The sequence below is a fragment of the Thalia democratica genome, chromosome 6 (assembly GCF_965202585.1).
Source record: "Thalia democratica chromosome 6, ktThaDemo2.hap1.1, whole genome shotgun sequence".
Lineage (NCBI taxonomy): Eukaryota > Metazoa > Chordata > Thaliacea > Salpida > Salpidae > Thalia > Thalia democratica.
The window spans coordinates 45164326-45236414 of record NC_139170.1 but is presented as its reverse complement, the minus strand read 5'-3'; the positions used below and the strand labels follow the sequence as shown (position 1 = coordinate 45236414).

Genomic DNA, 72089 nt, shown 5'->3' with positions numbered 1-72089 from the left:
GACTTTTATGTGTGTAAGTACTTTGACAGGGCTAGAAAGAAGCTTGATCATTAACAAGTATTAGAATATTGCTTTAAAAGTTTGTTGAGTTTTTTTGTTTTAAAGTTTATGAAGAATTTTATTTTTATTTGTTAGTAAAATAATGAACATTTTTCCAAAAAATAAAAGCAAACAATATTTTTATCATTAAAATTGAAATGACGTTGTTGCTTTTTAGTACCAAAAATTTACATTTTCTACAATCTTGTTGCTTAGTTTCTTTATGAAATTTGCTAAATATTTTTAGTAAAACTTATTAACTTTTAAAAAAGACGTCTTTAAACACAAAGTTGTTTTAAAAATGACTCTAAATCTGAATAAAGTAATTGTTGAACATATATTTTTAACTTATATAATAGTTTTAGTATTATTATCCGCAGTAAAGGTTGAAATATAAATTTTAATATCTAAAACAATACTTAATTTTAAACCTCTACTAAGATTGGTATATAGTTTGATGTAATTAAAAAGTAAATATAAATTCAAAAAAGTGTAAAAATACTACTCTCTTTAGGGAGGTTTAATGGACGTTTTGTATTATAAATATCACAATTTTTTTATAAACTATGCTTATAATTACAATTAGTAAAATATATTCCGTTCAATATTAATATTATACTATGTATCAGGGGTCGGCAAGCAGTTGGTGCTCGACGTCCAAAATTCAAGATTTAAAATTCTTCGCAGGCCGCAGTTTTAGTTTTAGTGACTTTAAAATAATATTTCTCTTTTAGATTTAGTCACACTGAAAAAAAAAATTCCAGTTTATTATTTTTAATTACTCTTAGCTACTTAAAAAATGCCTACTTAATTATAAATACTTTTTTAACAAAATTTACATTGACTAATATAATTTAGTCTTAAAAAACTTTGTTCTACCTTAATCACTTAATCGAGTTAACATAAAGTTTTTGTTATCTTACTTACAACCTAACTCTTTATAAAAACCGGGCTTGAAAAATATTTACAGGTAACTTTATACATTTTTTATATTATGAACCACTTTTTCATACTTAAAACAAAAATAAACTTTCGAAAACAGTTTATGCGTTTTAAATAGTTAGCACATTTTAAAATAATTCAGTAATTATTTAGCTATATATAAATAATACCTATTTGTATCGTAAAAAAAAGTAAAAAATATTTTTAAACGTAACTTATTAAAAACACTTTGATAAAATAGCTTATTAGTATTTTACACTGTTGACACTTTGAAAGCGAAAAGTTTCTGAGTTATATCAAACCAGCCTAAGTTTATTAAAAATTGAAAATACTAAAATATTGCTGTTAATCAAGCTAAAATATTCAATTAAAACATCATCATAAAAAAAAAGTAAATTAAATTTAAATGAACTAGAAAAATTATAATTAACAAACTACACTACAGTCATAAAAACCTTTCTGAGAATTTGAAGATTTATTAAAAGTGTTTGAAATAAAGATTTCACATACCTAAGTTTTTGGAAATTTCTTAAAGAGGTCTAACCTTTTTTGATTTTTTTAATTTTTTTAAACTAGCCTGTTTGTTGGAAAATCTTTTTAACGTAAAGTTAACAAAATAAAGAAATAGCGAAGTTTATTAACAGTAAATTAATTATCATAATTCAGCTTGATTAGACAATTAAGATCCTTAAATACTTTTAACGGAATTATAAGCATTTATTTAGCCATTAATAAAGTATAACAACTTTTTTTATCAAGTATTATAGCAATTTTTTGCTAAAAAAATATTGCATTTAAAAAGAAGAAATAAATGTAAACTTAAACGTAAGTCAGAGAAAACAAAAAGAAAAATTGCTTAAGCCAGTTGCAACAAAGCACATGATTATGTTCAGTAACTACAGACTATTCAGAAAAAATCTTAAGGAAATTAATGAAGTAGCGAAAATAACTTCTGTGCATTACAATGATTCTTATGATAATTTCTGTATTAGGTTTTACATACAATAAAAGAAGATTATTCTTCGAAACCATACAAATCTGATTACATACAAGGAATGTTAAAGATAAGAAAAGTAAAATAGTTAGTAATTATAGTTAAAACATTTATTATTACCTACTAAAAAAATGTTTTCTTGTGTTATATAAATATAAAGAATGTCAAACAAAAATATATGTGCTATTTTTAACCTTTATAAAGAAAGTAAACATTTCCAGGGTTGCCAAAGGTTTTTAAGATAATTTTTCCAGGTTATTTGAAAGTACAAGTTTTTGGGTATATTTCTAATATAAAATAAAGTTTAAGATAAAAAACTGTCTTGCATAGTATAGCAACAAAAAAAAAGCAATAAAAAAAGGTGATAACAAAAAAAATACTATGATAGATTTTTTATGTCATATCAAAGTTTCATTACTTTACATGTCAAAATTGTTTAAGACTCCAGAAATTTTCAAAAATTCTCAAATTCTAGGTTTTTCCATATTTTTTTAGCATAGATTGTCAAACTCCAAGCTTTTTAAGAGTTCAAGATTTTAAGACACTGATTCTTTAAACTTGTCTGTATAAAATTAATATAAATAACATTTTAAATGATAGCAGCTGCAAGACTTAAAATTTAACATTAAAAACAGTTCTAACCTACACTGTGAATTAAACAAAACATACATCATAAATTTACTTTGCCACTCTTCAAAGCAAAAAGCCAGCGTCAGTGATTAAAAACTAAGGACATTTTAGAATAAAATAGCAATTCAAGCCAAAAACTGAAAAAAAATCCTAAATTGGCATTATATTTGAAACGTCTTTAAACTAGCCTGATTTAGTCTGAATGTGTGGCAACGTTTACTTGTTTATTTTATTAAATTTAAACTATTTCGTTGAATTATATATATTGTTTAATGAGCAAAAAAAAGCGCTCAAAAAGTTTGATCTAAGGACCTGGTGTACAAAGAAAACTTTTGGTTATCGAGTCGTACACTACGACTATAGAAACTTAATAAATTTACCATCCCTAAATCTATTAGCAAAAAAATATCTTTAAATATTAGTATGCCAAGTATAGAAATATGTTGAATTTCCAAAATATGTTGTTTAAAAAATAAAATGTATACTTAAAAAACATTTTTTTAATTTATGTCATAATTATTGTTTTAAACGTGTTTGTACACTATAAGATATTAAATATATAAACAATAGTAATAGAAAAAAGTTCTTATCTAATTAAGTATTTAATAAAATAATAGTTCAAAAAATGAGCGTTTGTGTACATTCATGTGCCTAGGAAATAATTTAAAGTGCACAGAAAACTTCCAAAAAATCAAAATGTGTAATAACTAAAATAAAATAAATGTTGTTATTATACTCCTTGTTATTATGTTATTTTAAATGATTTTGTGCACACTAAAACTTGACTTATAGTAATAAAATATTTAAAATAAACTTATGTTTAAACTACATGCTAAACAAAATACCTAAATTTAAAAGAAATAACATTTTAATCAAAAATTTTGCAGCACTTTTTAACAAAACTAAAAATGTTAGTATTTAGTTTATTTACAAAGTCGGTATTATATAAAAATCTTTCTAAAACCAAGCACTTTTTACATTTTTCAGATAATAACTTGCTGTTGTAAGAAGAAACTTATTATGAAATTGAGAATGAAAATATTTGTCGAATTTTAATCTGTCATTTTAACATTTTTAAGCTAAAACAGAAAAGTTTTTTGATTATTTTAAAATATTATACAGGAACTAAAACGAAATTAATCAAGTTAAACCAAACTACCGTGAAAAAATTGACTTAAAATGTATTTTTGCTCAGCGGGCCTAAATTACCGGCTCGCGGGCCGCATAATTTTCTTTCGCGGGCCGCATTCAATTCAAATAAAAAACGTGCTCTTGGGCCGCAGATTTATCCTTCGTGGGCCGCAATTTGCCCGCGAGCCGTAATTTGCCAACTCATGCTATGTAATTAAGTTATTGTTATTTGAGTTAGATGTTGATATATATTTAGACTAATATTTATTTCACTAAAACGAACTCTTAAAAAAATAATTATTATTCTTATGTCTAAAATTCGTTTAAAAATAGTAAACCTATATTTTGTTTTGATCAATTATTAACGTTAATTTCAAAGTATGAGTTAAAAAAAAGAAATAAAATTTTTGACAATGTTTATCAATTAGGGTTAACATACACTTTTATTCTGTTAAAAAAAGAATTAAAACTTTTATTTAAACCTATTTAAAATTATTTTAAAGTAAATTTACTTATAAAAGCTTTTTTTTTTTAAAGTATATTTGTATATATGCTAGTATGACTTAACAATTTTAAATATCTAATCTATAAACTTTTGTTTCGTTTCGAAAAATACATAACAAACAAACGCTACTTTGTACTTATAATATGTGGATTAAAACATTTATTGATTTACAGTCATCTCTCGCAATTCTACGCTTTAGTTAAGAATTCGTTTTAGCACTTCTACATTAAATAAAGTATCGATTTTATTTAGTTAATTAATTACTAATTTATTTAAGAAAGCAAACTATTTGAGATACAAAAACTATTTATAAAAGTCAACATTTTTAAAGATATTAAAAAGCGGTTCATAATTTAAAAAATGTATAAAAGTCACTTGTAATGGTTTTTCAAGTTTGTTTGTTTTAAGAGATTAAGGTTGTAAGTAAAATAATAAAAATCTTAAGTTTAACTTCTTAAGTGTTTAAGTAAGTACATAGTTTATTAAGACTTAAGTACATTGTCAGTTTTATTCTTAAGTACAGTGTAAACTTATTCCGATAAACATTTGTACTTTAAATAGGCAACGTATGTGTAGCTAATAGTCATTTAAAATAATAAGGTGAAAAAAAGTGAAACTTTCTCTAGCGTGACGAAAGCTAAAACTAGAAAAATATTTAGCTTTCACTAAATCTAAATTTGTGGCGCGTGAAGATTTTGGAAATTTGAAATTCCGCCCGCGAGCTTGAAGCAATTTATTTTAATCTTTTTTTTTTAATTAAAGTAGTTACTTTTGTTTCAGCATAATAACTTCAATCTAAATTTTACTATTATTTTAAATTTTTCGACTGATTCAGTACTAAATACTCACTTCCAATGCTCATCCCATATGCATAGAAAATTTAATTTTTTCAAAATTTACTTTTTTATTAAAATTAAGTCAAGGCATTCAACTAGTAAAAATAAAAGTATAAGTTTAAATTTCAACAAAACTTTGTACCGTACCATTCACTCGTGTGTGGCCCAATGGCGAAGGGGTTTAATGAAAACCTTAAAAACTCTCTGAACGTTGCAAGATCCGAACCCATAAAAATACAAATAAAAAGCTCTTTTGTTTCAAAATAGAAAATTACAAAATAAACTATAAAAGAAGAAATTCAATTCTGCAGTACTAAACATTTTAATATATTAGAATTTTATCTATGAGTACCGTTTATAAAACTTTTCTTAACATGTTTGAAATCTATTTTATAATCACAGATGTAACTACTTTTAGAAAACTTAACTATCTTTAGTTTAAAAAAAATTACATCTCAAGAGTTACTCATAACTCATTTAACTACAACTTATTTAACAGCATGCCTATTGCCTTTTGCTATAATATAGTTTAAATTTTATGATTAAAGTTTACTACTTAATTCAGTTAATAAAAAAATGAAAGCACTTAATAATATTTAGTAATTTTATAATTTCTAGAGTCTTACAATTTTACACCAACTCTGCCATTTTCAAACAGAAAATTTGAAAAACCATATTTTCTTTGTAGTTAGTGATAAAAAATAAAAACACATATTATTGACCAAGCTTGAATACTAAAAAAATGATTATTAAAACAAGCATGATGTAGGTGAAAATCGAAACGCGGCGCGCAGAAAAGATTTTTTCCTATAAAGTGCTGTCTGCAAACAACTTCTTTTAGTAGAATTAGCCCGCGACTTGACCCTTGATTCAATGGGTAATTAATTAATTATTATTCTGTGTTTAATTAGAAAAAAAGATGTGTGTATATTAAAAACGGTAATATTTTTAAGTTAAAACATACGCGATGTAGATAAAAAAAAGTATTTATTCAATGCGATACTTAAAAACTATTTACGAATTTTAGAAGCAACGTCTATTGAAATAGGACACTTTCGTCGTATTCATACCGACTCGAAAACGATCAAGTATGCCGGGATCAAAGCATTTGTCTCCAGCCTCAAGTCTTTATCAGTAAATGCACCTTTTATAATTAAACTTTCTCTACTGTCTTTCGTTGCCTCCATCCCACTTACTTCATGCGGGCAGAGTATTCCGTAGGTCGGTTCAGTCGTCACAACAAATACAAACGACAACCTTTTCACGGCTTTGTCAACTTCGCAGTAACTAACATTGTCTTGCACTTCGATATCCAAATAGTTAGTAGCATAGGATTCAATATAACGAAACTGTTCGTCGCCCTGCTGAGGAAAGCCATTGGTAAGAACATCGTCGACACGAAACGATTCGACGCCGTAGAGCAACAGGTGTTTGTTTTTGAAAACTGCTGCATCGGCTTTTTTAGCGGGGTGAATTTTGAACAAATGCAAAATTTTCGGCATGTTTTCAGCTTCGTTGTCCGCGACTGAACTTGAAATTAATTTATAATCGTCGTTTTCCTTTTGCAAAAGTTCTGTTCTATACTTTGCGTGCAAATTTTCTTTTCCTTCTATGAGACTATTAAGTTTAAATTTAAGTTGTTTTATAATTGAATTAATCTTTTTATCAAAAATTTTCTTTAAAAATTTCGATTTTGCCTTATTATTTGTATCTATTTCTGTTTTAAATGCTTTCATTAATAACTCTAAAGTAAAATCTTTAACTCTATTGGGATGATTGTTTTTTGTAAATATCATCCTAGGTTTTAAAGAAGGAGTACTTTCCGTCCGATACATATTAACACGTAAATTATTGTAAAGAATACGTTCTGCAATTTGTTTTACATTGAATAGCTCTTCTTTTTGAAGAAGATAAACAGGAGTCACTAAATCATGATGTGCCAACACTATCATCTCAGTTGAAAAGTCTTTTATTTGAAACGTACCTTGTAAAAGTCTGTTGTTTTTGCTATCAAATTTATCTATTGATGTATATTCAAAATTTTTTGTTAAGTAGCAAGTGCTGTCGAAAACCTTTATCGTTGGTTCTTCATCAACATATCCATGGTAGTAAGTATGAGGTCCAACACCACCCGATGATACTTTTACATCAGCCTGTTTTATTTTGCTTACAAAAAAGTAACTGAAACACTTGATACTTTTATTTTCCAATGCGAAACTGTATCCGAAAAACTGCGCGTAATCAATGCTGTCGGTGAGGTACACTCCGGCTCCGTGTCTTCCGTCACGCGAGGGCTCGAACCCCGTCTTCAAAATTCCTTCCACGTTTCGCGCTTGCGTTCCGTGCAGCAAAAGAAGTTGCGAGCAATCAGAAGCGTTCAAATCTTCTGAGAAGCGATCAGTCGAAACGACCCGGTAAATCTTCAAAGAGTTTGATTTGGGGTTTGCATCCGGTCTGTTGGTGTTAGAAGCAGTCTGAAGATCCTTTTCAAGTTTGTCGCTTGATCTGATTGAACTTTCGAGAAACTTATAATCAGCGTCATCGTTTTTCAAAGGTTCAAGCTTGTATTTGAAACCGGAAGGAAAATCTTTTTCAAAATTTAAATTGTTATGCTTCAAAAGTTTTTTAGCTTTCTCAACCAACTCTTCTTTTTCGTCTGAAATTTCTTTTTTTCTGTCGTTTTTTTCCTTTTGAATATAATCATGAAGGCAAGTTTTGAAGGTAGGTTTTAACATTTTAATTTTTATTTTTAATTTTAAACTTCTTAAAAACTCTTCCATGCTTTGTTTATTAAATTACGTTAAATCTGTGAAATAAATTATTTTTTAAATATTTAAGCTTTATTAAACACGTTGATAACAATAAAACAAAATATCATGTTGTAAAACAAGCTTATTTAAACTTTAAAATTACTTATGACACAAAGGTGAGTAAATAAAAAGCAAGTACTACGAACTAAATTCTTCGGCAAACAATTTACTAATTTACTAAAAACGGCATGTGTAAATAACAAAACGTCACAAATAGACCCCAGCTTTGATTTTATTATTATTACATTTTGTTTTTTGTGTAACATTCGATTATGGCACCAAAACTCGAGCCATTTAAGTTTTACAGGTTACATGAGTCACCAAAATTTGAATTCAGATAATTCAAATTCTTAAAATTCAAATTTACTTAAATATACTTCATAGTCCATATCCCAAAAAGTGTTAAGTAAAAAAAAAATAAAAAGCGGTTTTATATCTATGGTTTAAAAAAAGCCAACCAGCGACTTAACTTTAGCAGAAAAATAAAAAAACAAGCACCTTCTGTAATTTAAACAACAAATACTTTAAAATAAAAGTATAAAAATACCGTTAAAAAAACTGAATATACTTTCAATAGGAACTTCATATGTTGCTACTCTTTGAGTTAAAAAAACTATCCTGAGCCATTTTAAAGTAAAAACATAATTAAATAAACTTAAAAAAATATTAAAATAACTTTTGAAAGTTGGTTAGTGTTTGAACAAAATTGGTTAAAAAACTAAATAATCTTAAAGCTGGAAAAACAAAACCTCATATAAAATCTATAAAAAAACTGGGATGACATTTAAAAAAATATTTTTAAACTACTTTGAGCTTTATTAAAACCAAACTGGCCTGAGTCCTCTTAAGTTTATAATAATAAAAATTCGCCGAAGGTAAAAACTATTCAAATTGCTATAATATACCCTGAGCTGGGTTGCAAAATGTTTTTGGCAAATTTTCTCCAGGTTTTCAAAATTTCCTCCAAGTTTTAAAAACTAGACATTTTTGATTCTATTTTTAGTTTAAAGTTAAGTTTAAGGTTAAAAACTGTGTTAGTTAGTGTAAAAACATTGAAAAGATACTGTAAACCTACTTCAAATGTGTTTTTTAATAAAAAAAATTATTATTAAATATTAAATAACACAAAAAAAATTAATCTATCTGATAGATTTTTTGTGTCAAATCAAAATTTTTTAGCTTAACATGAAAAAAATGTTGAAAATTCAGGTTTTTCCGGGTTATTTGGCCTAAATACTCGAGGTTTTTCCAGGTTTCCAAGTTTTTGGCTACCCTGTCCTGAGTGTTTTAAATTCAAACTCTGTGATGTCTTAAGAAAACAATTATTTATTTACTTAGTAAAATCAAACATAAGAAATTTTATTCTTCAATTCTTTTTAAAGACTTAGTGGCCTACTATTTAAAATATTTTAAAACTTTGTTTTTACTGTTTGCAAGTTTTACAGGTTGTAATAATAGAAATAGAAGCTTTTTATTATTTTGATAATATTTAATTCAGAATGTCTTTTTTAAATCAAAATAAAGGTTAAACACATTTTCAACTAAATACTACATATAAATTATAAAAAGTATTTTATCTTCCAAATTTAAAAATCTAGGAAAGAAATACTTAAATACATTAGAAAATGTAACTAATGGGGTTATCCTTTAGTTTAAGAGTGCGTATTCTACTTATTAAGCTTATCATTTTCAGAGGAGCTTTTTTACATTATATTCAGTTTTTTACACTAGCAGGGCTAATTATATTTATAAATAACAGCATCAAAAATTATTACAAAAAAAAAAACAAGAAAAATTATCAAATGAAAACTAATAATTAAAAATGAAAGAAAAAAAAGCTACCGACCGAAGGTAAGGATTAGGGGTAACATTGATAGTTAAAAATAAAAGTAAAAAGTTAACTAATAAAAATTTTTGTTAAAATAAAACAATAAAAGTGAATACATAAAAATTAATAATCAAAAAAAGCTACAGACCGAGGGCAAGGATTAGGGGTAATAGTGATAGTAAATAAAAAAAAGTAATAATAACTAGAAAAAAATAATTAAAAAAGTGATATTGATAATTTAGCGACCGGGGGTAAGGGTTAGGGGTAACAGTAATAAAAAAAAAATTAAAGTTATAAAAAAATAAAGTAAAATATTAAAACTAATTTTGATAACAATTGTAAATATTAGCGCTGCCAATATAAAAAAAAAAAGTTAATGTGAAAAAGTTTCTCTGAAAATAATCATATTTTATGTAAAATACAAGCTTCTAAACTACAGGATAAGCACTAATGGTTTTTTATAAGTTTTATCACTTATCCGATTCTAGTTGTTTCCTTTTTTTATTTAGCAAGGAAGAAATTGTAAAACTAAAAACATCAAACCAGTAAGGTAGCATTAATATACTAATGAAATATAGCATTTTACACTAGTATTTATGATTCAAAGCTGATCTTAAACACCTGTAATACTTATGTTGAAGTTTTTCAGAAGAAATTATGATATTCAAGTACAAAAGGTCCGTAAGAACTTTTTTTTTTATCGTTTCGATATCCGGTATTTTTTCTTTTGATATTCACTATTTTAGTTTAGCGAAATATAAGTTAAATTTGCTTACAAAAGTTTTTATATAGACAAGTTTCACGAAAGTTTTAGTAATTTTATTTTATTAAGTTTTTATAATAACTTTTAATTTTAAACATGCAGTATTTGAATTAAAGATACAACAAACTTCTACATGCAGTTAAAAAGGCAAACACTGTTTTATTGTATTACAAGAGATTAAATTTTTTTTTTCTCTATAAATCATGTTGTCTTCGTCCTACATAACACCTTTAAACAGTAATGTTTAGTGTTGTAGAATTTGTTAAAATATTTTTTAATATAATAGAAAAACGTGCTTGAATTTTTTGGATTTAGATGTTATATAAATTTAATGCGTACCTTAATCAAATGCGTAATTCTTAAAGTGCGTAGCGCACCTTATCGATATCTTTACTCCTTTTAAAAGCACTTTCTGAATATTTGGACCTGGTAAAAAACAAAAAAAAACATCAATTAAAACCAGTAAAAGTTCCGGCGAACATTAATGAACTATGTGCGGACCTTTCGTACTTAACTAAATATTATTTTCTAAATAAAATATTAATATAGCAATCGTATTTATTAAAGTGGTAAACTATTCAAAACTACGACTTAAGTATTTTTTAGATTTTCAAAAGATTTAGAAAAAAAAAATTGCAAACACTTTTTTATGCTTTTAGTTAGAATGTTTTTTTATTTAAATTTCACGTATATTTTGTAATTATAAAAATTAACAATAAATACTATCGAGTTAATTTAGACTAAACTTTCAACTTTTCAATGTTATTAACTTTTGTTTGTAAAAAAATTTAGCTTTTTTATATCTAAATCTATATGCTTTTTAATGCTTTTATTAAGTCATTTACCTGTTGAGAATATTTCCTTTCTTCTATTGTTAGTTTAATAAGGAGTGTGAAGCTAGCTTAAATAATTTTTTATGTCCAAATTTTGGATCTTGGATCTAATTATTTTCCTTATATTAATAGCTAATTAAAATTTTTTTTTATTCTAGAAAACGGTCCTTTGTCTAAAAACCAAAAGAATTCCATTGGATTGGGGTTTTGTTTTTTGAGTAGGGCCCCTTAGAAATTTTTTTTTTTTTATAAATTTGAGTTATAAAAAATTATAATAAAATTTTATTTTTTTAATTTTCTTAATAATATGTGTATAAACGGCTATAATTTTGTTTTTACTAAGTGTCAATATTTTATAAAATTTGGCCTTAGTTGAGTTGTTTTATGAATTATGAACTCAAACTCAAAAACCAAATAAAATCATAAAAAAAAACTCTATGCTTAAGAAGTATTTTATTATGACTTTACAATAAACTTTGAATTTAAACTAGTTTCAAAAACTTGCTAAATTTTTTTGAACACAATTGAAAATAATATCAAAATATTGAAACTTAAAAAAACTAAATCTTATTTAAGATATAATAAACTAGCTTGATGTTCTCAAAAAACTATTAAAATATTTTGAGTTTTTATAATACAATCAAACTGACCTAACTCATCCGGAATTTTAAAAATTTTTCAAAGAGCCTGACTTAAACTGTGCAGTCCTAAGTATTCTGAAAAGTTATAACTGTCCTGAGTAACAAGAGTGTGTGGACCTTGCTTAAGTTTGTCCTAAGTGACTTTTTATTGTTCTGAGTCTGCCTTTATTTTTCAAGTCCTTTACATAATTCTAAGATTTTCTAATCAAAAACCTTTTAAATAGCAATCAAAGTTAAGTTTTTGAGCTAGTTATTCTTAAAATTATTATACTTTTGAATATAAAACAACAATATCTCATTCATCATTTAGAAAAAAAAAGGACTAGCATTTTTTTAAATTCTTAAAATAACCTTGAATTATTTTAGAACTACTATACTGGCATAAGTCATCCTGGATATAAAAAAACTGACCTTAGTTACTGTAAGATAAAAAAAAGCATTAAGTTATTCTGAGTAACTAACTTTAAATCCTATTTCAATGTTGTTGCTTGAAGCTCTACCAACTACATTTAATTTTATCTTAATGACATTAAACTTATGTATCCTGTTGTTATTTAAATATTCACTGTTCAAAAATTTATTAAATTACACCAAATAGCTATTTAATAATAATTGCAGTTTTTGAGTGAAAAATGTATTTAGTGAATCCAATTTTAGACTTTTTTTAATGGTAGACTCCCGGAAACCAGTATTATTAAGCTATATTTAAGGTAAACTTGAATAAAAATCCTATTTTTATGATAATTTTGATAAAAAAAAAATATAAGCAAAAGCTGTATAAGTTTAACACTAAACTCAAAAAAAATCCCTTTGAAAGAACAACTTTAAGTAGAAAAATTATTTTATTGGTTTTTGAAAATAAATGAAACTAACTTAAGTTTTAAAAAACCCTACCAACAATTATAATATAAATTATAATCAATAGATAGTAGTACAAGATAATTTTTTTTATTTAAATTTACTAAACAGTTACACTGAATTAATTTCCCTCACAAAGATAACAAAGTTTCTTTATTCTTTTAAGTTTTATAACCACTAATAGAAAAAGTATTAAAAAATAACTATAAATTGATTTAAATTGACTTTTTGTATTTGACTTCAATTTTTTTACTTTGTTGTTCTAAAATTAAAAACTACTAAAACAGTCATATTTAAAATTATATTATTTTCTTATTTACAAAACAATACCACAAGTTATTAAAGCTAAATTGGTCCTACTAAATGGTCTTATCTTAACATACGTACACAACCATAAAGTTTATACCTAGGTTGATCAAAATAATTGGTTGTATTGTTAACAGTTTTTTAGTTTTTCAAAACATGTTTCAGCTTTATGTCCTAAGCTGTAACTTTTAGCTCTCTTACCTACAACTATTATAATAGAAAGTATTTTGCTATCATGATGTTTTGTTCCAAAAATATATCTGATTTGATATCTTAATTTGTTCCAATTATTAGATAACATAAAAACATATAAACAATACTTAGTATTTTATAGACTTCTTTATCATATTGCATTGAAGTTATCAATATTTATAGAAAAAATGTCTGCCTAATATTTTTATTAGTAAAGACTAATTATTATATTAAGGAAATTTAAATTTTTTTTTTTTAAGTCAATATTTTATTTGTAAGTTTGAATACTGAAAACAATCATAAAAAAACACAAAAAGAACACTACATTTGGAAGACAAGTAAAAGTTTTTAAACAAGTAGTTTTTATTACTAACATGAGATTAAAATAAAGATGTGCAAATTAAGTTTTTTATCACTTACCAGGTTTTTGTAGCAAACAATTGCGACCTTTTCAAGTATAATACAATAAAAAAAAGTTTATTATTTATTATACTTAAAAACTTGTAATTTTTTGCCACCGAAACCTGATAATAAATAAAAATATTAGTTTGCACATCTTTATCTGAATAATGTCTTTAAATTTCAGTAAATTGAGAAATATTTCTATTTAAGACAAAGTTTAACAACAACTATATAACATGGTATTTAGAGGTATCCCATGAAGCCTTAAACTCAAGAAAGCTAAATCATTTTTAATTATCTGATATAAATTCAAAAAAAGCAATTTAGCTTGTAAATTATACAACTTTATAAAAAAATCATTTTTTTATTATTGTAAAAATAAAACTACATCAGTTTAACTTTAGTTGAAACTCGGAATAATCAAAAATTGTTATAACATGTTTTTTATAAAAGTTCTTTTAGTTTGTCACCCTAAGATGTTACTTTTAGCTCTCTTATCTACAACTGGTTTAATAAAATGCTTTCTTCTTTTATATAATAAGAACAAGTTAATAAAATACTACTAATCATGCATGAGTGTTTAAAAAGATTGTTAATAAAACAGAAAAGTACTGTGACTAGATTTAAAAAAATTTATACCTAGCATGATAGTTTTAAAAAATCTAATTAATCTTTACCCTACACAAAAACTACTAAATTTTTTATATTTTCTATTTTGTAAAAGTAATTTTTTTAGCATTAAGTGAAAATCTGAAGTAATCAAAAACTTAAAAAAAAAACTATTTTAAAATGTTATCCTGCCCAAAAATTCAAAAGCAGTAGCCTTTTTTAACTTAAAATTTTTAAAAATTTATAAGTTATATGAATTAATTTATATTGATTTAAAATGAAAGAATAAAAACACGCAATACTTAACAGAAATTCTAAAAGACGTATAAAATTTAAGACCATATATAATTAAAATGTTTACGATAGAATACCAAGTATTTTACAACATAATAAAAAATTTATATAAACAGTAACATATAAAAACTTTTAACACAATTAGTGGCGTCGCGTGGTATTTTTTTTAGGTGGTGCAGAATTTATAAAAAAAATCCACTATTTTCAAACTCTTTTTTTATCTTAAATAAAGACTTTTTTCTACAACAATTACATTAAATTGCTAATGTAACCTGGGAAATTTTGTTTAGAAATAAAACATTTATTTTTTCAAAAAAAAATTATGTAAGAAAATAACTTTAAAAAAAAAGGTAAATACTTTGAAATTTTAAGTAAATATAAGAATATAAGAAAAAAAATTATTTCAAGTAATTTACAAGACTCAAAAAATGTTAGCTTACTTATGAGTATTAATTTTTAAGAAGGTTTTAAAATTTAAACTAACAGTAGAAAAAAAATTGGACAAAACAAATTTTTATTATATTGAAAAACACAGCAACTTTAATAGTTTTTCTTTTGCCTCAACTTAATTTTTAAAAATATTTGATTAAACATCATACTAAGAATGGTTATTCTACTAATATTTAACTTAACAAAAAAAAATGTCTTATTAGACTTGGCAAGAACATTAAAAAGTCTACAAACAAACAAAAAAATGTTATGTACAAACTGCAAGTTTATTTTAAGTAAAATTTATTTAAAACTCAGTAGAAAATAATTGCTTATTTACTGATGAATAATAAAAAAAATAAACGAGTATCAACTTATAACTAATTAAAATTTTTATGTTTAAAAAAAACAGCTTGACTACTAAGTTAAAAACACAAAAGTAAAATAAGCAAGCTCGTAAATATCAAATTTTACGAAGTCTCTAACTTACAATTTAGATTAAACAGATTAATATTATAATAAGAAAATACAGCAACTGCAATAATATTTTTTTAGCCTCAACTTTAGTTTAAAAATATTGGATTAATTAAATATCAAACTATTAATAATTGTTTTACTAATATTTAATAATAAAAAAGTCTAATTATACTTGGCAAGTAAATTAAAAAGTCTACAAACTAATAAAATGTTGTGTAGAAATTGAAACCTTTTTAAAGAACAACTTACATTACAAAGTAAAGAAATTTAAAATTCATTTATGATTAAAAAAAAAGTTCAAATAAGTAAAAAAATCAAAAGTAAAACAAGCAAACTAAATAATATTTAGTTTTACAAAGGCTCTAAAGTTAAAACTAAAAGTAGCTTACAATTTAGATATAAGAAACTTATATTATAATAAAAAACAAAGCAACTATAATAATATTTCATTTTAGCTTCAACTTTACTTGAAAAATATTGGATTAAATACCAAACTAAAAATAATATTTTTACTTATTTTTAACTAAACGAAAAAAGGAATGCATAATGAAGCTTGGCAAGTAAATTAAAAAGTCTACAAACAAAGAAAAATTTATGTACAAATTACAACTTTTTAAAGAAAAACTAAACTTGCTTAGTACAGAAATTAGTTACTACTGAATGTCTACCTAAAAAAATAAATCTAAAGTCTAACTTTGCAAACATAAATATTTAGACTCTTACTTTTCACCTTTGTAACTAAAATTCATTCTTCTCTCCTTTTGGCTGATAAATTTCTCCATCACCTCTTCTTTGAAACTAGTACAGTTTTTAAGTAAGTCCCTACCAATCGAAATTACACTCAAAGAATTTAATCTTGACTGACCCATGGTGTTTCTCAAAAATGTTTTTATCCTTTTCAAAGATGAAAATGTTCTTTCAGCGTTTACACTATTCATGGGAATAGTTATCAAAGTTCTAAGAAACTTTGTAGTTTTGTTAAATATTTTAGTCAGGTTATGTTCTTCAAGATATAACAGTATTTTCACTAAATCATCCTGATGCATGTGAATAAAATGTTTTCAGTTCTCTTTCTAACTGTTTACATTCAACTACAGGATAACACTTCTTCACTGTTTCTATAAGTTCTAAAGGAAAACAGGATTTATTAACAGTAAAATATTTTGCCAACAATAACTGTGAAATTCTTAAACTGCTCTAACTATACAGAGTAAACTAATAAATAATTTCAATATTAAAAAAAATTTAAATAAAAGCAAGGTTGCCACTCTTTGAGTCAAAAGAAACTGTCCTGAGTGACCTTAAAATGCCCTGAGTCACCATGTGTTTTTGAGAAAAAATCAAAATACCCTGAGTTTCCCTGAGATTTTTTAGAACTTAAAATATCATTAAGTTTCACTGAGTACCCTGAGTGTGTGGCAATCCTGAATATAGCTAAAAAAAAGATTAAAATAATTTTAAAAACAAAGAGTTTCATTTTATCAATAACTTTAAGGACATGAAGATATTTTTTTTTTAATATATTTTTACTATCAAGTTTGAAAACAACTGAACTTTTGCTACACCTGAAGATAAGCTTTGCTTTTAAGGGCATTGGGAGGATGAAACACTTTCTTCACAATTTGATCTTATTTTATGAAGTTTTACTAAGCTACAAAATGCTTTTTACAGATTTTAAAAATTCAAAATACTTTTTTAGATATAGCCGATCAAAGTCGAAGGCAACAAAAGGTTCCTTACAGGAGGCACAAACTAAAACATCGTTTAAAAAAAAAGTGTTTTACCCCCCTTTTATGCCCTTAACATATACTTTAGAATTATTTTACTGAACTTATTTTATACAGTTTTAATTTAACTGCAAGGAATTTTTTATCCATATAAAAAATCATATTAATTTTTGAGATATGGGAATTCACAGTCAGAGATACAAAAGAGTCCTTATTAATATAATATAAACTCAAACAACAAATAGATCAAATCACTAAAACCATATCTTTTTTTATAAGTTGGCCTCAAAATCTATAGATGTTTCTTTTATAAAATAAAACAATTTGCTAAAATAGATATTTAAAACACTAAGAAAAAAAAGTTATAACAAAAGTAATATTTTTTGTATATATAAAAATATATATTGATAGTTAAAAATTTAACACTTCTCTTCAACAAAAGTATAAAATTTCATAAAGATTAGGATGAAAAAGTTTGATAAAAATTGCTTTAAAAATGATGGAGAATATAGGTTTTCAGTAAAATTGTATTTTTTTGCTGTTTTAGTTTGCTCCTTGTATAATAAATCAATGTAATCTCTAGTCTGACCGGTTGTATCTAAAAGTTTAATTGGAAGTTTCAAGTTTATTAAAGAGTAACTATTAGCTTTCTGAAAAACTTAGAATAAGAACAACATGTAAAAAAGTGCCTATACATCCCCCCCTTACCCCTCACTATTTTGCACAATTTTTTTCAACAAACTTAAAGATTTTTATTAACTTTTTTTCTAAACTTAATGTTTTTTTGTTGGAGGTTTAAAATTCAATATTTTTTTAAGGGTATCTTTTATGTATTCAAATTTTATTTGTTTTTCATTTTGATGACAGTATTTTTCTCAGGAGCTCAACTTTTTAAAGTTTAGTTGGTGAGGCTGTTGAACTTTTCAAGAAATTTAAAGATAATTAATAAATATGTAACCATTATAACAGTAAAAAATTGTTAGTTAGTTTTCATGTGGCCATAGGGGTAAAACACTTATATTTTAACTTTAAATAAACTTGTTATTTTCAGAGTAAAAAACTAAAACTGCTTTAGTCAGCCTGAATATTTTCTAATTTGGTCAGTTTTAATTTATCTTGGGTCATCTTGAGTTTTTTAACATTTCTAAGTTATCCTGATTATGAGGCAATTTTATCTAAAATTTTTGCTTTGTTTATGAAAAAATTAAACCAAAAGTCATATAAAGTAGACTAAAATGTTAAACTACTCAAAGTAATCAAAGTTTCTTGGGGGGTCAGACCAATATTTTAAGTTAAGGCTATTTACTTTATTTAAATATGTGACTGTTTAAATAATAATAATTTTTATTTAATATAAATCTAAATTATTTTTCTGTAAGAGTAAACTAGAAGTTTATAATAAACTGCTTAACATTTTTTTTCAGAACTCAAATTTTACATTTAAATATTATTTAATTAAATATTTTATTAACTTTATGATTACAATAATCAGTTATAGTTAAGTTTATGTATGCAGATTAAAATAAAAAATCGAATTTCTTAGACTTTGGTGATTTAAGTTTCTTTTTTTTTTTTTTCAAAATATTTAATTTATGACAAGTTTAAATTTAAAAAATCATGTGAGTACATAAAGTCAAGTTTAATCCTTTGCAGTAGCTTAGCTTTGTTTTTATTTTATGTTTACAATAGCTTGTAGATGATACTTAAGCATGTCCTGTTTTAGGGAATTTTCAACTTAGCTTACTTACCGCAAGATATTGATTTTGCGGTAATTCTTGAAGAAATTTTGCTTTTTTGAGTTCATTTGCGGCAGTCAGCTAAGAGTTTGCGGCAGTGAAGTGGGCAAAATGGTCGTTTTTTAAATTGGAGTTTTGAAAAGAGATTTCGTTCTAAAAAATAACGAAAATATTATAGATACTTAATTTTTTCCTTACAAAATTTCCAAGTGGTGCAGTTGCGGCAGTGCAACACCCCACGCGACGCCCCTGAACACAAGTATTAAGTAATAAATAGATATTATAGTTTGAAGGCTTAAACAAAATCTAAACATAAAAGAGTAAAAAGTAAATTAAAAAGTACATGTCTCTTAACATTAGATAAATGTTGTGTTTGTGTTCTCATCTTTATCAGATTTACTTTATACTGTCTGGTCTGAATGTCACCGGAACAATATTATTTTGTACTTTTTTTTATGTAACCTCGGACCATAATAGTACTTTATATTCAAAATATTACTTTTAATTAGCATTAATTTGGTTGAATAATTTAAATAGCTTCCATTTGCAAATAAAAAGGTCATCAAAGTCTTTTATGTTGTTGTTCATAAAATTAGGACAGTTTATTCTAATCTTACATTCGACGATCAGCTTTATTCTAATTATACAACACTGGAATCTCAACACACTTTTTATCTAAGCGAAATTTTGATATTTTACATGTAAAAATTGTTTCAAGTTCTATTTTTGCCAGGAGTTTTAGTGATTTTCTATCGAAACTTTAGCTTTTATTCCGACTCTGCTATATTAATATCATGGTCAAGTAATTGAACTACATGGTCAGCATTTAGTAAACTAGATAAATAAAAACTTTAATGATAAATAATAGTGTCAAATATAATAACTTTATAAAATTATTACTAATCAAAATAGATGCAGGAAGTACGGTAACTTGTTTTAATGTAACTAAAATTTAAATTGCTATATAATTAGAATTTTTTTTATTTAAATGGATTTTTTTTTAATTTTAAAATTTGTTACATAGTTTAAAAAAAAACATTGAACAACTATAAAGTAAAGTTCTAATAAAGTTTACAATTACGATCTTGTAAACAACACAAACCAAAATGCTAAAAAAGTTTGGTCTAACTAAGGAATTGGAGTAAAGAAAAATTGGTTACCAAGCTGCACACCACAAATACTGTTAATGTCTTGTCTGGGACTAAAATAGAATATTTACCATATATTTATTTATATTACTGTTTTCACTTGATATTTTTGTACAATTTGGTCAATATTATTTTAACTATTAGATTTTAACAAAGTATAGGTTTAGTATGGCATAAAAATTAATTTTTAATTTTTTAGCTAACTCCTTACAGAGTACTATCAAATATATAAAAATTATGATATTTACATTTTATAAGTTCAACATTCAATTGTTAAAGTTTAGCAAAAACGTTTCTCTAATATATAGCACATGACATTTTTTTAGTTAAACAACTTTTTTGTGAGTAGTCTAAGCTTTTTTTTTCCCATATTCTGAACAATTTCAGGGGTCGCACAGACTCCAGGAAACTAGTTAAACGACTGCCGTGTTGTATAATAAGTATAAAGCTGATAGTAAAATTTCAGAGTAGCATATGATTCTATTGGTATTAGAATTTATATTATAAATTAATGCTAATTAAAAGTAATACTTTGAATATAAAGTACTATTATGGTCCAAGGTTACATAAAAATAAAAGTACAAAAAAGTAGCGATCCTGTAACATTTAGAACAGTATAACAGTATCAAGTAAATCTGATAAAGATTAGTCTGTATGTAATGTTTTTAAAAGTGGAATAAGACAAGGTACAAACAAAACATTTGTCTAATGTTAAGAGACATGTACTTTTCAATTCACTTTTTATTTTTATTTTATGAGTTGATTTTGTTTAAGCCTTAAAACTTTAAACTTATCTTTAATATTTGTGTTAAAAGTTAATATATGTTACTGTTTATATAAAAACTTCATTATATTGTAAAATACTTAGCACTTTATTGTAAACCTTTAATTATATGTGGTCTTAAGTTTTATATATTTTTTAGTTTCTTTTTTTAAGTTAAGCGTGTTTTAATTTTTTGAGTTTAATTTAATAGAAAACTATGTTACTAAATTAAAATTTTTGAAAGCTTTTGAAATTGAAGAAAAATACTACTGCTAATAAATGTTTTGGGGCAATTTAATATTTAGTTTATTGACCATTTTACTATGATGTTCTATTTTGGTATTAAACCTCACGTATAATTCTTTATATAAACCAGAATTAAATCTGCAGCTGGAAAAATGGAAATTCTCAAAAGTCTAGTCAAGTACATTGACTGATGTTGAGGAACCTGTCATGCAGCTACTATCATGATTAAAGGACCAAATTGAAAATGTTAATATTTTCCTACTTATTATAAATACTAGAAAATTACATTATTTTGCTTAATGAAGGAAGTTCCCTTTTTAAAATTAAAATCATTAATACAACCTAATTTTTACACTAAACAACTATTCCTCTAAGGATATTCATATGATAATGATGTTATTAGTTTAGTAATAATTAAAGTTTAAAGCTAGTTTTTTTTTATTTACAGGAAAAGTAAATAACTTATTTTGAATAAGAAATACATTAATTAAGATAAAAATAATTGAAATATAATAACAGTTCCTTTTAAATAGATGCATGGTAGTAGTAACAGGGTTGCCACGCACTCAGGGAACTCAAGGAGTTCTCAAGCTGTAGAAAATCTCAGGGAATTTTGAGTTTTTTTTTTACTTAGGGAAACTCAGGGCAGTTTTAGTTATTTCTAAAAATTTTAGGAAAATTTTAATGTAAAAAAAAAATCTCAGGGAAAATTTTTTCTACTTCTAGAATGAGATTTAGTTAATCCAGTTTCAATATTTTGTTCCAATAAAATAATTTTATTTATCTTTAAATGCTTATTTAGTCAATTTTAGCCTTGCGGTTACTTTTTTAATATTCTTAGAACTAACATTGTAATTTTTTAATTTATGGTTTAAAAAAAAAAATTAAGTATTTTAAAAATACTCAAGGAAGTTTAAGGTTACTCAAGGAAGATTTTTTGACTCAAAGAGTGGCAACCCTTTGAGTAAATGAATAAATTAAGCAACAATTTCATGTTTTAAATAATTTAAATAAACTAATGTTATATTTATAAAACAATAATTGATTAATAACACTAAATCTGTAAAAACTATAGGCTTAAAATAACATAGAAATGCCACACACTGAGGCTAGTTTAAATTTTATTAAGGGTTTTTTAAAATCTCAGCCTAGCTTATATTATTTTGGGTGTCTTTTGTAAATCTTAAGCTAATTAGTTATGCTTTTTAATAAATTTCTAGTTTCTTAAATTAATTAATTTTATGATTTGAAAATTTCCTTTTTTTTTAATAATTTTTATTTTCTACTTGTTTTGTTTGTTTTAAACAAAAAAAAAAGATAACTGTTTATTTTATAATTTTTAATTTGTTTTCTGATATTTTTTTTTCATAAAACAGGATTACTAGACTAGTAAATGTAATCTAAGATAGATATTTTTTTAACTCTCAACAACAGGGTTGCCATTTTACCTGGAAACCTGGAAAAACCTGGAACTTGACAATTTAGGCAAAAATAACCTGGAAAAATCTGGATTTTGAGATATTTTGAAAAAACCTGGAATTTTGGTAAAAAAAAACCTAGAAAAACCTGGAATTTTAAATAATTTTAACATTTTCAGTAGTAAAATTTCTATCATATAAATAATATTTTTTTGTCATCATCAAAACTTTTTTGATTAAGAAACACATTTAAAGTAACTTAATAAAATATTTTCAATGTTTTTATACTATTAAACACAGTTTCTTATATAGAAATTAGCTTAAAACTAAAATCAGACCCAAAAACGTGTACTTTAAAAACCTGGAAGAAAATTTGAAAAAACGAGTGGCAACCCTGTCAACAAAGATTTTTGCTCTAAAAAGTTGCAACCCTCTTAATAACCAGTTTTAGGTTTTACTATGGTTTATGGTTACCACACACTTTGCCTAGTTGAACTTTTCTTAGAAATACAGTGTTGCTAAGCATATTTTTTTTTTTTTGCAAAAAGTAGTCTATTTTTGGTATTTGTGTTAAGTCTCTTAATACATTTATGTCTAAAACCTTTTTTAAAAAGTATTAATTTTTATTTATATCTAAATTATTTTTTTATGATAATGTTGCTTAAATTATACTGCTACATACTTTTTAGCTTTGGCTTTCTCACCTTCCATATTTTTCATTCACCTTTCACATGAACATACACATTCACATAATGTATATTTATATAATTATATATTTTAATTTTAATAAAAATATTTATACACCTACTTTAGCTTCTATTCTTTCATTACAGTATTTATTTTTTTTACAGAAGCCAGTTGAAGTTCGTTGATTCGTTAACACACATAAACATATGTTGGTACAATAAAGGAAGAATACTGTATAATTTGTTTTTATTTACATTCCAGTAAACCTGTTTCACTAGGATCTGTTGTTAGCAAACACTTAAATCTATATTTTGAACAATTGTTTAAAAACAAAATTTTCACACACTCAAATTAATCATGATACCTTTAATGCTATTTTAAAAGTTAAAATAATTTGGCAAAGTAAATTTTTATGAAAAAATCATGCTGACATATGTTTGTTTGAACTTTTTTTGAAAAATTCAGACTAATTTGAAACTATTTCTAATTCCTAAATTTTTTTTTCATTCAGATATTTTTTGAGTTAACTGATGTTTTATTCATTTTAGCTTTATTAGTTTGTTATTTTATTTTGGCCAGGAAAAATACTTTTTTTTAAATTTATATTAGCTTAAGGAATTAAAAACTGGCTTATGGTAAATCAGGCATGCTTTTTTGATTGAAAGAGTGACTTAAATCTAAATTAAAATACTAATTCCCTTAAAATGTAGTAGTTGTATGTAACAAAACTTCATAACAAAATGTAGTTATACTTTAGGTTTTTTTTACCAGAAAGAAGTGACAATCAGTTACAACTCTGAACTTCGTGAAGTGCAAAAATTCAATGAATGAAAAATAAAATATCTGCTTCAACTATAAGGAGAGCAACAAGATATACATTATTTTGAATTTAGCAGTTTTAAAGTCGTTCATTGTTGTTGTCGTTTTTCTGTTTGTTTAATACCATTGGTTAAAACAGATAATACTCACAAAGTAAAATATGTAGAATTAGTTTAAGTATGTAGTTAATAACAAATAAAATATCTTAAGAGTACTGTAGTGTGGATTTTGTAGTGATTAGAAGATGTGTTTAATTAATAGTTATGTAAGACAAAATCAAACAGTTAAAATATCATTGTGAAAATAAAATAAACCAAATAGAAAATTTCATTATAGTTATAATCAAATAATAAATTTAAGCATTAGTTATTTAAAGATTTGCATGTAAATATAAACTTAGTTATGATTTTATAAAATAGGAATTAAATCTTTAATTTCCATGAAAACATAACTCATTAATACAAAACCTCAAGAATTTTGCTTTAACTAGAAATGTATTAGTAAAAGCGTTTATATAGTACCGCAACTAGCGGCGCTTATTAAAATTAGATGTTGGGGTGCACCGATTTTATTCTGCAGTTTGGTGTACTAAGGTTTTTATTAGCTTAACGACCACTGGTCTAACGCACATAAAAGAACAACACGTTTAAAACAAAAGATCCAAAGATAAAAACTCAAAGTGTTTGAATAATGTTCATACATTTTTCAATAAAGCAAAACTTAGAAAACTTCATTCACCTTAAATCTATAAACAGTTATATAAGCAAATAACAAATAAAAAACTTTCAGAGATCTTTTACACAAACTAATCTAAAATATGAAAAGCAACACCAAGCTCAACACGGAATGGCCGGAAACCTTCAAGGACCGCTCCAAGCTCCCGGGAATCCCCAACATCGGAAACACGTGCTACGCGAACGCGTGCATGCAGGCGCTGAACCACACGCCCGCCTTCATCAACCACTTCAGGGACATGACGTGCGACTGTAAAGAAAAAGCGCGCGAAGAAAACCGCGGGAAACAGTGCTACAACTGCTTGGTGAAAGAGTACGTGAGGCACTTTGAACATTGCACGAAGACGGACAGGGACATCAGGTCGGGAAAGTTCTTCGGATCAGTGATGCGCGACACGAAACTGATGGAAGTTGGGCGGGTGGGAGACGCCGAGGACCTGCTTATGCACCTGGAGGACAATTTGGAGGACGAGGACAAGAACAGTATAATAAGGGACATCTTCTATACCAAGACGGCCGACTTATACAGGTGCAAGAAGTGCGGAAACGTGAAGAAGGAGCTGAGCGGTACTGCAAATATTTTACTGAACAAGGGAAGGGTCACGGACCTCCTCGACACGCTGTGCGGGGAAACGGGGTGCGACGTCTTGCGGACGTGCGATGAGTGCAAGGAGAAAACCGAGTGCACAGAGAAGACGGTCATCGAAACGCCGCCGCACGTATTGCTTCTCAGGTTCAAGGAAGAGTACAAGCGCTCGTGGTTCGACAGGAAATCTTGTGAGTTTCCTGAAGAGATCAACATCGGAAAGTACATGGAAGATGCTGCCTGTGGATCCGATGTATTGTACAAGTTGTACGCCGTTATGGTGGGCGGGGGTCACTACTGGGCGTACTGCAAAGCGCCTAATGGTCAGTGGACTTGCTGCAACGACAGCTTCGTCAGCAACATTTCATTGGGAGACGTTCTGAGAGTGAGGGATCCGTTTGCGCTGTACTACGTGCGCGTTCAACCGGAACCTCAAAACGCAGAACGACAGGAGGTTCAAGTCGGAGATCAAATGGAAGATCAAACTGATGAAATTGAAGATTTAATGGAAGATATCATTCATCAAGTTGAAGACCAGGTTGATCAAACTGAAGCTCAGCCGCAATATTAGGCGGGAGACGATTAGTAGTTTACTTCGACGCGTAATGACGTCACAATTCAAAACTAACAAAGTTATAGTTTTTCTTACGTGTCTGAACGTCATGTGTAATTTTGCAGTTACGTTTTGGTATATGAAAAAGCACTTAAATTAATTGATTCCGTTTTCTTCCTTACTCCCGGTTTTACGTCGTCACTAGTCGATCTTGCAAAAATGAGTAGAAAGAAGCCTAGAAGTTTTATAACTAATTTCTTTTTACGATTACTTTTCTCGTTTACTTTTAGGAACTTTTTGAAATTGTAATAAATTTTATAGACAAATATAACAAATGTTGTTTTCATTATTTTTTTAATAAGTTTATCTACTATTATTAGATATCTATGATTATTTTAATATGTTGTTATATAGTTTGTTTTTTTCAACCGTTTTTTTAACTAACTAAATTTTCAAATACGATAAAACAAAATTATAAAAAATAAATATAATATATATACAAGGTCAACACAGTGTTACAATTAATTTAAGATTTTAAGTCCTTTAAGTTGAAATAAAATTAGGACTTAGAACACCAAAATTTATTAAACTAGTATATTGCTACTAGTTGTTTAATAATTATTTTTTTATTCTTTAACTATAACAAACCTTTTTAGTTTTTTCATTTAATATTAATCTTTACCTAATGCGGAATGTTAGTTAAAATTTGTCGAATTACTGTATTTAACAGTTTAATTAATAACAATTAATTTATACAATGAAAGTTTGTTAAGCTTAGTTTAAAATATAGAACTTAAATACAACTACGATTTATAAATTTAGTTTTAGAGCTGCCGTTTTGATTCCATTTGGTTAAGTGTTAAGACTTAACAAGAAAAAATATATTAAAATTACAAACTTTTATTCGTTTTCAATAGTATAGAAGTTTTGTAATGGTAACCAAGTTTAATCTATTTTTGTGTAGATTTTAATTAGTTTTACAACAGATCAAATTGTTATTAACTAGACACCTATACATCTACGAAGTGTAAAACTTACATTTTAATTGTTAAGATTAGACGCATAAAATTTAAATATAGAATATAAAGCAGTATAACAAAATAAATTACTAAAATTTTTAAATAAGAGGTTACTACAACGTAAGTATATTTTATAGGAGTCCCTAATGCTGATTTAAAAACACCAAGTGATCGCTTAAAAACTTTTATTGTGGTTGAAAATAGTTAGGAATGAATTTATTTATAAGCTTTATATAAAAATTTTTAAAGACTTAAGTAAGTTTACCTTAAAGTAATTGATAGCTTGTATAGTTATTGATAAAAGCTTATTATCAGTTTTATATTTGTAGGGCAAAACAAAAACTTAGACATTTTAGCTTGAGCTTTTAAAATGTTACATGTAGTGCACTTATTTTCATTTAAAAAAATTCTAGCTTGGTTTTGAAATAAACTTTTAATAACTAATGTGACTTAATAGGTAATATACAGCTTTTTAAATTCTAAATATTGTTAGCTAAACTTGAACTGTTTGAAACAAAACTAGTTGTATTTTTTGTTTTTTCTTAAGTTTTTTTAATAAATTAATTTTTAAATATAATTAGCAAAAAAATAACACGAAAAAGTTTTTTTTTTAAGAACTTTTAGTTAAGTTATGGTGTTAAAACAATTTAAAGCTCATAAGAACCTTCTTTTAATAATTCACTAAAGTTTTAAATTGCAGTAGGAAATGTTATCTATAACAACTGAAAGTAAATTGGTGTCAGTCAGTATTTTTATCAAATGGAATATGATATATGAACGTTGTTTTGTTTTCGTCTCAGATTTTACTTTATTTATGTAAAGTTAGATTACTTGTATTTTATCTTTTTATTTAACTACATTGCGTTCGATGTACTTGTAAAACACCCTTAGTAAGTACTTTGAGAACTTTCAGATTGAATGCTGAACATAGAGAATAAGTTGAACCACTAGCAGTGTAGTTTCATATAAGCACAACATCCAAACCTTCCTTGTATATCATGGTGAAATTTTAAATAATGAAATTAGATTCTATAAAGTGAAAAGAAAACAACTAAAAATAAATTATAGGTGTCTTTAAATTAATTTATACTTTAGGCAAGTTTGAATAAAACTTGTGTTTATGAAGTATTTTTTTTGTGCTTAAACAATTTATTTATATTTTCAAGGTAGAAAAACATAAGAACTCATTCTCCCTTCTGCAACAATAAACGTTTTCTGAAGGTAAATTTTAAAAAACAACAGTCTCAAACTGTATTTTCTACAACTCAATATTTTCAACTTTACTCACAAAAGGTCGCTTCAGAACTTTGTACAGAGGTTTATTGCAACTATGCCTGCCTGACAAGTCCTAATTAGGACGAAACTGGTTGCAGGTTGTCTTGGATGCTATTGTTGTTGTTTTTGATCATGTGTAGTTCATTATTTATTATATTTTACAACAAAAAAGCCTTTTCAGTGAAAAAGATAAAGTAAGTAATTACCTAGGATGGTATCAAGCTGAAATTATATTATATTTGATGTCATTTTTAACTATAATTTTAACTAAAAATTTATATTTCAAATATATATATAAAAAAAAAAATTATTTATCATAAAAAACTAATAAAACTTGAACGCTTAAATGCTTTTATTTTACAATATAAAGCAATTACATCAATATAATAATTTAAGTTGATTACAATATTATGAAATAAATTAAATAAATTATTTTAGTTGATTGTAAATAAATTTAATTCTTACTATGTATTCATACATTTTGTTTGAAATAAAGTGTGTTTTTAGATTTAAACTTAGTAGGCTTAAAACATTGATTTTTAGCCCAAAATTATGGTAAAAAAACACCTCAAGTACAATATAATTTCAGCTCAAAATTGGTGCAAAATCATCCTAGGTATCATCATACCAAAGATGACATGTGAAGTTTTATTTTCCCCTTAAAATAAAGCTTGTATTTTTTTGTGAATGTGTAGGTGGACCACTATGATTAAGTCTTTCCAACTTGAAGAGTTTTCCAACCCATCACAAGGACCCCTAAGACTTCAGCTGTCAGAAAAATCGATCAAACTAAGGAAAAATAAAAACTACCTCTCAACCAAGATAATAAAACTGTTGGTGACAGCTAATTGGAGACCAGTTTAAAAGTGTAAAGTTTTAGAATTTACTATCAAGGGCATATGGGGGTAAAACACTTTTTCACAATTTAATCTTATTATTTTATACAGTTTTTACTAATCTACAAGATGCTTTTTACAGATTTAAAAAATTCACAAATGATTGTTGAGATATAGCCAGTCAAAGTTGGAGGCAACAATAGGTTCCTTATGGGTAGAGCAAACTAAAATGGCAAATAACTAGAAATCACTAAAAATTATCTCCTCCTACGTTTTTTGAGATATCTACCTCAAATTTTCAGGAAATGTTCCTTGTAATTTTTGAAAAGTTGTGTCAAAACAAAGTTTAAAAATATCAAAAAATAGAAATTTTGTAATAATAAAAAAAAAAACTGTTTTTTTGTTTATTTTTAATATAAAGTTTTTATTTAAAAAAAATCCTGCTGACAGAATTTTCAAATATATCAAGGAACACTTTCTATCTAAATTACGTAGAAGAAAATAGGTTTTTAGTAAAATAGTTTATTTTTTAGTTTTAGTTTGCGCCTCCCATAAGGAGCCTAATGTTGCCTCCGACTTTGACTAGCTGTGATTCAAAAATTAATTTGAATTTTTTAAACTGTAAAAAGAATATTGTAGCCTAGTAAAAACTATTTAAAACAAGGTCAAATTGTGAAAAAAGTATTTTACCCCTCCCCCCCTTTTCCCTTAATTGTAAATACTTAAATTGACCTCAAGTTTTGAAAATATTTTCACAAATATAGGATAATAGAGTGTGAAGTTTACAGTAAACATCTCAGTAATAACAAGCTTGAAATCTCAACACTAAAGTCAACTAAGTGTGTCAAATTCATGTAGCTCAAATCCCAAAGCATTTGTTTGCCAGCTTTGACAATAACATCTCAACCCAACCATGTAATCATTGCCATTAATATGGTTGCCAAACACTCAGGGAATTTAGATTTTTTATAGATCTAAAATAAAATTTAGTTAAACAAGATTTTCAAAAAAAATAATTTTATTAGTTTTTAACTGCTTATTTGGAGATTTTTTAGCCTTCTATATTCTTAGAATTAAGGGAATATTAAGGAATATAGGTAAACCACCTTTTTCACAATTTACTCCCATTTTGTTTTGTTTTAATCAAGCTACAAGTTGCTTTTTACAGGTTTTTATAACTTGAAACAATTTTTGAGATATAGACGTTCAAAGTCAGAGCCCATAATAGGTCCCATATGGGAGGCACAAACTAAAACAGCAAATAAGTAGAAATCACTAAAAATCTATTTCCTACGTTTTTTGAGATAAATACCTCAAATTTTTTAGAATTATTCCCTTGAACATTTAGAAAATTCTGTCAAAATTAAATTTTTTAAATAAAAAATATTTATTTTTTAACGGAAAGAAAAGTTTTTTTTTGTTATAAAACTTCTATTTTTTAATTTTTAAAGGAAAAGGACGAAACTGTTCTCAGACTACCAAAAGCTTGTGGTCTGATGATCAAATTTGTATGATCAAACTTTGTAAACTTGAGCTTGTCTCATGGCACATGAAAGTCAAGGCTTTGGCACTGTAGACCTTATCCAATGTTTTTTGTTGTTAGATCTTGTAGTACAATGCGCAAAGAAAAAAAAAACACTGCTAGTAATTTAATTCAGAATTGTTTGGGAATTAAAAAAAAAAGCCCTTTTGACTGATATTCAAGACTTAATCCAAAAAATTTGATCCAAACCCAAAAAAAAAAAGATTTTTCAAATCCAAAAAAAAAAAAGGATTTGAAAAAAACTCAGGGAAACTCAGGAAAGTTTCTGGTCATTCAGGGAAGGTTTTTGACTCAAAGAGTGGCAACCCTGCATCAAAGTGAACCCACAATTAGATTTTGAAAAAAAAAACAATTAACTAGTATAATAGTACGTACACAAACCTTAAAAGTGTTTTTTAACAAATAATATAATTTTTCTTCTATTTACGTGTTTATGTGTTTAGACTAGTTAGTGACTTAATATTTAGAAGTTCAGCTTTTACAGCTTTCAATGCTTCCATTACAACCCCTTTACAACAGAGCCATATGTTTATGGATATAAATTAGACTAAGATATTTTTAAAGCAGTGTATGTTAAACTTTTTCATTATAAAGTTTAATTTGGAATTATATGTATTTATAAACTAATAGTAACCCAAATTTTAAAGTTAATTTGTTTTTTTTTTAATTTTTGAGATGTATTTGTGTTATACAGTGTATGTAAACAACAAAAAATGGTTCATAAATTACTTATTTTCAAACAAAAACTAAACTTTTAACAAAGTCTAAAAAAACAAAACTTAAGCTCTAAATTTTTAAAAGTTTTTGTAACACTTTTTTTTTTTAATCTAAAAGGAAGCATCAGTCATAAAATCTGTATATTGCTTAGATAATTGTGATATACACAATTCTACATAATGAAGTATTTTTTTAGAAAAACTGGTTCCATATTTGTTGCCAAATTACTCAGTTTTACTACTGCTAGCAACACAAAACATCATTTAAATAATGAATACTTTTTAAAACTATTAAAACTTCTAAAACATTATTCAAAAGTTTTTAACAAACAATTTCTGTTTTGAAAGTTTAATGGAACCATGAAGATTATTTAGTAGACAGCATTTAAAATAAATAAAATCTGCTAGTTAAAAATTGGTACAAAAGTTGATTAAAAAATAAATTTAATGTTTTTAAAACGTCTGTGTTTCTTAATTGTCATCATAGACCATTTAGTATTGAATTCTAAACAAGGTTGTCAAAATACATGAAAGTTTTGAAATAGGTGGAGTTTGACAATTTAGGCAATAATAATATGTAATTTGAGAAATTTTGAAAAAAAGAAAAACCTGGAGTTTTAAACAGTATTACACGTGAAATTATGTCATTTAGATTAAGTATAAAAAATATATCAAATACAATTTTTTTGTATCATATATATTTAAAAAAAACACATTAAAAGTAGCAATACAGTATCTTTTCAGTAATTTATACCATTTAAGACAATTTTTACCTTGAATTATGTTTTATACTAAAAATTAACAAACAAAGTTGTATTTTCAAAGTCCTTGAAGAAATTAAGAAAACCTGAACATTTTTCAAAAAACTTTTGACAACCTTATTACAAAATATTTGTTCTAAAAAATAGTAAAAAAAATCAAATTTTTTTTAATACATTGGCATGTTTACATGTTTATCAACTCATAAATAATGTTATGGGAGGACCTACTAGTATATCACTAGTATATCAAATCACTCGTAAGATGATTTTCGTCCACAAAAGAAAAATTAATATTATCTAATTGTTTATTAAAATGTAAACTTAACGCATTAAAAAAATCTTTAACAGATTTTCCTCCTGTTTTTAGAACTAGACAACTTTTGTTTGATTTTACCAAAATTATAAATTGTTATTTATTTTAAAACTAATTGCTAAAATCTTTTGGTCAAAATTGAACAAATTAATATTTGTCAAATTGTTTTTTTTTAATTAGTTTAGTTGCTTTTTACTAAAAAGTAGTACTTTTTGCAAGTGTAATGGAAGTCATGGAGTTGTCAGTTTATTTTCTAACAATTTTTTTGTGCTCTTAAATTAAAAAGAACAATACAACTTTAGACTAAGTAACTTGTCTGTTTCTAAATTACATATCTTGTAGGGCAAAAAATCTTACATAAAAAAGTAAAAGTATCTATTTTATAGTTTCAAAAAGCAATAGTTTGTCTACATTAGTTTTTTTTACAACACTTGAAACTTAGATGTTAACTTCAACTTTTAACATTGTTTTTACAACTTCATTTCAAGACAGTGTATTTTTTTATTACCTTAGCCATACACAACCATATTACTTTCAGCATGTAAAATAATATTTGAAAATTATGACATCAATAAATGTTGGAATGTCTTCGGGAGCCACCCTGGAGCGTTCCTTGTCGCTGCCTCCATTCAAAAGGAAGCAGAGGAGAGTGAAGGCCAGCTGTAATGAGAAGAGCGCAAATTCTTCCAATGTTTCAGCAGTGGAGATGCGGACAAATGGGAGCAGAGTTTGGAACAGGTCTGTCAGAGCAAAGTTTGGCCAGAAGGTTGGTTTGTAAACTTGTATATTTTAAATTGATTTAGTCCTTTGATTGTCGTAGCTATCATTTTAGAAAAAGTCTAGTGTTTTACAAATGTTTTAATACCATTATATATATATTTTAATATAAGTCGTTAAATCAGGTTTAAAGTGCTAAAAAGTTTATAAACTAATACAGGTATAGAAAAAACTTATTTAATTTAAAACAAACCCTGATTCTTGTGTATGATACATGTTATCTAAGTCATTATATATGCATAACAGTATTTTAAAAAGTGTAATCAACTTTAATTTCAAGTGATAAAATATTAAAAAACACCTATTTTTTTTGATAATTATCTAATATTTTTGTGAAGAATTACTTTCACTCTATCTCTTTTTATTGAACAAATATTTTTCATTATACTATATATTTTTTCATTTAAACAGCTTATTTTTGTTGTAATTACATTTGCAATTAAGAAAACTTAGATCTTTGTCTTTTTTAAACAAATTATTTTCTACAAGATTAAAATGTATAGTAGCTCTGTGTACAAGTATGTTTGTTTTTTATATTAAGTATTAAAAAATTTTATTAGTTTTAAAATAAAAGGTAAATATTTATTTTCTAGAAAGCTTTAAATATTAAAGAATTTAAGTACTGTTAATTTAGAAAGTAATAATTTTTTTTATGGTTTAAATGTATAAAAAAAAGTTGTTTTTTGTGTTTTTATTGGCTTAAATTTAAACATAAAGCTACTTTTAATCGGTGCCTAGTAAAACATAGATTTATAAACTTTAAAGATAAAGACTATTTTGTTAAAAGAAAAAGCAAAGAAGTATGTTTAAAAAAAGTTAAATTAAGGCCATTGTATCTTGTCAAACTTTCAATAATATCAAAAAACTTAAATTTCGAGCTATAAATGGTTTTTAGAAAATAATAATACTTTTTTCTTATTTTAAGGTATTGTTAGCATTGTATCAAATGTTTAGCTGGTAACTCTTTTATAGTCAATTCTTTAGAAGTTTAAAAATTCATTAATTTTTTTTTTTGTGATTTGAGCCAACAAAGTACATTTAAAAGTTCTTGAAGTCTGTTGGAAAAGTCACTGCTAGATTTATTATCAAATAAAACTTTATCTAAAAAGAAACTTATGTAAAAAAACAATTAATTTTGTAAAAAAATTCATGATTTTAAATAAAAATGTTTTTATTAAAATAAAAAATGCATTTTTGAAAGTATCTAACAAAATATAAAATACAGACTGTAAAAATTCTAAAATCTTTATTATAGTTGAGCTTATGCTAAAGTTTTAACAAATTGAGTTGTATTCATTTTCACGTGGTTACCACAAAGCCTGGAATTAAGGAAAAGCCTGGAAATTTACAATTTAGGCTAAAATAACCTGGAATTTTGAAAAACAAACTTAAAAAATCTGAAATTTAACTTGAAAAATAGTAAAATTTTGATTTGACACAAAAAATACGTCATATACATAAAAAGTTTTTATCATTATCAAATTTTTTTTTATAAAAAAACTTATTAAAATTAACTCTACAATATCTTTTCGATGTTGTTATACTATTTACCACAGTTTTTTTCCTGAAACTTAACTTTAAAATAAAAATAGACCCAAAAACGTTTAAAACACCTGGAAGAAACTCAGAAAACCTGAAAAAAGTTTCTCAAAAACCAGTGGCAACTCTGTTGTTAGACAAAAGGATATATGCATAACCCTTTCGTTTTACCATTTAAGTTTGTTTTACTTTTCCAAAAAGGTCCCTTACAGCTCTCAAAAATTTAAATTTAAGTTTATTCGATATTTCATGTAGTTAACAGTAATAGTAATTACAAAAAAATCTTAAAGATAAAGTAAAAATTAAAAAAAATCAGTTCATACTGCCTATATTTGAATGTATAGACTACTTATTTTTAAAGCCATTATGTTGAAGCTATTGTTAAGGGCATAGGGGAGGTCCACCTTGATTTTTACAAGTTGATCTTATTTTATAGAGTTTTATCTGAGCTATCAGACATTTTTAACCACCTGAAAAAATTCAAAGTACTTATTGAGATATGAGACATCAAAGTTGGTGACCTCAATAGGTTCCTAATGGAAGGCGCAAACTAGAAACGCAAAAAAGACCATTACACTAAAAATCTAAGCAATCTTCTTCAAATTTTCAAAGAAAGTGTTTATTAAATTTCAAAAAGATTGAATGCAGAAATTTTGAAACAAAAAATAAAAACAAAAAATACCACCTATTTTTTTGTTTTTATTATCTAAAATTTTTATCTTTTAATGTTTTTGCATTCCTACATTCAAAGTCTTATAAACCTTAAAAGGAAAGTTTCCTGAAAGTTTTAGGTCTCGAGCTCAAAAAATGAAGGAGAAGATAGTTTTTTAGTGATTTTTAAAATTTCCTAGAAAAATGACCCCAAAAAATTTGGGGTCTATACGTTTGTATCAGATACTTTTTATAAAAATCATAATATCTCTAAAGTTAAATAATTTTTTTTAATTCTATAAAAACTGGCTTGTATTTTTTTACTTTATGCTTTTATATATAATCAAATGTTAATTTTAGTAAAAAAAGATGTCTGACCCCCCTATGCCCTTAACACTTTTAAGGAGTAGTTCATCTGAAATTTTTAAAATGGAATGCAAAAAAAAGTTTTAACCCTAAAATAAATTGTTAGAATGAAATTTAAAATAATCTATTTAGCTTTTTGTTTTACTTATAGCTCTAATTTTTTTATACATATAAAATTCATTTAAAGCATTTTTTTTATTCCAGGCAAACATCCGAGTGAGCAAATTTGATCCGCTGCGCGTCGGCATTGAACTGTCTTCAGATGTCCTTGAAAAGATGACCAACTCGAAGTTCAAGGACAGCAGTGAAGTGTGCCCCTGCTGCAGAAAGCCAAGCAACAGCATCTACAGCGCAGAAAAGGAAACAAGCCTGCTGAAAACCAACAGTTCGGGCAGTTCAGGTTTCATCCGCAAAATCCACCACTCCATACGCAGGAAAAACCCCCCGAGCGAGCTGACCATCGTGACAAAGGTGATAAACTTGAGCTTCAGCGGAGGCCAGAGCCTGGGCCTTTCAGTCAGAACGCGCAAGTTCAACAGGAGGCAGGAAACGGCCCTTCTGTCAAAGAACAAAAACTTCAACTTGAAGCACGGCGTCTTCATAAGCAAGATAAGGCCCGGCTCGCTGTCCAGCAGGGACAGCAACATCAAGGTTGGCGACCAGGTCGTGTGCATAAACGGGGCGGACGTCACCGGTTACAGCGTGAAGAAAGTTGCGGGCCTGATGTTCATGATGAAGGAGGACCTGCAGATAACGTTGAGGAGTTTTGTCTTCTCTCAACCTTTGCAGCAGAACAACTCGATGGTGGAAGAGGACAGAAAGTGCACCTGCTCGAACCACAAGCAGAAGTTTGACGGGGTTAAAATACTTACAATTTTGCATGAAAACGACGGTACTGCGGTTGAAAATTTGTCTGAAGCTAAACCTTCGGTGATTTTGAATGAAAAGAGTAAAGAAAATAAGGGTTTGAAAGAAACAGTGACACTTGCTAAACCAGGTATAGGAAAAAGAAGAAACGGTTCTTTCAATGTTGGTCCTTGTGTAACAGCCAGTGTGTACGACAACGGCACACCTTTGCAAGGGAGCAATTCTTTTTTTGATAAGAGCCCGGGCGTCCAGCAGTTTACGCCGGAAAAAAGTGCGGACATTTTCAGGCAGGATCCGGTGCACCAAAAGTTTGACGAGTCTCTCTTGCTGCTGCAAAACGCAATTTTGGGGCTGCCTGGATTTTCACCGCCGCCCGAGCTGGACTGCGCCAAACAGGCAGACAGGGATGTCAACTTGTCCAACAACTTTTTGTACATCGACAACAACAGCAGCAGCACGAACGAGATACCGGAAACCAACTTGAGCGACGTCGACAGCCTGCTCAGCGAGTTTCTGGACAACAGTGCGAAGCAGTCAGTTGGTGAAAACACTGAAAACCATGTTAGCAAGCCCAACAGCTTTTCCGTGTTTGAAAAAGAAGCTGCTTCGAACAAAGAGGCGAAGAAGCAGGTTTTGTTTGACGAGCCCGACTACGACGACGTGGCTTCCTCGGAACCTGAAGACGCGTTTGACGCGGACGAAATCGACATTGACGAGCTGGTGGGCGCTCCGGCTGCGAGCAAAACTAAAAAGAGGAAGAAGGTGGTTCGCTCCAAGTCGTTTGCGGTTTCCGGCGCTTTCACTTCTGAAAACCAGCAATCGGGTTCGGTTCCCAAAAGAACTGCGCCCGGTCTCTTCCCGCTGATCAGTTGCAACGATAGCGATTCTGAAAACAATGAGCATTCGGGCTGCAAGAAAACAGTGTTTAGCAGTAAAGATAGGAAAAAAAATTCAACGAACTCGGAAAGTGCTTTTATTAAAGTGAGTGAAAAATTTAAACATTAAATACTATATGATTTATCTTCTTCTAAAAGTATTAATAATAATTGATTATCAGTAAAATATTAAAGCTATATAAACTGTAGTTTGAATATTGATTATCATATATTATGATAGATAAAACTTACTTTTAAGGAGTTTATTAGGTCCTGAGCATCTTATGTATGTATTAAAAGTACAAAACGTTTTTTATAAACTAAGATAGTAGTTTGAAAAATAAAACTTTATTTTTTACTTATGTATTTTATTTATTTTTAACTAAACTAACATTTCGTTTAAATTCAAACTTTATCAACTTCAAAATAACTTTTGAATATACACATACTTTTGATAAGTTTAAATAAACTTTACAAAAGTTTTTATTCTCACTGTTTAAAGTACTTCGTAATGTAGGTATTGTATGTTTAAATGGAAGTAGATTTAAACACAAAATATTCATTTATTAATGGCAATTAAGTCTTTAATATTTAATTTTAGTTCCAATATTTAACAACTTTTTTTAAAATAAACATTCTATAGTAGCAGTAATTGACTGCTACTATATGAAAAAAAGATTAAAACCTTATTCTGAAACTATATTCGTACCTAATTTTTTTTATTTAAAGCATTTAGTTTTGGTTTCCATTCTCTAGCTTGGGGTTAAGTGATTGATATTAATTTTTTTTAATTTTAAAGAAAGAAAAAACCGTTCTACTCACTGGCAATGGATCGGCAATGAAAGAAAAAAGCAGTGCTCATGTGGTGACTAAACTGATTGAAAAAAAGTCTTTCGAGGGAAAGACTGTTGACAACAACTCGATAGCTTCTAAAAAGAAAGAGATGAGCTTGTTTGTGAACGACTCTTCGAAAAAGAAGAGAATTGAAATTATTCACAACACATCAACAAAACATTCGTTTAGAATTAATCCAGAATTGAAATCGAGTACGTTTGGACGTAATTGTATAACTGTCTGATTAATTCAGTAAATAAACTTGTTTAGATATGTTACGTTGGGTCAGTACTTATTTGATTTAACATGAGTGTTTTTCAATTTTAAATTTTAAGTTTATATCTTTTAAGAAATAAATGCAAGTTATTATAAAAAGCTACCTATTACCGCTTTCTAATCAGTGATACTGCTAAATATCTATTGGATTATAAAAAACATAAATCAATTTTTTGTTCTCGTCGACAGCAAATAATCTTCTATCGCACTTTTAGAAACTCTTAAATATAACTCGAAACTTCATTTTAAAAGTAAAAATTATTATTATTGTTTTTTTTTATTTCGAAATATTTTAACTTAACAGAAACACCGGACACGTGCGAACAGTCAAAGATCAGCCCGCTTCCGCTACTTTCTCCTTCCAGAAGCAGAAAGATGAACTGGGGACAGAAGTTGACGCAGAGAATTCGAAAAATTGGAGGGTGAAATATTTGTTTTTATTTTTTAAAAACCATTTTTATTAACTCTACAAACTTCTAGTCTTTTGAACTATTAATTTGAATGCAAAACTAATCTTTAAAGTAGTTTTTGTATGTTAGATTAAAGATTTAATTTTAGTTTAATTGCAATAAATGATAATAAATAACATTAAATTTTATGTTGATTAGTCAAGTATTCGAACTTAGTTAAGCAGCTGTTAATTTGATAAAGTATAAGCCAATAATACAGAGTGTAAACAGTTATTTTAAAATATTTTTTTTGTTATAAAACTTTTAAGCGTGCTTTAAAATATGCTACTTTATTTTCAATACTGTTTAATGATCTCAAAATGTATAATAAACAAGCAAATAACATTCACCATCCACGAAAAAGTTGTTTATTGAATTGTAGTTTAAGCCACTAGTTTTAGAAAGATTGCTGTGCTTGTAACTTTATTAAACTATAAATAAAATAAACTTATAAAAACTAATAAAGAATAAAAGTAATAAAAAACATAAAAAAAAAAGTGTAAGCAATAAAACATAAAATGTTTAATTACTCAAAAAAAAATTAAGTAGCCCATAAACTTAAGTATATAAACTTATTAAGACTTATTAACATTAAAAAACAAACAAAGAAATAAAATTAAAATAAATGAAACAAACAGGCAAGACGACGCTCCCTCCAACGACAAGGACGAGTCCAACCAATCAGGCGGCAGCAACGAAAGAGCCAATCAGGCGTTCCCGTTCGATCAGAGCCGGCCAATCAGCAAGCAGAACAGTAAGTCGGTCATCAACCGCTACCACCTCGACATCAGCATCGTTAGTTGATTGTTTTGTGAATGTTTAGGGAAATAAATTAAAACAAACTATTAGTGAAAATTTATGAAGCAAAATATGAAAAGTTAAAAGACTACATTTTTGCTTCTATTTTTGTTTTTTGACAAAGGTTTTTTTTTGAAATGCTGCACAGAACTTTAGAGTTAAAAGAATTATTTACCAGCTTGCTAATTCTTTATAGTTATGAAGTTTTAAATCTTTAACATTAAAAAAAAAATCTTTAATCTTTTTATCAAGGACTATAAAAAATTAAAAAAAAAAATTGAAAATGAAGTTAACTAGTTTTAAAAGAGAAAGTTATTTGAAATCTCAGTTCTTTTTAGTTATTGTTTTAATTGAAGTATCAATTTATAGTATCAAATAATTAATTATTCACCAGACGGCTGCTGGTTGGTGATTTTAACATAATAACAAACAACAAAACCACATTTAATTAAAATAAATTGTAGGCGCAGCAACGTAGGATCAGCAGGCAGTTGCTGATCGGTGAAGCGAACAGGGATCCCAAGCTGCAGATGCTCACCACGAATCAGTTCAAAAAATACAAGCCCACCGCCTACCAGTTGCCATTGATCGACGGTATTAGATTTGAAATATTTTAATTGGTAGCTGGTCGTTAGAAAAACTTTCACACCGAGTTGAATCTAATTTTTGACAATTGGCAACGAGTAAACTTTTTTTTTCAAAGTACGAGTTGCCGTTAATTTACGCTATTGTTTCGAATAAATTTTTGATTTGAAACATTCTAATTGATAGCTTTTTTACATCAAGTTGATTTTGTATATATAAAAGCTTAATATTTTTTTGAAAACCAGCATCAGTTTTCGTTGGTTTGTTTCAAATTTAAATTGGATTCCAATCAGTAAAATAAAGTTGTAAGCTAGAATGTAAAGATAACACCCCCGACGTACTGTTAAATTGAAAAAAAAATTCAAACAGGCTGCGTGGTGATGACGATATACGGGGCGTGCGACCTGAAGAAGTCGCTGTGCGAGGCGTCGTGCCTGATGCAGATCGACGATTGCGACGACAAGAGGGTGGGCACCACGATGCAGACTTGCAGGGGAGGGCAGGTGGCCTGGAACCAGTGCTTCGAAGTTCGTTTGATTATCAGATATATATCTATTAATCTAGTTTGATAGTAGTAAAATATTTTTGTATTTAGTGAACCAGTGCTTCGAAGTTTGTTTGATTATTTTTGTTTGCTTTATAAAATTAATTGTTTGTTAATCTGGTTTGTAGATTGTTTAATATTGATATGATTTCATGTGTTTAGCGAACGAGTGGTTTTAATATATGTCTTAAAATTAAAAAAAAAGTAGTGCTTTGAAGTTTGGTTGATGAACCATAGAACTGTAGTATGTACTTTTAAGCATACAGCTTATTTGTATTAAGTGGAATTTGTCATTTGGAGTTTGCATTAAATTTTTTAAATAGAAATAATATAGTTTGTGTATAGTATTTTAAAGTTTAGAAACAATGTAAAACTTTTGGTTTTTATTTTTCTCTCTTCTTTTTGTTCGTCCTATTCAAGTGGCTCGGATTTTGATGTCTTAGTCCAAAATTGTACAATAAACAATATAGTAATAAAAATATTACTATTATTGTTATTAATAGTTATTTAGTACTGTAATTTATAGTCAAATGAAAGTAATAATCTACCTTACTTTAATTAAGTTAAACCAGTGCTTCAAAATCTGTATCTGCATTTACTAAAAATTTAATAGTTTTATTTAACTATATAGACAGTAGGAGCTGTAAGATATTTATGTATATACACTGTTTAGGTTATGAGACACCCGTGCTATGCACGTTTGAACTTGGTAAATGAGATTCACGTATATTTATGAGTTTGTTTAATAAATGTGAAACCATATTTTCGAAGTTTACTTGTTTTGAAGCTGAAATAATTTTATTAACAGCTGTATAATTATTTACTTTTATCAATTAAATAAGTAGTTGAATAAATATACTTACATAGTCAATCTAGATTGGTTACCTTTAAGCTTTTATAGCATCTAAAATTCAATTTAACAACAATTTTCTAATTAATTCTCAATGTAGTTTTTTAAACTATTGTTGAACTGTTAGTAGAATTTATATACTTATTTACTAGGTTAATGTTGATCTATGTATAAAGTATACATTTTATATCAATTGCGTATATTTACAACTTAAACTACTCAAAGTTATATAAATTAAATTTAAATTGTAATTTTATTTAGATTTTTTCACCAATGTTTTAAATTCTTTTAGATAAAAATACCTTTCAACCGTATGAAGATTTACTAACACTGTTTGTTCTTTATCATTTAGTTACTCATAGTTTCAGTAAAATGTTTTCAAAAACTATTTAAAAAAAGACTAACAAATTTCGATATATAACCTTCAATTTCGTAGATAAAATGCACTTAAAAACACTAAAATAGTTTATACTACATAAATAAATCAGTTTAGTAATATGAAGTTTTAAATTATTTCCCACTACAATTGTTGTATTATTTTTAGTTGGAATTGTATTTTTTACACTCTAAAATTTTTTTTGGTTACCTTGTAATTTAAAAGTATGTTTTTTGAAACTTCTACTGTTCGTATAAAGTTTGGAACAGTTTTTTTTTAATTTATATTTTTTAAAATTTCTTCTTTGTTAGCTCTGTACCAAGCACAAAGTTGAGTGAAATTAGACGAATTAAAATACTTGTGACGTTAATACTACACTTTAAAGTTCATTGTTTCCTTTTTGTTTCGTTGGTTTTAGTTTCTCTCCTGGTTAATTAATCAATTTGAAACGAGTAGATGTACATCGTAAAGTTGGAATTTGTGTAGATTTAAGATGAGGAATTTCAACGAGAGCAGCTCAAAGCTTCAATTGATCTGACTTTTCAGATGAATTATGACTTTTGTGTGTTTTTTGAACTTTGGATGAAAACCTTTAAAAGCAAATTTTAAGTTTTTAAAAGTTACTCAATTAAAAGGTGTTTTTCAACTTAAAACTCTTTTACAAAATTAGCGGTTTTTCAACCTTAAGACACAATTAGCAATGTTTCACGTGAAGTTCAAAATAAATCTTTAAAAAAAAGTTTCTCTAAGCTGTTTTTTTACACATGTTTGATGAAAAGTTAGAATTTTTGGTTTAAATGACTTGTTTTCCACGCATCATCAGGATAAAACTAAAAATTTGATTAGAGCAAAATTAAGTGTTCTAAAAATAAATGTGATAAAGCTTTTACAATAAAACTTTAAAAAAATTATTTTTACCTTGGATTAGTTTAAAAAAAACTTTATATAAGTTTGTCATATTCTAGAGATTAACTAAAAAAAATCAAAAAAAGTTTCTTTTCCTAAATATGGTAATATATATCCAGAGATAAAGAATTTTTCAACTATAAAACTTGAAAAATAACTTACAAAAAATTGGCTATATAACTGATACCTCAATACCAGTGTATAAACAATAAACCAGATGTATTTGTTTTATATCAAACAATTGCAAAAACGCTGATAAAATTTCAGAAATTTTTGCTATGTGTGTTTTTTGAAAACTTCAGGCAATAAAACAACTACAATCAAACATTTGTTTGAAAAAGAAAACATAATAAAAAGCAGCGTTGAAAAGATATTACTGTAAAAAAAAAAAATAAAACTGTTTTACTTTATAAAAACATGTAAAAAGTTTGGGCAAAAAAATTATTTGAAAAGACACCATAAAATAACGCAGAATTAAAAAAAGAGACTTTAAAACTGCATGTGCTGCGAGCTTCTGTTGCTGCCAACTTGATTTTTCGTAACAACGTAAAACTTTCTCAAGCTTAAAAAAGTTTTTAAAACATGTGAGCAATAAAACAAAAATTTACAATCACTCAAACATTTGTTTTATCAAAAACCGTAATAAAACGCAGAAATCCATTCATTTTAAACTGCATATAGGCGCACTGCAAGTTTCTGTTGTTGTGTGTGAAGATAAGAATGTTAAAAAACTTAATTATTCGTACAATGTAAAACTTTCTTATGATTTGAAAACATGTAAATAATAAAACAACTCAAATCAAACATTTATTTAAAAAATAAAACATAATGAAATGAGGCGTTCAAAATATTCATATCTTTAAGCATGTATAAATAAATAAATATATATATATAAATGCGCGCATGTAGAATGTCGTAGTGTGTCAAGATATTTATTAAAAATTTATAATAAATTTTTTGTGTATTTTTAAAACATATAGGTAAATAAAAAAAGTATGATCGAATTTTTTTTTAAAAGAACATGAAAAATTTTACATTTAAAATACTCAAACTGTAATATACGTATATGTATAAGACGTTCGTACACCACATTCAAACAGTGTGTGCGCGCAAGTAGGTTGTTGTTGTGAAGACGGTTAACACGTGGTTGCTTCCATTGTGTGGAGTGCGCGTACAGCGTTTAAAGTGGTGAACTTGAATGTAGCAGGCCCGCGGCGCTCGCATACCATACAAATTGTTAATAACTCGCCAATTTGTTTTCGTACAATGTATGTGAGAGATACGTTGCGCTAATTCGCATTTTCTGAACTCATCACCTTTATTCGTATTTTGTAGATTAAAGTTTGTTTTCAAATGTGTGTATAAGTGATTATGTGTATAAATAATTTTCTTTTACATCGCGCGATGTTTTATTAATTTAATCTTGATACATTGGTTTTTAAATGATCTACATTTGTTTAATTACATTGTTGTTATTAAATTAAAATTAACATGTGATTTTTAAAATTTCACTATCTCAAAACACTGTTTCAAGCTGTTCAAATTTATTTTAATAAAATTGTTTTCAACTTATCTATTAGCTTTGTGAGATTATGATGTAATTGGTATACTATCTTTATTTGTTATCTTTTAAAAATTAATTATTTATAAAATCTTAAATAGTGTGAGTTTTTTAAAATTTATAAAATATGCCTATGTTTTACAATTTTAAATTAAACAAGTAGTAATTTACAAAAAAAAAAAGTTCATAGATTTAGATATTTCAGATCACTATAGTCTTAATTTTATAAATATAGTTTCTTGTACCCAATAAATTCAAAAAATCTTATATGTCGTGACATATTTTAAGTAAATCTCATTGTTATTAAAAAAAGCTGTTTCTGTTATTGCTTATTTATTGTATGTTTGATATTCAAATAGAAAAATTATATATCATCTTTATTCTTTATTAACAAAAAAATAATTTTAAAGTTTCTTAAAGTGTATCACTTTAGTATTGCTTTTGAAGTTCAGCTATGTAGATAATTGTTTTAAGTGTTATTCGTTTTTTCAATTTCAATATGATCTTTAAAAATATTTTTTCTTTAATCGAATACTTTAGCTTTAGTTCCGTAATAGTTTTTAAATAATTGTAATTATTAAACACTTTTCAAAACAACAATGAGATTTATTTAAAAAATATCAATGCATTTAAAACTTTTTTTTTTTAATTAATTTTTACATATAAATTGGTCGAAAACATATTGAAAAAATTCTATTCATAGATACATTACTTAAAATCATTGCTGAAAATATTTTTTCAAACTAATTTTATAAATTAAAATATTTTGTTATGCATTTTAAGTTGTCATACTAGTTTTTTTTAATTAAACTTTAGAATTATTTCACTGATAATATGAAGTTATTGTAAAGTTCTAAACTTATAAAAAGTTAATTATTTGATATGTGTTTTTTTCTACATGCACAGTTTTATACTGTGAAAACTTAGTACAAAAATTTTTAAAATTTTTATTTTTTACCTAGTTTACGTTAAAAATTTTATATTTTCATTTCTTAATTTGAAATTTTGTCTTATCCAAGACACATGGTGTCACACTATTTAAAAATTTTAATATTTTGATAATTTTTTTAACGCCTAAAGTATTTTTTATATTTTTATTTTATCTTGTTCATTACCATGTAAATTTTTTATTCTAATCACATACCCCTATCTAAGAAAAACCTGCTGCAATTTTAAAACACAACGAAAACTTAGTTTTCTTGAATTTAATCTTAAAGTATGATATTAGAAAATTAAATAATTAATTTTACAAAGTGTTGTTTAGAATTTAAAAACAAAACAAATATTTTTTGTTTCTTAAACGCTAATTTTTAAATGTTATCAAACCGAAGTACTTCCGCAAAATATCGTATTGCAACTTGGTACTTCGAAAAAATTTCAATAGTTTTTTGGTCACTCGGGACAGTTTTTTGATTGGCAACCCCTGTAACCTGCTGCGTAGCTTTTGCTTTTAAAAAAAGTTCAATATGCTACGCCAACTACTGTACAATCAGCAGGAAGTTGTTTCTAATAATAAACCAACAAGATGATACTGTCAGCAATCAATTAATTGTTAGAAAAATTAAAAGTGTTTTTCATGTCTCCAAACTAAAAAAAAACCGTAGCACTAAGAAATTAAAAACTGTGTTAAAAAACACACAACTCCAGTTAAAATTTATCAATTACTTCAAAGCTTACTTGAAAACAATCAGTTTTATTCATTTTTTTTAATAAATTCAAATTTGTGCAGATGACGGTGAACAGGGCGAGAAGCTTGCAGCTGACGATTTACACGTGGGAGATAAAGAGCGGCAAGTTCAAGAAGTCCTTCCAGTCCACCATCAACCTCACCTGCGTGCTGAACGAGCTCTCTCCCAGGCAGCTGTCCTGCTACAAGAGGCTGGCCGTCAGGCTGGAACCCAGGGGCACCATTTACATCAAGGTCGGTTTTTTATAATTATTGAAATTTGTGTGAACCAGATTATATTTTGTACTGAGATTAGTTAGTGTATTTTTAACTTGTTTTGTTTATTTAAAACTGGTGTGTAGAAGTTAAAACCCAGGGGCACTATCTATATCAAGGTCGGGTTTTTGAACTCAAATTATACATTAGAAGTACTAAATGTTTTTAATCGTGAATTTCGAAACTTAAATAAATGCATATTTAAAAAAAAGGCTATAACTTTTAATTCGGAGAAAATTGTCATTTTAAATTTTTTTTGTGCTTCACATGACTAGATACTTAAAAGAGTTTTATAATAGTTTAAACTTTTTAAACTTGAGACTAAAATTTTATAAAAGCTTTAATAAATGAATTGTATAAAACTACATCAAATTTTATAATGGGTTATCATTGAATAAAGTTAAAGCAATAAATTGTTTGAATTCAAAAATCACGCTTAATTTAAACAATTGTTTTTATTCTCATTTTCTAAATTAATTTTAATTGTATGCATCATCCATAGAAATTATTTACTTCCTGGATATCAACAATTCTGTTTCAAAATTTTCTTTAACTGCTTGAGTCGATCCTTTCACACAAACTTCCATTTTAAAAAACAAGGTCAAAAGTTTACACTTAATAATAAATGCATCAGGCATAAATTCGCCATTAACGTTTATTAAGTATTAGCGATTTTACAAGAAATTATCATAAAATCCGCATGCGGTGCTGCAACCTTGTAAACAAGTTTAACCGAACAGGTGGCGCTGGAACCGACCAGCAGCAGCTCGGGCCCGCTCATGTTCGGCGCCGACCTGCAGTCCATAGTGGACAGGGAGCTGATGGACCTGAAAGTGCGGGAGGTGAAGGGCCGGGAGGTGGGGAGGACTTACGAGGGGATTCCCCGCCTTGTGCACAAGTGCATCGAGGAAGTCGAACTGAGAGGAATGAAGGTTTCTTTTTGAATTATTTATTTTTGATAGTTTAAATTTCTTCACTTTTCTTTTAGCATTTCTCTAGACCACGGTTTCCCAGAGCGGGCTATTTTGGCTAACAGGGGCCAAAAAGTTTCAGTTAATTTACTAGTTAATAAGAATAACGAATTGTTAAAGCAGTTGTTTTTAAGTTTCTCCCATATTGGCGATTACAAAAACAAGTTTGGGATCCCAGCTCATGAAATTATCTAAAAATTGCCCATCAGCAGGTAAAAATAAAAAAAATAATTATATGTTTTGTGGTAAGTAAGCTTCAACATTTTAGTTCATAGAGTTTTAGATTTTTTTAAAGGTTTCAGGGTTGTCCAACACTTAGGACAACGCATTTGTTTTACTTAATTAGTTTATTGAATATTTTTCATGTTATTCGAAAAAAAAACAGGTTTGTTTAAAGATTTTTCCAAACTCAGGCTGAGTTGGTATTTTTTTACTATAAATCAGGCTAGATTTATGAATTTAAATTCACTTTTTTATTAACATTCTTTATTCTAGATATTAAGTAATTTTATGATTATCATTTGAAAATTTTTAAAGTTTCATTAAAAGAATTTTTTCAGTTTTTGACCCAAACTACTATTTATTCCAACTTTGTCATAAACTCGAGCTTTTTGCTTCAAAGAACAGCAACCCTGTGGTTTATGAGTAAATGAAATATTAGTTTTGGACTTAACTTAAGGTTTACTTGCTAATCTTCAGAATTATAAGTTTAATTTTATATGTCAGTTAAAAAAAAGTGTTTTATTAGAAGGAGTAAATAAGTTTTCACCTGTAGTTTATATGGGTGTAAATTTATGTACTATTTGTAAATAAATTCACAAAATTTTTACTTGGTAGCATTTTATAAAGAACAGCTAATGAGAATAAAAAATGTATGAGGTTTTAGTTGAACTTTTATCTTAGAAGTGCCAAGTTTTTTCAACCATTGACTTTAAATTTAATTTTAAATGTCAGAATACTCAGTTAGATTAATGTTTATGTAATGTACAGACGGTGAAAGTTTAGTTTGGTGCAAAAAAGCACTCTCACATAAAATATATTTCTTAAATTTTAAATCACTTAATCTACTCAAAGCGCTATAAATAATGGTTTATTAAACTTTGTTAACCCGTGCTTCTAAAGATGCTTATTACAAATACTGGCTACCCAAGCATATTTCACTGTCAAATAAAATGTTTTATGTTTAAAACTTTTCATTATGATTAAGTATTTATGTAAGCGTAAATCTCAGCTCATTTGTCATTTTGTTGTAAGTTGTAGCAAAGTACAGCTTAATTTAATTACACAGCTTCAATATAACGTCGTTCAGGTGTTTGAAATTAAAGTAACAAACTTTTAAAAATTTCATACTTTTATAATACTGGGAAAATTAGTATAATCAGGACATGATATTTAACTATACTTTTGGTAATGTTAGAGTACGTATGATATTTAGCTCACGGATTTTAAAGTTAGATATTAACTAATTACAAAAATATATGTAATTTGCTGTTAATTTGTTGCAGTATACTAATTATTATTTTCGAGTCTCGGTTGCACTGGTAGGTCAATTTAATCATTTATATAAAGTTTTTCAGAAATATGAAACTTTAAAGTTTCGTTGTCTCAACTATGAGTATTAAAAATAGTTTCATCAACTTGGTTTTACAAGAAAAAGTTAAAGCGTAGGTATAAGCAATATACAACTTTGTGCGCATAAAATTTTTAGCCATTGTTTTAGCCAAGTTAAAACAAATACACATAAATTTGAGTGACGCAGTTTGTCAAATTTATTGAGTGTATTGTGTTGTTATTTTTGAGAAATGAACATTTATTTGTCAGGACAATACAAGTTAAAAAGTTTGTGTACCTAACTAGCTCACAATGCTTATTTTTTAAAGCTAACTTTTAAATTTTTCATCAACCAGTTAATAACCTTGTGTTTAGATACAAACAATGTAATCCCTGTTTTGAACTTGTACACTTAGTTAATAGTAAATACATATTTATGTCAAAATAAAAACCTTTTTATCCGTATATATTATTAGTTACCTTATAACTCTCACACCGTGTTAAAAGTTAATGTATACGAAACACAAATAACATAGGTGGTGACAAGTAATGAATGAACTGTTTTGAACTTATACCTTATATTAACAGTAAAGTATCGAAATACAAACTCTTTTTTTTTATATTTTTACATTATAAGTCTCAAATCGTGTTAAAAGTTGTTGTACATGGGTACAAAACACAATAGTATAGTGGGTGGTAAAAATAAATATGTAACTGCTAGCCCAACATAAATTAAAAATTTTATTAACATAACTAGTTTAATGCAACTTTTTAGTTACTAATTAATTTAACTGTTAAATTTTTTATCAACAAATCAATTAATAATCATATTTTTAGTTGCGGACAATGCTATATTATCCTCGTTTTAAAGTCACCATCTTAAAGAAACATACTCGTGTACAAATAACATATGTCGGAGTATTATCTTGCTTTATGACTCTCATACTGTGTTCAAAGTAAGCATACTTATATATAATAATATACAGGTTGTCGGAATTTTATTTTGCTACTTGACTCTCACACTATATTTAAAACAAGCATACTTATACATAATAACTATAATAATGGTATACAGGTTTTCGGAATTTTATTTTGCTACTTGACTCTCACATTATGTTTAAAATAAGTATACTTATATATATGTATAATATACAGGTTCTCGGAATTTTATTTTGCTTTATGACTCTCATACTGTGTTCGAAATAAGTATACTTATATATATATAATATACAGGTTGTCAAAACTTTATCTTGCTTTATGACTCTCATACTGTGTTCAAAACAAGCATACTTATATAAACTAATATACAGGTTCTCGGAATTTTATTTTGCTTTATTACTCTCATACTGTGTTCAAAGTAAGCATACTTATATATAATAATATACAGGTTGTCGGAATTTTATTTTGCTACTTGACTCTCACACTATATTTAAAACAAGCATACTTATACATAATAACTATAATAATGGTATACAGGTTTTCGGAATTTTATTTTGCTACTTGACTCTCACACTATGTTTAAAATAAGTATACTTATATATATATATATATATATAATATACAGGTTGTAAAAACTTTATCTTGCTTTATGACTCTCACACTATATTTAAAACAAATAATATACAGGTGGTCGGAATATACCGTTTGTGCGGATCGGCAATCGTGAAGCGGGAACTGAGAAAGAAGCTGGAAGAATCCAAAGAAGAAGTTTCGTTGGCCGCTGACGATTACCCGGATGTCAACGTGATAACAGGTATTTGATGAATAACTTGTTTATGTTATGATTGCATTTTTAAATTGTTGAATATGAATTTGTTATTTTTTCTATATTCTTAAAGACAATGATATGATATTTAAAACTTTGCAAGTAAGTTAATATACGCATAAAAATTTGAGGTTGTCACAAAATACGGTGTTGATTTTGTGTTGGCTTAATTGATGGTAATGTGATGTTTATTCAGTTAAATTATTTAAGTATTAGATAAGTTGCTGGTATACGGAATCAAGGGAAATTTAAATTTGGTAGGCACACGCGAGAAAGCATGTAAAATTGTGAATGTAATAATATTTTTTTTGATGTTTTCTGTTAAAAGTGTCTATATATCTTTGGGGAAAGTTTTTCTTTTTTCTGTCATTATATTTAGTCGAGAAAAATAAATTTGATGAACTGCGGGCCACTAGCATAGTAAAACCCTAAAACAAACAAGTAAATTGATAGTAACTAAAGTATTTATTTGGGAAGTAACACAATTGTTTTAACTTAGGCAGAAAATAAAATAAACCTACACAGTTTTTTAAATATATCAGTTTAATATGAAGTGGTTTTCATTCAGAAAATGTAATTTGATGCGGCCTATCACTCGCGAGATGTAAAAACTTCCAAGCGTCTAGCCGTGCACAACTTGCAAAAACACACTTTTAAATTTTTACGAAAACGAAATTGCTCTTATCAGACGGCTTATCGCGAACACATTATTCAGACTTCTACTTCCTGCCTCGCAATATTTTCCTTGCATGAGCAGCTTCCATCACACGAACATCGGGCATTACTGTTTGCGCGTCACGGTCGAGCGATTCCGAGGCACGCGAGCTATCCGATGCGTGTTTGTTGGCTCACAACATGTTTCGTGTGTGTGTTTTTATCAATGTTTAGTATGCATGTTGGTCTTTTAATTGAGTTTTGCCGTCGACTTTTGTCGTTTACCAGCGCTGTTTACCAAAGTTTATGTGTAAAATAGCTGTTTTTATAAGGATTAGGAAGCTATTAGTAAATAAAACACTGTCATAAGTTTTGGAAATTAACTTGATGGAATTTAAATCATGTCAAATTATTTTACTTTGAAGTATTAAAATTGTTAAGTCAAGTATTTTTTTGCTAACTTTTATTTTTAACTTTATTAGTTATAAAAACATTAAATTTGTATAACTTTTAATACTGCTACTACAACTTACATTATAATTTGCCTTACTGCAAGTACTTACAACTTTTAAACCTAACAAAATTGAGTTCAGAGTAGTAACAAGCCCTGATATATTTTTAGGAATACTGAAGGATTTTCTGAGGGAGTTACCCCAACCCTTGTTCCCGCCAGAGCTGCTAGAAGCTGTAACCCTGCTCATGGAGAACAATACAGGTATTTGTATAAATATATATGTATATATACATTAATACTTGATTTTTGTACGCTTTGAAACATTTTAATTTAGATGAAATATTTTATGTAGCTTCTTCCGAGTCGATTCTTTAAAAATGCTTTCTGTTTAAAACGAACCTTGTATTAACGTGCATCACTATTGTATTAACAATCAAACATAAAATGTAAACTTTTGAATTTGTATTAGTAATGTAAATTATTCTTCTAAATACCAAAATTCTGTTCAACTGTTTTTAATCATCGTTTATAACTTTAGCTCGTAAAGAAATAAAAATTAAAATTAGTAGTTTGTAAATTTAATTTAAAGATACTTTAGCTTAAGGTTAAACTAACATTATTGTTTTTTACCTGTTCACAAATTAGTTAACACACATGAGTTGTTAGTTATTTCAAACTTCTACTTAACCAACACACGAAATATTTATCTAATCAGGAAGTTGTAAAAAACAAAATGTTTATTCATGCACTTGTATCAAAACAATACAAACAAATTTGTCCTCTTTTATCTCAATTGTTGCTGTGTGTGCTAGCATGTTTCTATTTAGTGTAAACACTTTGAACTGAGTGTTTGTTGCTTTCATGTCAATTTAAGGTATTTGTTCAGCTCATATACATCTTATAATCAAATATACACGCAGCCAAATTCTTATGCCAAAGCTCAATGCAAATAAATCAAACCAAGACATATGAGCTTTGTTCTCTTGGCTTTATTGTTTGGTTAAGTGAAATCTGAACTGTTTAAATACTTAACTGTTGATTTATTTTAACATTTGTTATTTACAAGTACTTTATTAAGTTTTAAATGATGTTGTACTAATAACTTTTATATAATTCTAAACAACTAAAATTCAAAATGATTAAAACACTTTTGAAGTGAATAAGTTATTTTTTTACATTTATATAATAAAACTATTTTGTGTAATTAAAACTGTAGCAAACTTAATTATGATGATTGATTGTTATGTTTGTTAAGTTTAATAAAAATACTTTCTAATACGTTCGCAGAAATATGTTAAACAAAGTTTGTAAGGTTTTGTTTTGACGTTTTTTTCAGTGGACTTAATTTTGAATTCAAAAATGTTCAGATAACGGTCATGTTTAGTAAACTTTAGTTTTGTTTTAAAGATAAAAACATACATCTTACAATTAAATACACAGTCGAATTCTCAAGTCAAAGTTCAAGAGAACAAGTCATATGAGCTTTGTTCTATTGGCTTTATTGTTTGATATAGTTGAAACTGAATAGTTTAAATACCTACCTTAATATACTGTTCGTTTAATTTTATTTCTGTTTTTGTGTGTATTTCACTGATAATTTTTTAATAATTAAAAGGTTTTGTTCTTATTGACTAGAATTTAAAATATCTTAAAAAATTTAAAGGTTTTTAATAAAGAACTTTGTAAGTTTTTATGTATTAAAGCTATGTGCAATAGAACTGTGGCAGACTTAATTAAGATGAATTTAATTACAAATATTTTTTTATAGCACGTTTCTCAGAACTTATTGAAACCAGTTTTATACGATTATATATTGTTTTTTAGTAGTTTAGTTTAACAATCAATAAACATTGACAGCACAGTCCAATTTAGGACATTTCAGTTTTATTTTAAAGATAAAAACTTATGTAGAAATCATGAAAAATAAATTCCAAGTTTTTATTACAAAAAACGTTTACTACTACTATTCTATTTATTTCACTTTACAAAAGTTCAAAACTAACTATAAATGACTTTATTAAATTCTTTTTCAACTCTTAAAATTTCCAAACGTATATTGCTAAACAAAATATTCCAAAGTGTTATTTTTGCAATTTTTAGTCATGTGCTAGAAAAAAAAACTCTAATAATTTTTAACAGAACCAGCTTTATATTTAATTTTTTTAATTTTATTTGATAAATTTGTAAAAAATTGTAACAGCACTTAATTACAGTGAAAAACCATTCAAAGTATATCTTATAAATTCAGCTTTGATCCAGTTCAACCAAAACGTCAACTCACAAAACCAACTTAATTCTCATTAAAGAATAAAAAGAAAATATTTAATATTTATTTTATAGAAAGAAATTGTTAATTACGTTTAACAGCGCCTAATTGAAATACAAAACTGTTAACATTTTTTTTTATATATCTAACTTACAACATCATCAACCCACAGAACCGACTCAACTCTCGTCAATGAGCCCTTCGCCCCACCACCACCCACCGCAAAAGCCCGCCAACCCGGAAAACCCCCTCGACCGAAAGCGCAAATCGCACATGCTGCTGCAGCACATCAGCACGCTGTGCTCGATGCAGGTGGCGGAGAAGTGCACCTTGTACGCGCTGCTCAACCACTTGAAGAAGGTGTCCCTGCACCACCCCGCCAACAAGATGAACTGCCAGAACCTCGCCGTCTGCTTCGGACCCGTCTTGCTCGGACCCACCACTTCCACGACCGGGTATTTTTTGTTTTAGTTTTAGTCGAGTTTTAACGCAAATAACGTAGTGATTTTGAACGTTTCATAAGTTTGAGATTGTGTTTGAAATATCAACCGCTTCCACAACAGGGTATTTTATTTTAGTTGTACTAGTTGTTTAACTATTTTAATCAAGTAATAAATTTTAAATATGAGTACTGTATCTTATTTAAGTAAAGCGTAATATATTTTAATTGGCTTATTTCTTCAACTGGTTATTTTGATAATTATAGTCGAAAGTTTTTTTTTATATTTTGCAAATGAATTTTACAAAATGTATATTTTAGTAAAGTCTTTTGGTTGATTTTACGTTGTTGATTTATATATTTTCAAGTAAATTTTATATGAGATTTATAAAATATGGAAACTATTACACCTCTCTTAAGATATATATCATTTTATTTTTAATAAAACTCAAAACAAAATTTGTTTCAAATAGAAAATGTTTATAGTTTTGCCTTATCAAATTTGTATAAATTTATTTTATTGAAAAAGTAATTTGCTTTTGTAAACATTTTAGAGCTTAGCACTGAAAAAATTGCTACAAAAGTACACTTGGTTTTAAAATATTAAAACATGCTCTGTTACTGTTGCATTGAATACAAAGCTAAAAAACATCTTTATAAGTAAATTTATTTATACTAACAGTTTTATCAAAAAACATTTTCTTTTGGGATTTAAGCTGTTTTTAATTTATTGTTTTTTCTGATACAGCTCTCTTTTTTGGTGAATTAGACTTCTGTTAAAATTGAGTCTTACTAACACATTTTAAATTGTTACAAGCTACAATTTATATAGAAAAAAATATTAAAGCTTTCGTTGTGTTTTGTGTAACTCATAAATCATATAGTGCAAGTAAAAGTATTTATAAATTTATTGTTTGTTCAACATTTGTCAAGTTTTTTTTGTATTTAAAGTTATCATGCTTTTAAAATAGCATCATTAAAGAATTGTTTTGAAAACATCTATCTTTAATATAAAGTCTTATTTTTTTATAAAACATTTGCTGTACTATTAAGTTTTTTTGTTTATTAAAGTAGAATTACTGATGAAAGTTGAGAAGACATCAATTTTAACGTGATTTTGTTTGTTGTTTAGTGTTTTATTTTTTAACTTTAAGAATTAGTCAGTACTTCATGACTTATATTTTTTTAAGCTTTTGTTTATCACTACTTACTCACACTTATTTGTACATTGGTTCAAAAAACAGCTATCTTAAGTTTTTCGATATCATATTTTTGAATTATTAAAAACCAATCGACCGAGACAAAAAAAACAGTTAAAAACACTCAAATTGTTGGAAAAAACATGCTTTTAATTAATTTTTTTTTTAATCATTTAACAAATGCTTTTAAAGCTTTGCTTAAGTTGCTAAAAATCAGAACTATTAATTTACTACATAATCTCAATTTCGTATTAACAAATGGCACAGGACTGAGCTATTGTTCGCTAATTTTAAAGGAGCGGAAAGCAGCGATGGAAAGACTTCGCCGAGCAAAAAGTAAGAATGCGAAACGTGTGTCACTCATTACTAACTCGAGTAGTTGCCACTAACTATTTGCATTGATAGAACGACCTAGTTAACATGAGAGAATAACACTTGCGCTTGCTAGAATGCGAAATAAACACTGTAGAACTTGCTTGAGTTAAAGCAAATAACTCGAAACGTTTTAAAGTCATATGTATTAGTTGGTATTATGATGAAACGTTCATTACTTACTAAATTGGAATTTTAGTCAATTAATATTTTGACCTAGTTAAATGAGAGCATAATACTTGTGTAGCTAATGCTCGCATTAACTGTGAAATATAAAATATAGAGTTTAGTTGAACTGAAGCAAGTTACCAATTTTGCAAAGCTTTGTTTTCCGATTAAACATTCGTTGTTTACTCATTTATTTATTATAGTTCAGTATTGTTATTTTTCATGTTATAATTTTTACTTTCTTAATTGTTTGAGAAGAATTATGTACTACTTGTTTTGATCAGGTATTTAAAAAGATGTTGGAAAGTACAACGAAAAGTCACTTATTAATATTATCAAATCAACTATCTTGATATGATATATAACTTTTTAAATTTTTTAGTTTATTAACCTCTAACAACTCAAGCAAAGTATAAGTTGCTTAAAAGTTGAAAAGTGAAGGTAGTTTTACTACTAGTATGAAAAATAAAGTGTTGTTTCAACTAACTTCGTATGTACTGCAAAAGGTGGCGGTTGGAATTTTGTGAATGGTCATTCGCTTAACCTCATTGATGTACTCAGTAACTTTTGTTGTTAAATACTTGGGCTTAACTTCTATTATATATTTTAAAGTTACCTGTTTGTTTGAAATTAAAATTTTCAGCTTCTTAAATTAAGCTTTAGCTCGATTTAAACTATAATTTATTAAGTTTTAAGAACTTAACTGTGATTTTTTAATTTTTATATAGCCTATCCTACCAATGTTTGCAGCCACATGAATTGTAGCTTTTCTTACGGTTTTTCAGTTTGTAAGGGTTTATAGAAACATTAAATCAGTTTTCATGATACATTTTTATCATTTTGCTTATCTTGTTTGTTAGCACAAACTGTTTGACTTGAAAAGCTCATGATAAAGAAATAAAAAGAAAATATTCAAGTTTTTATGTTTAAAAGCTTATTTTTATGATACTATACACAAAAAATAATGTATATGCAATATTAGTTAAAATTTTATCTCTTTGTTTGAAAATGGACTGTACTAGTTTAAATTTTAATCGGAATTTTACATTATAACAATTTCAAATAGTGTTAAGTTATCATCTTCAAGTAGCCAAAGTTCAAGTTGTGTTTCAGTCAAAAAATTTTGCATCTTTCTTGAAACTCTTTTCTGTTTATTGAGTATTTAGATAAACTGCATGTAAAATGTTATAAAGTATTTTTAGGGTACAGCATTAAAAAAGTGTTGTAAGTTATCTAAAAACTTTGTATACTATTTTTATATAGTTTATAAGTTAACAAAAAAAAAAACCAATTAAACATTTTTAAAGCATTTTGTTTTGTAACGTTTAACAAGTTATAAAAATGTGAATACTTACAATTGCTATTAATACTGTTTAAAACAATTATGCATGAAAATTTGAAAAAGTTTCCCATTGCAAAACTAACTTATATACATCAACTACACATGATTTAGTCTGAACATAAAGCTACTAAAACAAGTAGAACGTTTAAAAGTTTGTAAAAATTGATTGAGAACACGTAGTACAATTGAGATAAATTCACGATTTGATGTTCTCATCAGATAAGCATCATAATGGTACAACTGATTACAATGCACATTTTTGCGTTGGTTAAATTTTAAATACTGATATCGTAATTAAAATATTTCATTTTAATATACCATGTTAAGTTTCAGGTGACTATATGAAAAAAGTGCAAATACTATTTTTTACTTACAAATAAACACAAGGTCCTGTGATCCAACTATTTTATAAAAAATGAAGCTTTCTGAGATTTTCAAAAGTTAATAAAGTTGTTTACAGTTTTTTAATTGATAAAATTTGTTGTTTGTTAATTGCATAGACATAAGATTCTGTAAAAAAATTTAATGAATATTAAGTATTGCATAATTTTTTTTGTAACTAATTTTATTAAATCTTGTTCTATGACGTCACAGGATCGATATAACGGGCGCAATAGGGTTCAAGCGTCACATCCAAGTTCTCAACTACATGCTGACCAACTGGCCGGAACAACCAATTCTGTACAAACCGTCCCAGTCAGAACAACAAAACGGTATTTTAATATTATTAATCTTGGTTTTGTGATACATTTTTAATTCCAATATATGAATTTACATTTAAGGTTTACAAGTAGACATTTTTCATAAGTTTTTCTTTTTATCCAAACAATAAACCGGTTTTTACTTTAATAATATTAATTCTTAAATTTTTGACGCTAACTCATTTTAATTTCAGTAAGTAATTTTTTTTATGCTTAGCGTTAAAACATGTTTAGATTATTATTTTTATTCAAATAATGAGCGCATACTGAAAAAGTTTTGTTTTTCAAACTTAACGTATCCGTTCCGTGCAATTAAAGGTATTTGCTATTTGCAAAGCAATTATTTGTTGTCTGATGCTGCATAGTTATGTTAAGTGGCCCATCACTTTCAAAGTGGCAATTAAAAGTGTTTCAAGATTTCATCTGTCTATTGCCGGATACCACTGTCACTTTATTCCATGCTAAGTTGCGCAGATAATTTAAACTATTTTGTGAGCCTTTGTTTATCGTGTTTATAAAAAGAATATAAAGATGTTTGTTATAAACCGGACAAAAATTCGAGTCTTCATCGCATGCTTTAATAAGTTCTAAAAAAAATATTTTTTTTCTTAAAGTTACAAAAGTTTGCTTTGTAAATTCGCACGTTGAGCGTAAATGTACAGAAATATGTTTATTTTTAAGGTATAAAAATTGTTTATTTCCATTTGTACAAAGGAACAGCTTGTTACCTCACACAAACGTTTAAACCAGGGTTTCCCAAAGTGGGCGAAGTGGCCCCCTTGGTGGCCATGAAAGATACTCAGGGGGCCACTAGCAGCAAAGGAGCCAAAGAGGGAGGGCATGAGTAGTAAAGGAGCCAAAGGGGGGGCATAATTTAAAACTTACACTAGATATTCTTGAGTCTTTGATGAAAAGCAAAAAAAGGTTTCAGATTATATTTATGGTAGTGTTTTTGAATAATCTTGGTACAAGGGGGCCATTTGAAAAAAAAAAGTTTAGGAAACCCTGGTTTAAACGAAACTAAAACTGAAGAATAACTCCTTGTTAATTAAGTGAATTTAATATCAATGTAAAGTATATGAAACAAAACAAGTACAAACATATAAACTAAAATGAGCTAAAGCTTGGTAAGCCTCATCTACAAAAACGAGTAGTGGTGCCATAAAGTTGCTGATAAAATTAATAAAACGTAAACAGACTCGCGCGTTCAGATGAAGGAGTCGGAAGAGCTGAAGGGGTCGACTTCCAGCATGAAGAGGGTCTCCCTGACAAGGAGACTTAGCAGGGTGATCAGCGAAGAAGTGGAAGAAGATGATGATGAGAAGCTGAACGACAGATCGACCATAATCAGTCTGGTTGGTTTTTTTTTTTTTTGATTTTTCTCAAAATTTGTTTTTTCTTACTCAAAATACTACTAAAAACGTATATATTAAGTAAAACAATTATCATCAGCTGATTGGTTTTTATTGAACATTTGTTTTGCCGCTTTCCCAGCTTTGTTTTTCATAATTCAAAAAACAACTCAGAATTATCAAAAGTGTATACTCTAGTGTTTTTTTTTAATTAACGGCGCTATATCAATTAAATTTATGTGTATAACCTTCAAACATCAGATCGACTATTATCAGCCCCTGGTTAGTTTTATTTGATTTGTTGTTTTTCTAAAACTTAGCTTTTGATACCTCAAACATTTTTACAAAGTTAATAAAAGGTTAAAAAGTGTTTGGTCCGGTTTTTTCTTCTTTTTGCTATTCATATGCTAACATCAACAATCGAAACAAAACCTTTTTAACCTCAATTTTATAAAAAATTGTAAATTAAAGTACAATTACCAACGTATTATTAATTAAAAATTGAAAAAGTTTAAAATACCCAGTGTTGCCATCCTAGTCGGTTCAAATTTTTTGTTAGGTGTTGTATGTGTTTAATTCAACACTGTCTTTAGTCTACACTGTTGTACTTTTTAAAAATACAAGTAATAATACAGCAAGTTTGTTTTGATGAGTACAGTTTCAAAAAATAATTGTTGCAAAACTTGAACTAACCTTTTACTGACATTGCAAAAGTTCTTTGCCAGAAAGTGTACTAAAGAAAGTGTCTTAAAATTTAAATGCAATTTTGGAATTCTTTGATATTGAAAACTCAAGTTGTGAATAACATCTTAGTTTAGTTTTATTATATTTAATTTAGGTAATCTTAAACAAACTTTGTCGCCTTAAATATACTTTTTTTTTCAAATTATCCAACGTAAAAAATTAAAATTCTAGAACTTGTGATATTTTCTTGAGAATATACAATTGCTTATATTGACAGCTGATTATGTTAACCACAAGACAATTATATAGTTGCAACATTGCGGTATTTAGAATAATCACAACCTCGTAAATGACATTTCAAAATTGTTACGTGCATTGGTTTGTTGGAAAATGTTCTCACTTAATTATATGTCGTTTTAGTTTAACTTGATAAATTAAAAAATAAAGACTATTAACAATTTTCCCATATTAAAATTACTTTAACAAAATTCTTTAATTAGTGTCATTTATGTCTTCGAAAAACGTAATAAATTAAAATTTAATTGAGTCAAAAGTAGTCTAGTCAAATAGTTTTGAAATACATACATTTGGGTACAAAAAACATATATTATATGTTTTAAACTTAGCTTTAAAACAAAGATTAAGTACGCTAAACAAATAATTCAGATTTTCATAACCTTATCAAAAAAAAAAACGCTTATAATAAGACAAAAATTACTAATATTTAAAATAATTCAGAAGTAAAGATAAACAAAAATTTTAACACCAAAACAAAACCTACTATACATTTTTCTTTACTTTAAGTAACTTAAACGGTAAATGTTTATAGTTGGAAGGAAATTGAAACATTTTAGCCAACCTAAATAAAAACTAATTATAAAAACTAGAATATACGCACGTACTTTATTTTTATAAAACAATATTTTCTTATTGCAAAAAAAACCATTTTTTATTGACACACAGTTGTCAGAAATTAATGAGTTGTGTTTGACTCATAATAAGCACAAATGTTCTGCCAGAAAAATCCCATAAATAGTTTTTGCGTTGAGATGAATGAAATGTTTTTATACTGAGACAATATTTACTGTAAAATTTTAAACTTTTTTATGCTTTTAGGAATAATAAGTTATAAATAATTTTTATACTTAAAGTTGAGCCTTAGTTTGTAGTCAGTATTCGAGTTAAGTAATTTTAAGTCATGAAAGCTTTTTTCTTGTTTTTTCATCCTTGAAGTTTAATTATTTATGAAGTTTGTTGTATAACTTGCTATTAAAAATTCATGAATTTGTGTTGAGTGTTTTCTAAAACCCTACCTTAACCTTGTAAAATTAATCTTGAAAAGAAGCTTTTATGCGCTAAAATTTATAATTCAACTGAACTTTTTATGATCTCTTTTCTGTAAAATTCAATTTATAGTGTATAACTTCATAAAAAACCTAAATTAACATTTGCAAAAACGACTTTTAATCTTAATATACATGAGTTTATGAGTGTCTACGAACTTAATATACTCACCCTGCATAAGTAATAAAAAAATAATAATTTATATACTTTTAAAAATTTGCAAGGGTGAATAAATAATAATAATAAAAAAAAAGAGCTTTGGGTTTTAAAATGTAAAGTGATATTTTATAGCATTTTTTTTATACATCTTCAAGGCAAATCTGATGTTTAAATTTAATTTTTTTGTAAATTTTAGTTAGCAATAATGTTTTATTCTTTATTATATTTTTAAACATAATTATTGAAATATTTGAATTAATATTTGATCGTAATATATAAGTTTATGAGTATGTACAAACTTAATTTATCAAACCCTAGATACATACTGAAAGTTTATATAAATTAAAACATTTCTTAAAACGAATAAACAGCAATAAAAAGAAATAAAAAACTAGTTTTTATACTTTATGAACATAAAACTATTTTTCAAACTAATGTTTTTTAATTGAGTTTTTTATATTTAAAAAAAAAGTTATTTTATTATTTTTATTCAGGGAAGCATAGCTGAGAACGCTGTAACTGAAGAGTGCGTCAGAGTTTAAAGCATTCAAGTATAATAATGTAAGTTTGATTTATTTTATTCGAATAATAATTTATTCAACTGGTGATCTCGTTTGATTTGGTTCAAAGGAAAGAAACATTGTTTTGTTAATAAAATTTAAAATGTTGAATTGAAGTTAGATCTATATAGATTTATCAAAAACTAAAAAAAAGGTATGTTACTTTATAAGATGAATAAATTTAAATTAACCAAACACCAAATTTCTTTACACTATCAATAAATGAAACATAAATTTAATACATCTTAATTGACAGTTGGTATATTTTCTGCTTAATTATAAGAAGTTAGAAAATTAAAAAATGCTATCATAAAACACTTCAGTAGTTTTGTAGTATTTTCTTTATTTCTATTTTGATACTAATCTTCATGCTAAACAAAATATTTTTAATATACATAATAAAACAAATATTCAACACTTGTTACTTTTAATAAAGTTTGATATTAATTAAACTTTAACTTTTACTTTCAATGTAAAAACTGTTTAGTTGATACGATGTTTCAATAGATATGTAATTTTTAGATAGTAAAAGCAAGCCAATAGTGCTTTACCAAGTCTTATTTTAAGTCAGAGCAAACTGATAAATTTAAAACCGGTATCATCTTAAAATCGTGTAACAAAAAAATTAGATTGAATAAAATTTTCGTAACATATGTTGGTTCTGGCTAAATCTTTTTTAATTTGTATTATATTTGTACTAGTTTATCTAATAAATAAAAGCTTGTTTCAAATTTTTTTTTTCAACGGTGTGTCTTTATATTACAGTATTTAAAAAAAAAGTCATTCATACTCTATTTTATTAATTACAAACATTAAGTTATTTTTAAATATGTTTTTATAAAAATCCAATTATAAAGTACTTAATTTGTATGTTATATATATTTTTCGGTTATTTGCAATTTGTTTTAACTGATAAATTAGTTTTTTATTTCATTTACGTTTAAAAAAATTGAGTTTAAAGTTATGTTCGAACTTTGTTAAATAATTTTCTAAGGTTTTTGTTCATTTTTTACTTTCTCTACTAAATGAGTCTGGCAAAAACTTCTAATTTATATTAAAAAATAAAAATTATGTTCTTAGTCAAAAATCTTTGTTTTGATTAAGACTGTTTTTTTTTGACAAATTATTTTTATAACATATTTTGATGTAGAAAAAAATTATGCTAATAAAAATTGTGTTTAGTTTTAGTTTTTCAACAAAGTTCTTCTAAATGATAAATTTTATTTTCGAACAAAAAAATAGGAAAAAGTTATAATATTTGATTTTGCTACTTTAGATTGTTTTTGTTTAAACAAGCAAACAAAACATTAAATTTTAAATTAAATTTACATAAAGTATGTATTTTCAATCTCATTTTAAACTGTTAACTGTATTAGATGAATATTTTATTTTATTCAATTATATTAAAATTTAAGTAAGCTTTTTTTAACTTAAAAAAGCTCAAATCTTACAAAGAAGAAACAAAATTCCACCTAAAAAAAAACAAACTAAAAGTGACTAATTTTTTTATTAAACAAAATTTAGAATTAGAAAACGAATTTTAGTTAGATAAGTTAAAAGTAGATATTAAGTTAGCTCTTTATTTTTTTTAAATTTTAGAAAAAGTTCTTCGTAACCTTACAAAGCAAAAATATTTTTTCAACTCTCAAAATTCTAACATTTTTTTTTTGAACAGAGTTTAGAATTAAAAGACTTGCCTCAATATAAAAATACGGTATCACAGTAACAGTATGCATTAAAAAAGATCAAAATTGCATCAAGATTTATGTAAAATGCTGGAGTCTTACGAAACAGCCTCTCACAAGAATTTCGTGTCTGTTCGATTCTGCCCTCACTTTCAAATCACCTTCATTCTACGTTTAGTTGTTTGCCATCAAACTGCCTCTACAGTGTTAAAACGTAGAGTGCTGTACAAAATTTATTGAACTATAAAAAAAAATATTATAAAAAACTTCTCAAACGACTTTTGTGTAAATGAAAATCTGTTTTAATTTTAAGTTATTGTCAAGGAAAGCTACTAAAATAAGAATAAGATTTTATTTACCGTCTTTTTTTGTAAATCACGACTTTATGAAAACATTTTTTAAATATTTTTTAAAATAAATAATGTATATACTGGCGCTAGACATAATTTATTGGATTAATAAAAAAGTATATTTTTTTATCAAATTTTCTTTAAATTTTAAGTTTATTTTAAAAAGGTGGTGCTGCTACAATATTGCCAGCTTTTGCCATTTCTTTTATTTTTTTGAATTTAAGTAAATGTTTTTATCATGTTTTTTTTTGCTTGATATAAACCCCGATAACCTCTTTACTTTTTTATTTTAAAAACACAACGTTTTATCGCCCCGTCACCGTATTTTGCTCGTCTGTTTGAAATAAACTGTATTGAACCGGTTTTGTATCATGTTGTTTATTTTTTTGGAGAAAAACAAAAAGTAAAGTTTGTTTTGAGCAAAATTTTAATCATGTGTTAGTTTGAGATTAGAAATATCTCAATTATTAATTTGGTCTAACATATTTTCACTAGCACTTACACATAGATTTTTTAGCTTAAGCAAACTACTGGCGTTTTGTGCAATATAGGACTTTTACCATACAAACATAATAACTATACAACAATTATTTCACATCATTACGTACACGTGACTCGACGAGCTACTTTCTGATTAACAGCCAGCAGATGTGTAGAAACATGTTATTTGAAACAGTTGCTTCGAAATACAAAAACGTCACAACCGAAATTGTCAGTGGCGGAACTTATAGTCTTTATTAACAATATAAAAGGTAAAATCGAAAAGTTAGATGAATATGATGCTTTTATAACGTTAAAGGACCTAAAAGGGATTTTTCCATACAAAAATAGATGTAGATTGATAAACGCATGCAAATATAATTGAGGAATAGTTAGTAAAAAGATATTGGACAATAATCTGCCTATACTAAAATTTAAAACAGGACTGCAACAGTGGAGAAATTCTTTTGAAGTCTTCAAATGGTTTAAGAATATGAAAGATAAGTAAGTATTAACTTTTATGAAATTTGATGTGGTGTTATTTTACCGTAGTGTTTCTAAAGACAGGGTTGCCAAAAAACTTGGAATTTGAGAAACTAAAAAACCTGGTAATTAAACAACTTTTACATTTTAAGTAGTAATATTTCGATTTGACACAAAAAGTTTACCATATAGAGATAAAAAAATTTGGCATCGTCAAATGTTTTTTATTAAATAACACATCTAAAGTAGATTTACAGTATCTCTTCAATGTTTTTATACTATTTATTATTAGAGTTTATTGTGCGAAGATGGACTCGGGCATTAAAACCTGAGCCGCTTAAACAACACACACGAAGAAAGAAACAAATTACATTCAATGAAAATCTAAACATAACATAGTAAAAAAATTACAAACAAATAGTACTGTATGTTAAATAATAACTTAGTATGCACGAAAAACAAAACGAAATAAATTCTCATATAAAAATTTATGCGTAGACTATAAAAAATTACACATTTACAAAAATTATATATAACAACTTATAATCTGTAGGGGGAAGGCGTAGGGAAGAAAAATTATCCTTAGTGATATTAATACTTTACAATGAATTTTTATCCGTTAATCACTGTATTTTACTTGTGTTATATTATTTAAAACGATTTTTTTAGTTTTAATCGAAATTGTTCCACCCTCCCACACGAAACCACATCCTGCGGTAACCTGTTCCACATATTTATTGTTCTGCAGAAAAAAGAATTTTGCCACTGGCTGTTATTAAAATTATTTTAAAATTTTATTTTTTTATCATTTCCTCTCAAATTATAATTGGTCTGAGAAAAAACAAAAAACTGATTGAAAAATTCTTTATATTTACCATTAACAATTTTATAAAGTGTTATAAAGTCAAACTGCCATCTTCTATACTCTAGAGACTCCAATCTGAGTTTCACCAACCTATCTTTGTATGAGGTATTTGAAATGTTGCATCTATTACAAACAAAACGGGTAAAATTTCTCTGCACAGACTCAATCCTAATAATGTCTTTTTTTTTAAATAGGGTGACCATATTGGGGTATTGTATTCGAGTTTAGGGCGAACGTAGATTTTAAATAATTTAATAAGAATACTAGCAGAACTGGTCTTAAAACTTTTAAGTATTTGATATGATGAGTTTTGAGCAATTTTGTATAAATAACTTACATGTTCGTTCCATTTTAGATTTTCAGATATATGTATTCCTAAGTCTTTAAAGAATTTCACTGCTGGTATTTTAGTTTTATTAATAAAAAAGTTAAAAGGGAAGGGTTTATTTTTATTAATGGTTAGAACATGGCATTTTTTGGATTTAAATCAAGTTTTCTTGTTTTTAGCCATTCGTGAATATTATCTAATGTTATTTGTAAAGAAGTTTCTGACTTGCTATATACTTTTGCGTCATCTGCAAATAGACTTCTTTCGGTTTGAATGTGAGTGTTTAACACAGCTTTTTACCTTAACTTTAAACTAAAAATAAACCCATAAATGTGTACTTCTAAAAACTTTGAAGAAATTTTTAAAACCTGAAAAAAAAGTGCCAAAATTATTTGAAAACTCTGTAAAGAACTCTTGATGAATTCTATTCAATTTGCAAAGAAATATATTGATGCCAATACCGATCAAACTGATATCGTACTTCACTTCTGTAAAACAAGTTCATTTTTCAATCACGAGTGTTGGATCAAAAAGAATTCCGCGCATGATCTCTTTGACTTTCCGATGGGAAGTTACCACGGAGCAGAAACTTGTGAGTTAGTGGGATCATTTATTATAAATAAACTAACTGATGATAAGAAAATTGACAAAATTAATTGTGGTATTTATCGTGATGGTTAACTTACAGTTAAAAAAAAAACACTAAGAATAATTGACCAACTTAAGAAATCTATACCAAAATCAATTCAGAAGCATAACCTAAAAAATAACACTAAATTAAGTACAAAAAAAGTGGACCTTTTTGTATATAACTATGGAACTGTAAAAAGACGAAAATATACCATATATAAAAAAGAATGTCAAGAACATCTACATGAACTTCAATTCTAACCATTCATATCTAAAAAAACCTTTTATGATCTATATTTATTATCATTTTTGTTTGAAACCAATTAAATTTTTATAAAAATAAAATTTCTATACGAACACTTTAAAAATAGTGGTTTTAAAACATCACTATCATATGTTCAAGATAATCCTATGGGAAGTACAAGAAGAAAGTTAAGGAAAAAGATGGTATCTATAACAATCCCCTTTTCAGTGATTACATAAAAATGAATATAGGAACAGAAGTTTTAAAACTGGTATCTAGACTTTTCCCAAAATCAGGTTTTATGGTACTATATCTAATAGATTTACAGAAATTTTTTTGTATTTGTTATTTGCTTGTGACCATCGTGTAAGCGAGAAGCATTTGTAAAGCAAAAAGTTTAATAAAATTTTTGCTTTTATTATTTATTGTTATACAATATAAACTGCTTTAATCAAAAACTGTTTTAACCAACTTAAGTAAAAACTAAATAAAGGCTAAATTTTCATTTTGGTACAGATTTTCTCGAATGTCAACAACAACTTTAAAAACTTAAACGTTTGCTCAGAAAACTAAAATTGTTTTAAAGTTGTTGGTAAAACTAATGTTAAATCGATAATCAACTGTGAGCAAATGTTGTTTTTGGTATTTATGTGTGCACAATTAAAAAAAATAATTGACTCAGTTTTACTAACTTTGTATTATAATAAAGTATACAGTGTTTACGCGAACAACTCTGTCATCAAAAAAGAGTTTAAAATTTATTTTTCAGTTAGAAAGTAATTAAAGGTGTGCACGATAATAAAAGCTGTGAGCTTAGCTATCGTAATTTAATATCTTTGTAAATTTAATTACCGTCAAACCTTATTAAATTGACCTTTTAGTATAGTTTTGCTGAATCACAAGTTTTTTTAGTTACAGCCCCTTAAAGTTTTTTATTTGAATTGTGATGTAACAATTTAAGAAAAAATGTTTGGTTATACAAGTAACAAAAAATTTTTGAAGTTAAATAAGTTAAAAGTTATATGATTTAAAGAACTAAATATACAAAAAAAAAATCAAAAAAAAAAATATTTAAAGTAATAAGAAAAATTCTGACAATTTATGACACCACATATAAAGTTTGTTATATAAAAATGTTTAGTTTTTCGTGCTTTTTAGAATGGATGAAGAAATAAAAACTATTAATTTACACATTATTAGCATTTTAAATTATCAAAGTTGTTTATTCTAACAAGTACTTCTTAAAATCAGATTAACGAAATGAAAAATTGTGGTATTTTTTTAGGAGTGGGTAAAATTTACAAGTATTAAAAAAAACCTTAATTTACTATTAAAAACAAAACAATTTAGTAAGATAAAAAAACCACAACTACAAAAAACGCTTGTTACAAATTTATCTATAAAACAATAATATTAAAAGTTTTACAATAAGTTTTTTTCTAAACTTTTTAAAGCGGAGTATCTGTCACAATGCTCCACCCGACGCGTCGCCTCTGCTACCAGTTAAATTTTAAAAAATAATTTGAGGCTGTAAAATAATGAACACAAGTTTTAAGCTTAAGTTTTTTGTTTTAGTTATGAGAAAACTTATATTTAGTAGCTGTATAACTTACTTAAGCCTAGTTTTTCTTATAAACTTTGTTTAAAAAAATTGTTGTGGATTGTAATATATCTAAGAACTTCAAACAACAAAACTTTAAATCAGCTAAATAAATATGCATCTTTTAAGAATAAAAAAAACTTTTGAGGTAATTATAAACTTAGGGTTTTTAAACTTTTTTTCATAAAGCCCCCTATGAAAATATAAAAAGCTATGACCCTCCACTAAAATTTCAGGAAACTTATCTCAAAAATGCCTTAGATTTTTTTTGCTCTTCATTATCAACTCAAGAATGTTTAGCATAAGTTTTAAACTGTGGCCCTGTATCATACCTTTGCAGCTTGTAGCCCATTTGAAAAGCTCTGGTGTAAGTGACAAACTTTTCTGTAACATCTAAATTTAGTTTTGAAACCACCCTTAATACGCTTTTTTGATCTTAACCACAAACTCCAGAGTTTAGAAATTACACTTGAATACGCTATCAAAACCAGAAAATTAAGTTTAAGTTTCAAATTGTAGGCCTCCCCATGTCCTATTTACTAGTCACTCTCCCCTGCAGCTTACACCTCTCTAAATTTCTGAAATGACTACATTTGGAATGATATGGCCTACTTTGGTAAACCCAGTTATAAATACTTTAACAAGTATCTACATAGTATAAGCATTTTGAATATAGAATACACATATTTTTCCGCTACTTTTTTTGGTCTGCAGAATAAAATTAGTCCGGGTTTGAAAAAAGTGTTTTTTCTCCTAATTGTAGAGCAAAAAAAAAAAATGAAACCAAAGTTAATAATATTTTGCAAGTATAAAAAAATCTTATTTTTAATAAAAATTAACTAATTTAGTAGGATAAAAATAATTAGGACAAGTTTTAAATTTTAATTAAGCAAAAAGTAATATAAAAACAAATTTTCTTTTACTCATTAGAATATTTATTTTGTTAGCTGTATAATTAACTCTAGCCTCGTTGTTATTTTATTTTTATAAACTTTGTTTAAATAAATTCTTTTTCATTAAAACATATATATAAGAACTTCATACAAAGAAAACTTTAAATCAGCTAAATAAATAACGCCGCTTCTTGAAAAAACCGCAAATTTTAATACTTCAGACAGCAACAAATTTGGTGTTGAAATTAAGTATTGTAAATAATTAAGATACCATTTATTTTTGTATAGTTTTTCAACTAAACAGATATTTTATAATAAAACAACCTAAACTTGTTAATGATTTTTTCTTTGTATCTGTCATTCGGTATGTTCCCGCCACCGACAATTCTAACTACTTTTTATTTTTTACTACTGCTGCCACCCTCAGTCGGTAAGCGGTTCTCGGATTTGATCGGGTGGGAATTACGAGCGAGTGGGAATTGAACACGAGTTGGAACTGAGCGTCTCTCTGTCGGTTCAATGCATGTTGTTTTATAAAAATTTTATGTGGGAGTTGACAATTATCTAAAACAATTTTCGGACTTTGAAATTATGTTAATATTTCGAAGTTCAATTTTAATTAACTAAAACGTTTAGATATAGTAGTAGCTGGCATGAGTCTAGAACTTTTAAATGCACAGCTCCAAAACGTTTTAAAATCTCTCTTGAATTTGAACAGTTAACCAAAAATTCTTGAAAAAAATTATTAGAAACTTTCTAAACTAATAAAATAGGTGTAAGTACAGGTTAAAAAACATATAAAACTTATATATTATACACTACCGATAAATAAAAAAGTTTATTTAACAGGAATAAAAACAATTATCTTGAACATAAGTAGAAAATCAGAGCTCATAAAACTTTCTTAAACTGAGTACAAAGTCCTTTCAATAATCGAGTTGCACATCAATTAATTTTATCAATCAAAACACATAAACATGTTTAAAAGTAAAAACTAAGAGGAATAAAAAATCACGTTACTAAACTTAAGGGTTGCCAGAAAATAAGATTTGAGTAATTAATTAATTGTTGTTTATCTAAAAAAAATTAGAATTTAATTAAAATCAATTAAGGTCTTTTGTTCAACACAAATATATTTTCACAATTTTTTTCTCAGTGTAACACAATTGTAACAAAGTATACATTCATTTAAATAAACTAAAGTTATGTAAGTAGAAATATTTTGATTATTTATTAAACTTGTTTAGTTAATTAGTGCTCTAAAGTTATGTTTAATAGTGTTTATTTGTAATTTTAACTTCTTTTATATTTTGTTTTTTGCTTGATTAACTAATATCTGATGAAATTATAACGCTAAATAAGTTTAAAATTTTCTTTAATTTGTGACTATTGACGAAATTGTGACACTGATGAAAATTTGTTAAAATATATGTGTGTAAAATAAAAGACCTCGTTTGTTTTTAATCAAGTACAACAACAGACTAATGTTCAAAATAAGGATTTGCTCGAGAATTTTTTATAAACTAAGTTGGAAAGCTTAGTTAACTCAACATCGACGTTTGAACATAAAGTTTGCTTCACAATATTAACACTCAAACGTTTTCAAACAATTCTCTGCAAACGGGGCATGTGTTGTGGTTAGCGAGCCAGCCTTCAACGCACTGCTTACAAAACTCGTGTTTGCAGTCGAGTTGCATCATTTTCCTCCCAACTTCGATGTCATCTTTGCATACCGCGCATTGATTGCCTACCAACGAGTCATCAGCCTCGAAATGACGAAATTTATTGATTCTTTCGGCAGTCAAACCTTTGTGAAGCTTTCCTTTTACAACCGACAGTTGTTGTTGCAACAACTCGTGCTGCTCTTGCATGAACTTTTCTACCTGCTGAAGGTCTTTCTCTTCCTGAACAATCCTCGCCTTCTTTTCTTTCAAGCTCGACGCAGCTTTTTTGAG

General features: G+C 26.7%; 3 protein-coding genes across 4 annotated transcripts in view; 2 read left to right on the top strand and 1 right to left on the bottom strand.

Annotated features, from left to right (window-relative positions):
- Positions 1-24880: 24880 nt before the first annotated feature.
- LOC145839141 (ubiquitin carboxyl-terminal hydrolase 36-like) lies at positions 24881-25954 on the top strand. The gene has a single exon (XM_082946751.1). The coding sequence runs from the start codon at positions 24881-24883 to the stop codon at positions 25952-25954; it is 1074 nt and encodes a 357-aa protein (XP_082802877.1).
- Positions 25955-32946: 6992 nt separating this feature from the next.
- LOC145837731 (uncharacterized) lies at positions 32947-64839 on the top strand. Of its 2 annotated transcripts, XM_082945161.1 has the most exons (17): positions 32947-33165; positions 35937-37580; positions 38274-38520; positions 38889-39006; positions 39672-39828; positions 40296-40425; positions 40786-40943; positions 46383-46574; positions 47336-47527; positions 50744-50870; positions 52159-52251; positions 54429-54711; positions 56162-56230; positions 58371-58489; positions 59675-59832; positions 62511-62577; positions 64252-64839. In XM_082945161.1, exons 1-16 carry the CDS (start codon positions 32962-32964, stop codon positions 62556-62558), a joined length of 3939 nt encoding a protein of 1312 aa, XP_082801287.1. In that variant the 5' UTR covers positions 32947-32961; the 3' UTR covers positions 62559-62577; positions 64252-64839. The 2 variants fall into 2 exon arrangements, with proteins under 2 accessions (XP_082801287.1, XP_082801288.1); XM_082945162.1 differs by lacking the exon at positions 56162-56230 and having other exon boundaries at positions 64252-64838.
- A 6299-nt stretch (positions 64840-71138) lies between these two features.
- Positions 71139-72089, bottom strand: part of LOC145838584 (uncharacterized) — a 1961-nt gene continuing 1010 nt past the window's right edge. Inside the window, exon 2 of the mRNA XM_082946202.1 lies at positions 71139-72089. This exon is cut by the window's right edge and continues 327 nt beyond it. Coding sequence (XP_082802328.1) covers positions 71727-72089 — 363 coding nt within the window. The 3' untranslated portion in view covers positions 71139-71726.

Bases quoted from the DNA above. Each gene is read 5' to 3' on its own strand.
- LOC145839141 (XM_082946751.1), top strand. From the start codon at position 24,881: ATGAAAAGCAACACCAAGCTCAACACGGAATGGCCGGAAACCTTCAAG.
- LOC145837731 (XM_082945161.1), top strand. From the start codon at position 32,962: ATGACATCAATAAATGTTGGAATGTCTTCGGGAGCCACCCTGGAGCGT. The intron at 39,007-39,671 runs GTGAAATATTTG...TGAAACAAACAG, and splicing joins AGAATTCGAAAAATTGGAGG to GCAAGACGACGCTCCCTCCA. The intron at 47,528-50,743 runs GTTTCTTTTTGA...AATAATATACAG, and splicing joins TCGAACTGAGAGGAATGAAG to GTGGTCGGAATATACCGTTT.